Source organism: Cucumis sativus, chromosome 2 (assembly GCF_000004075.3).
Source record: "Cucumis sativus cultivar 9930 chromosome 2, Cucumber_9930_V3, whole genome shotgun sequence".
In the NCBI taxonomy this organism is placed as follows: domain Eukaryota; kingdom Viridiplantae; phylum Streptophyta; class Magnoliopsida; order Cucurbitales; family Cucurbitaceae; genus Cucumis; species Cucumis sativus.
In genome coordinates, this window is record NC_026656.2 from 5,372,846 (window position 1) to 5,426,516 (window position 53,671).

Sequence of the window (53,671 nt, forward strand, 5' to 3'; positions counted from 1 at the left end):
AATTAAAAAAATTAAAAATTAAAAAAAATTAAAAAAAAAAAAAAATAAAAAAAATTAAAAAATTAAAAAATTAAAAAAATTAAAAAAATTAAAAAAATTAAAAAAAATTAAAAAAAATTAAAAAAATTAAAAAAAATTAAAAAAATTAAAAAAAGTAAAAAAAAGTAGGATAATAATAATAATAATAATGAATAAATAAAAATAATAAATAATTAATAATTAATAACAGAAAAAAAATGTAAAAGATGTAAAAAAAAAATAATAAAATAAGGTTTTCCTTGTGGTTGAAATCAAAGACCAAATTTAAAGAAAGAAAAAAAAAAAATAAAAAATTTGTTTTTTTTTAATATACTATGATTAAACCCCATTTAAAAATAAATAAATAAATAAAAAGGAAATATGTCAAATTTTATAAAAATGTGAAACTTTGTTTTTTTTTTTAAAAAAAATATAATAATAATAAGACTTTGGATAAAATAAGCTAGATAGAAAAATGACATAGTGTTGGTATCAAAACTTTTAAAAAAAAAAAAAGGCCCTCAAATTTATTCTAATGTTATTTAACTAATAACAGAAGAATTAATCTGAGCGAGGATTTTTCATGTGCTTGCACGGGAGTCGAAACCCCTCGAAAGTCAACACTACTTCATCCTCAATTCTAGTCCTATAAGGTTGTAGCCCGGGTAGAGGGCTTGTGAGTGTGTGTAAATGCATGATGACATAAAAATAAGTAATAAAAAAAATAATAAAAAAAAAAAAATAATACCAATAACATAGTACAAAATATTACATCTGAATCAAATAAAAACAAATAATTAAGTGAACCAACATATTATAATATAATAATAATAAAAGATAAAATATATGGCTCGACTCTCCAAAATCCCCAGTGGAGTCGCCAAGCTGTCGCGACGTGATCGCTACGCGGAGCGGCCGACCTCCCCGTTTATTTATTTTAATAAAGTTTTGGAGTCGCCACCAACATATTAGGGTGTGATTGGTCACCCAAAAAAAGAAAAAAAAAAATGGTCTGCATACATTCAGAAATTTAAGTTCGGGAGTCAGTTGTGTGTAGGGAAGGTGTTAGCACCCTACAACACCCAAAAAAATGGTTACCCAATTTTATCTTTTAAATTAAATTATAGAGGTTCACAAAAAAAAGTTTTATTTAGGTTTTGTTTAAATGTCCCAGCTTATCGATTCATATCGAAGAAAGTAAAACTAAGCATGAATTGATGATTATGGTGGCATAGGAGCCATTAGAAAAATTAAGTTTATTTTTGTTTTAAAATATTTTTATTCACCTTAAGAATATTAAGATACCAACACTTGATATTTTAATCTCTATCATAGGTGTTTAATGAAAAATTTCATATATCTAGAATTAATAAATTCATAGAAAATACTACTCAGTCTCATTTAAAAATATGAAATGTGTTAATTTAAAAAAAAATAATCTATTAATTAAATTTCAAACGAAAAAATTTCATGTATTTATGGATTTTAAATTATAAAATCCATAAAAAACAATACTTTTTCTCCAATTTACATTATTATAAAAAAAATAATAACAATGACAAAACATTATGAAATTTGAAAAATACTTAGGTGTAATATGCTGAGATAAAATAAATACATTGATAATATATGCAAAATGTAAAAGATATTAATGTAGGATGCAAGATAATTAATTAATACAACATATGCAACATAATTAATTAACTCAAAATGATGCAAAATAATTGATTAATGCAGGATGCAAAATAATTGATTAATGCATAATTAAACGAGGCCAAATCATAATTAAACGAGGCCAAATGGATATCAAATAATAATTAACAGTTGAATGCTAAAGTAGGTTTGGCCCAATATGCAAATAAATAATATTGCAAATAAATAATCGCACCAAAATGAATATCAAATAATTATAGCCACATATGCATACTGATTAATTAATACATCATGCAAATAATTAAAATGAGGGAGTGAAAATGTCACATACAAGTTGCTAATTAATTAATAGGCCAAATGAAAAATGGTTGTTGCCAAATATTAATTATATCATGCATAATTATTAACATGGATAATATATGGATAGCAGTAATTATTAACGGAGTATGCCATATGGATACATGGATAAAGTAATTAACAAAGACTGTAAAATGGATGCCAATGAAGAATGAGTATTACTAAATACAGGATGATAATTGATTAATTATGCATAATTATTAAAGCATGTTATATGGACATAAGTAATTAACTGTAAAATGGGTGCCAATAAAGAATGAGTATTACTAAATACAGAAGGCTAATTGATTAATTATGCATAATTATTAAGGCATGCCATATGGATATAAGTAATTAACTGTAAAATGAGTGTAAAATGGGTGTCAATGAAGAATGAGTATCCAAATACAAATATATGATGCTAATTAATTAAAAAGAAATTAACACAGGATAGATGCCTAGTAATAAAAGAAAATTAACACAGAATAGATGCCTAATAATAAAAGAAAATTAACACAGAATAGATGCCTAATAATAAAAGAAAATTAACACAGAATGGATACCCAACAATTAAAAAGAAATTAACACAGAATGGATACCCAACAATTAAAAAGAAATTAACATGGATACCCAACAATTAAAAAGAAATTAACACAGGACAGAATGGATACCCAATATTTAAAAAGAAATTAACACAGAATGCTCAATATTTAAAAATAAAAAATAAAAAATTTAATATAGAATGGAAGGTAGAATGCTCAGAAAGATACAAATAATAAAATTAACATGTTAAATGATGGTAAAATGATGAACACGATAGTTCATAATTAAAAAGCAGTATATCAAACAAGAAAAAAGAAATCATTAAACAAGAATAAGAATAAAAAGAGGAAAAAGAAAAAAAAACTTACCGGCAGGTCTGCCCTTCAATGCCAAAGGTTATTCCTTTTGATCTTTTTTTACTCTTCACCTCTTTCTAAATCCTCCAATAATAAAAAAAAGATCCTCCCTTTCTTTTTTCCTCTTTCATTTTTATAGGGCAAACTCCATTGTTTTTTTTTAGATCACGAGATGGAGTGCAGACTACAAAATAGGAAGAAAGTGGGAGAGTGGGAGAAACAGAGAAATAGGAAGAAAGTGGGAGAGTGGGAGAAAGCGATAGAGTGGGAGAAAGTGGGAGAGTGATGACGAAGAAAAAGGGATGGTTGAGAAAAAATAGGAAGGAAATCAAACCTTTGATTTTTATTTTTATTATTTATTTTTAAATGTATTTATTATTATTATTATTGTTTTTTTTTTAAAATATAAATTTAAGATTCAAATTCAAATTCAAATTCAAATTCAAATTCAAATTTAATTTCTTTTTCTTTTTCTTTTTTTCTTTTATAATAAATAAATATAGGACAAAATACGGTATCTACAATACCAATGTAGAGATATCTTGAGATTTCTTTTATCTTTGTCATTAGGCATCGGTGAGGCGATAGTTAAGCTTGATGTTGAGTTTTGAGAATTTTGTAAGAGTAATTTCTAAGTTAAAGATTTAAGTAAAATGTCATACTCCTTTGCGAGGGAATAGTAGAGTTTTGTTGCTATACTACAAGAAAATCAGTATATCCCAACTAGGGGTGAAATCGGTTTGGGTTGGGTTGGGAGACATTCTCAACCCAACCCATATTTTCGGGTTATTTGGGTTGATATTAATTTTCAACCTGGATTGGGTTGTCGGGTTGTAGTTAATTATTAAAATAGAGCGCCATAATGGAGAAGGAGACATCGGATGTTGAGATCGAAGACGAATGGGTTTCGTCGTCTAGAGTTCGAACAAAATGGATGTGTCTCGAATCTGAGACGGAGGAGGAGACGCAAAGGGTGAGATCTAAGACGGATGGGTTTCGCTGTCTAGGGTTCGGACAAAATGGATGTGTCTCGAATCTAAGACAGAGGAGGAGACATCGAACTGAATCTAAGACTGAGGAGGAGACGTTGGGGTTGAGATCGAAGACGAGAAAGGCAAAGGTGGAAGGAAGTGAGCCGTGAGGGACACGAATGGCAAAATGAAACTGCAAGACAAAAAGAAACCTAATTGTTTTTTATTAAATAATACATATATATATATATATATATATATAAATATATATTATGTTAAAGACTGTCAAGAAGAATAGCAAATTATGACTTTTATTTTGGGAAAATAGCAAATTTATTTTTAAATTGTTAAAATAGCAAAATTGAAAAATCTGAACAATAAATAAATGGAATCATGTCTAAATGCCCCTAGCCAATTCAAAAACAGTTATAAATACAATTGTTCACCTAAAACACAAATACCCTGTAATTAAATAACACATCCTTGTTGAAACTCACTACTACAAAAACGACCTTTCTTGATGTTTATTGTTTTTCTTCCTTAACGACGTCAAAAAATGGGTAGTTCCAAAGATAAACCTTAGTCTTAGGATAAGATTGGCTAAATTTGGTTGCCAAATTAAATCGTAGGTTGATAGCTACTAAATTATTAATTTTAATCTTGTTTATGTTAGGACTAAGTATTGGGATGACTTAACTATCAACCAACGAGTTATTAATTTAGCAAGTCTCCAAGTAAGAGACTTTCCTATTAGACCCTACTTTGAGTGTATGTTCTGCATTACTGTATTACTCAGTAGTGTGCTAAGGGAGATATATTATGATTAGAGGTATATTATGACTATTTAAGATGACCTTATAAATGGTTACTTCGGTAACCATATTATGATTGAACTGTAGTATGAATGAGGCATGCTATGATTAATTGTGTTTTGTCTGAGTTATGTCTGACTGAGTTGTGATATTGATGATATGATATATATGTATAGGTTATAGTGTTTTGTTAACTCCACGTGTTAGACTCGCACCATATGGGTGTCCCTTAGGATCACCACCTATGTATGCATGTGGGGCTATTTTGATGTGTGATTTGACGGGGTCACATACAGTCTGACACTCCTTTAGGGTGATTTCTTCGAGTTCACCAAGAGCCTAATGTGTCTCTATGGGACCACTAGATAGCGTGCGTTCAAGAGCACAATAGTAAGAGATACTTTATTATAGGACTCCGATGGAATGTTAACAGACACATAGTGGGTCTAATAGTGGATCCATTACTGGGTAATAATTTATACTCATTCTTTTACATGTTTAATATTTTACAGGTAAAGGTAAAGGTAAAGGTAAAGGCAAAGGCAAGCTGGTGAATGACAAGAAGTTCCAGCTTTCTTCCGCACTTACCAGTAATTTATATTTAGAAACTTTTTAGAAACTCATGTTTATTTCAAGTATTTTCTTTAATTACATTTTGGGCCCAAAGTAGTATTTCAATTAGCTATTTGGATTATTTAATTAATTGCTTCATTTTATATATATATTTTACTATTATTTTAACTAAATATTTAAAATGTTTAATTAAATTTTAGTATTTTCTTGTTTTGAAAATAAAAAATATATATATATTTAAATGGTAATGACTCCAATTTAGTAGGAGAGTAGGGTCGTTACATATCTCAATAGAAGTACATTTAAGGATTCATTCAAACATACTTTAGAAATCCCTTTTACTTTAAAAATATTTACAGAGAATAACCACTCACTATCACAATTAGGTTGCTTCTTCGTCTAGCCCTTAGCCCCGAGTTTTCTTGCTCTTTCTTGCAATTTTTATTGGATTCAAGTTGGCTTTAAATATCTAAAGACCTCAAAATTCTTCTAATTTTTCTCTTATAGAAGCTTACGATCAAACAATCTTCAAGATGGCTGAAATTCCTCTATTTATAGCTTTTTTTCGGTGGAGTTTTCCCGTGCCAGAATGATTACAACTATCAATGACGAGAAGAGGTTCATTACTAAAATGTTATGTGTCTCTGTCATATCCTTGCCTTGGATTCAGATTGGACGGCAAGGTCAAATCATTCATCAACTTTCTTACATGGACAATGATGTCATTACTTTCTAGTGAAGTAGGCTTATATAGCAGTAAGGATTCTTTGTATAGTCTCTTTATCGCATAGTACTTCTTATCGCTTTAACCATCTTCGTTTCTTGTAGTCTTATCACGTAAGGTAGTTCACAATTTGGATCTCACATTCACTCAGACAATAGAAGCAGATTTATTTATTCTTACTAAGATAATGTCTTTATGGGGAAAGGCTATGCAATTGATGGAATGTTTAAGCTTAATCTTGAAATGAATAAACTTTACTTTTATGTTTATAGGTTGTTTTCTGTTAATACTTGGCATGCTAGACTTTGACATGTTAACAAACGAATAATTAGCAACATGAGTAGGTTGAATATGATTTCTAAGTTATCGATGAATGATTTGATAGATGTGAACATTTTAGCGAAGCTAAAATGACTTAGACTTCACATAAATCTGTAATTAGGAAATCTTAGCCTCTAAACTTAATACATTCGAACTGGTGTGAACTTGATGCACTACTACAAATTTGACATTCTTTGATGTGCAAAGTACGTCAAAAAAATATCTATGTTTATGGTTTTTGTCCATCAAGTTGGCAGACATCAAGAAAGTCTGACCATCAAGAAAACTAGTTTTTTTTATCGTCAAAACATGTCATCAAAAACTCTTTCTTGATGGTACTCACTCAAAAGCTCATCAAGAAAAATCATTTTCTTGATGTTTTTTTTTTCTACTTTACTTTTTCTTTTTCTTTTCTCACACCCATCTTAGCTCTAGGATCATGATCTTGATTCCCTTCTCAATGGTTCTTGTATTAAGAATTGTAAGGTTGAAATCCAAATTTATAAACAGCTTCTATAAATTTTTAATGCGGGTGGAGATTTAAACATGGGATCTCTTGTCCACACGTACATATATGTGCCAGTTGAGTTAAGCTCACGTTAGCCAGCTTCTACAGCTTCTACAAATTGTAAATTCCTAAATTACAAACTTTCAATTCAACTCAATAAAGTTGAACACAACAACTAATTTAATTTTGATAAGGTCAATTATTTCAATCTAAATATAATTACAACGTTAACTTTTTAAAAGTAATATTGTATTATTGATGAATAGAAAGTAATAATTACAAAAAAAAAAAATAGTAAAGATTTAACAATATTATTGATGAATATCGTGTTTTTTGAGCCTGTTAATGAGGGTTCAAATTTGGTACTTCGTGAGAAATAGATTTTTCTTGATGTATCTTGATGGACATTGCCCATGAACTTATTCTACGTCTAAAATTATAAATTTTTTCTTGATAGGCAATGCCCATCAAGATATCAGTTTTCTTGATAGACCTTGCCCATCATTTTTTTTTTTTTTTTTTTTGTCTTTGTCCATCAAGAAAAATTCTAAACTTATCAAGAAATCTAAAACAAATATATTAATTTTTTTTGTGTTAGTCATTGCAAATCAAGAAAATTCATCTTTTGATGGGCCTCGTCCATCAAGAAAAACTAACTAACTTGATGGGTATTGTCAGTCAACTAATATATTATCTTTCATATTTATTGTCCATGGAGATATAGTTTTCTTGACATTTGTGGACCATCTACAAACTAAGAGAACTTTTCCCCATCGATAAAATCAAGAATCCACATTTTTTTTTTACGTTTTTTCGTATTTCAACAAAATAAGGAGACTTTTTTTTACGTACCTAACCGTCAAGATAAACATTGTATCAAGAAATTTTTTTTTTTTTATGGTCCTTTGCCATAAACATCAAGAAATTAAAATTTTTGTGCGTCAAGAAAGACCAAATTTGTAGTTGTGATGGTGTCTTGACTAGGAACAGTAAAAGATATTTTATAACTTTTATTGATAACTGTTCTTATTACCCTTTTATTTATTTGTTGCAAAATATAAGGGACAGTTGTAAATATAGAAAATTAGAATCAAAGTATTATCATGTATAACAACATTTTTGAAAAATTGCAAATATAGAAAAATTATTTAGAATCTATCAATGATAGAAGTTTATCACTGAGAGACCAATATATATTGCAATTATCGGTATATAACTAATAGACCATATGAATCTTTTGATGATAGAAGTCTATCGATAATAGACTTGTTATATTTGCAGTTTTTCACAGAAGTTGCTATGCATTTGATTATTATCCATAAAATTATTGTCCTTTATAATTACTCAAAATAAAAAGCGATGCTTTTGACGTGTTTAAATTTTTTGTAATTGGAATAGAAAATTAGTTTAATCAAAAAATTAAGAAACTTTATAGTGATATGAAAACTGGATATGATTCGATTATCTTTAATGACTTCTATAACACACATGTAATTATTTATCACAACATAGAACCTTATTCTCCTAAAATGAACGGTAAAGCTAAAAGGAAAAATAAAACTTTATATGAATTAGTATATGCTATTTTACTTTATGCAGAAGATGCACCATTTTGGTGGGGTGAAATTATTCAAAGTGTGTGTTGTGCTACTAGTAGAATTCTAAAGTCTAAAGAGTAACTTCATTCTAGAGGATCAGTTGAAGCTTAAGGAACAAGATATAATCTCGAGGATAAAATGGAAAATTAACCAAACTAAGATTACAAACAACCTGGGTAAAGGATTGACTTACTAATTATGGTTATTTTAGATGGACACAAATAAATCTACCGTGAAGAGATTACAGTTTGTTATATTATTTGACAAATATGAAATTAGTTTTATTTTTATTTTTAAAAAAAACATCTTCCTTTATCTTTAGGATCATTTATAAATAAGGAGTTAAAATATCTTCCTTAAATATCTCATTTAAAAAAGATAAAAGATCTTCCTCATATTTAGGAATATTTTATGGTAAAGAAGTTCTTTGTTGGCTCTTTAAAAAGTAGAAGTTGAGAATGTAAAATTTATTCTTCACAAGTGCTATTCAAAGTTTATATTTTTGGTGAAGAATTTATACAAAGGTAAACCGGTTACCTTCTACATTATGATAGATTATTGAAGATCTTCAAGAGATTTGACAGAGTATCAATTGATAAGAAATATTAATGAAGGCTGAGATAATTGTACTAGGGTCAATAAATTTAGGTGGAGCCTGAATTCTTCTTCGAGGAGATTCAAGTTTATCGTTAGGGGAAGCCTGAGTTTATACGGTTAAGTTATGGTGATAACTTGTTAATGTAACTTTAGGGTTAATTATGTGGATTCAATCAATAATCCATTGCATGTACTTGAAGGACCAACCACAAGGAGCAAGGCAAAGAAGATACAAGAGGCTTTCACACTGCATGTTCAAAAGCTGACAAATGTACAACGAGAGGCTGAGAATTTTGAACCCAATTTTTTGCATAATGTTAGTTCAGCAAGTCAAGAAGAGAATGGAGTCAATATGGCACGGGAAAATTTATGTAGTTGTGAAGATGGCACAGGGACAAAAAAAGTGTGTAGAATTTGTGAAGAGGAGGTTGTCCAACTTGCATCTCTTGGAATTTCGTGATGTCAAAGGTTGTCAAACGTTGTCATTATGAGGAGCGGATTACACAGCACATATTTAAGACAATTTAAAGCAATTATATCTTTTAGTTTTTGAGAAATGGTTGCTCGTTTGATGTGCAAACAAGTTTTAAGTTCCTAGGTCTTATTTTCTACAATTTGCAATTAAGTATATTTGAATGACTTTTGAGTTCCTTGGTCATTCCACGATCATTTGGCCTTTAAAATGACTTGTAATGCTCATAAGAAGAGGATGAATACTAAAAGTTTTTGCTTATTCAACCCCAGCTGGTGTTGTCTTTTCTTTCAAATCTTGTCTTAGGTTTGATGTTCAATCGATTCATTGGATTAGTTTTGATCAATCTAATTCTGGAGTGAGTCGTCTTAGGATCTAGAAGTGACCATCATAGATTCTAAGTTTGATCTAAGAGTAATTCATCTTCTAACTAAACTCTTGGTTGGAATCATTCGGTAAGTTAGTCTCGTTTGTATCCGTTTACAAGGACCCTAAAAAGACCTCTAGCTTTGTAAACTTAAATTATATTGTCAATAATATATCTTATCTGAGCAAAGAAGTTTCCTAGATTTAGGTTGTATTTGTTGAACTAGGTTACCAAAGTGCACTGTGTTATTTGTTTTCTGTGTACTCTAGTTATTCTTGTAGTTAAATACTTGTGATATAGCTAAAGGGCATTTAACCTTCTTATTTTTCACATTTACAGGCTATAGTGGACAATCTAATTAGTTAACAAATGTTGATTAACTCGATTAAAAGAGTTTAGTCAGTTAATCTCGAATCGTTGAAGAACATGATATATAAGTCCATTAGGTTCCTCCATGAGCTGGTTATGAATTTAATCTTAAAACATAGTTCAAGCAAAATTCAAATTGTTCGAATTAGTTGAAAAAGATAAGTTGTTAATAAGTGTTCAAAAATTTCATATTTTCATATGAGATTTTCAAATTAAGTGTTCAAAATTTTCACTATTTTCCAATTTTTCCAACATGCTTAATCTTTTAATTCATGAAATCTAATGTGTTTTAGTTCGATCCACTTCTGGTAGCATGTTAATTTAACATTCATGGAGTTGTTAACTCCATTTTTTTGTTTGGCTCAAGAAAATTGTGGGTTTTACTATAAAAAAAATCATAATGTTATTTCTTATTAACGTTACCGCCCAAACATATATTTTAGTCCTTTATGGGCTGTTTGCTTTTTGAGTATGTAGATAACCTAAATATTTTGATCTCCAGAACTATAAATGTCTGAAGTTACATATATCTAACATCTTTAGATAGCTATGTTTGTTTTGTATGAATATTTTTAACACATCTAAAAATATTTAGTTGACTTTATTTTGTAGGATTTTTACTCGAGAATATCTTAAATTTACATAATGTTTTCAAGAATGTCCTTACAAAACTATCCAAGACTATATAATTAATTTAATATAAATTGAACTTAGGTAACATGTTTGTCTTTATTAATTTGATTTTTAAAATTAATTTAGATGTATTTTTTCTTTATTATCTTCTCTGCAAAATAATATATTTAGTTTAGGGATTTTTTTCAAAAATATAACACAGTGGCAAATTATTTGCACGGTAAAGAAAAAATTCGAAAATGGAAAAAACTCACAAGCCCATAATAGAAAATATATACCAACAATGCCCCTTGATTGAATGGCACCTAGTGCGCATAATATATTTGGTAAACAATCGTTTAGCTTTTGCTATTCTTTGTTACATGTGTCACGTCCCGCCCAAAGGTCGCTTCTCATAACCAAGTGGAGGTGTACCGCCTAGACCCTTACTTTTCTTCATGGGCAGATCTATTAAGGGGCCAGGGGGCACGTGCCCCCCTTACATTCCCAATTTTTGTGTTTTAATATTAATTTTGAAGTATTAAATTACAATATATGTTAAATAATGTTTTATTTTTACTATATTCTACATTTGGTAGGTTGTGCCCCCTTTAAAATTCCAGGGTCTTGGGTTCAAATCTGATCTATTACAATTTTTCTTTTGTTAATAGTGTTCCCCTACATATGATTTCTTGATACGCCATTGCTTTCCTTCCTCGGGAGGTAACGTGCTAAACGTCTAGTAGGTGGAACAACTTATCACTTCTTGCACAACTTAAACACCTTACTTTTCTTTCCACAAGGAAGCGAAAAACAACAACTTAAAATTTATATAAATGTATCCTTTCTCTTTTACTTTATCCATTGACGCGATAGACAAAGATAATACAACAGAATGAGTACAAAACTTCTCTTTATTAACTTATCACTTTTATATAAACGAAGATTAGACTTCTCCTTGCAACGAGACCTATCATAAAGTTAGGACCTCATCGTATATCACAGCTTTTTCGACTATGGCGCCTGACTTGCTCACCTCATCATGTAGCAATGCACCTTAGGTTTTTCTCGCCACCTAATGTTGCTCCTTAAGACTGGGTACCTCGAAGTGTGAAGGCTCCACATCTTCCATTACCTAAGACGTCCAACAACACATCCCAAAGAAAGCGCTTAGAGCTTCCTTACCTTGATTTAGTCATTTAGCTCTCTCACCTTCTTGGAAGAATCTTACCAACCGCGGTGTTGTGGTCACACCCAAATCTGCAATATGACCAAAATGCTAAACTAGAGTAGAAAATGATGCAATTAGTTTAAACTTTGAAATTTTCTTATCGCGAATCTTATTCTCAACTCCTTTTAAACTAACAACAAAACTCAAAACGCAACAGCAGTCAACCTAAACACCAAGTATAATAAATACATACCAAAATGTATTAATTAACAGGAATTTGATATATAATTACAACACTTTGACCAAATAACTAATGTTTAACTATTTCCAAAGTGTCTGGAGTTATCTCGCCGCAAAACCTTCAACCATCTTCTCTACTTGGCCTAAACACTTGATCGTGGAAGATGGGAATTTAAAAACGTAAGTTTAAATAACTTTGTGAGGTTTTATGAAATTATTTTCACAATGTCCTTTGATAATCTTTTTCGTCAAGTCATAAATACCAACACAAATCAGTTTATCAATTAACATTTTATTTTGCAAAAAATGTCAACACATGTAATCATTTTCACAATAGAATTAAATCATCTCGCAAATCATATCAATATACATTTCACACAAACACCAATTCGCATAACATAAACCATCTCAAACAAACATAGATTAGTTAATTATTCTTTGCACCAAGGATATCTCACTATGTTCGGTTTCATTACCTCGCGTTCATACTATTGTATCAACAACATCCGAGAACATACAAATTCCTCCTTATTGCTCAAGCCGCTAAATTTTATACGCTTCTTTCAACGTATAAGCTAGCTACTTATTGGCATGTAGCCAATACACCCTATGGTGTCCTTGGCTTTTTATGTGCACATAAAGTTAACATCACCTCAAAAAAACAGCTAATGGTTTGAAAACCATTTTATAGTATCGAAATCATAATCATCAAATCAAGCTTTCACATTATAAATCATGCTTGAAAACATATAAACTTTTCATAGAAATCTTTTTTAAACACTTCTCATTTAGATTCTTCTTTCAAATCAGTAAAGAGATATCATAATAAAGTTTTTAACGTAATTTCATTCTTGAGAAAATACTCACAAAACTTTGAAAGAAAAGCACTCACAACACATTATCAAAAATCCTCCTCTTCCTTTTCTTCTCACAAAACAAATATCATACTTAACACTTTGTTTTTCTTCTTCTCGCTCAAGCAAAAAAACAGCATTTTAGCTCCTTTTTTCTTATAAAATCTTTTGTGCTTATTTAATGACTAAGTCCTCTATTTATAAAGCCCTTAAACTATCTTAGTCATCCTTAAAATCTTTTATGTTCGCCAACTCCTACTTAAAACTTTACACGTCTAAATTTAATATTCAACCTAATCATACTTAACTCCTTAATCTTACATGTTAACCCCTTTCAAACCAGATTTGACATTTTCTTTGTCAAACCTTACTTCTCGCCTGACCTCATATCACGAAAACTTTAACCACTTAACACTTCTCACAAATAACTTTATCATGTGGTTATATTTACTATAAGAAACCTTCCTCATGAACTAACCAACGTTTACTCGCATCGAATTCTTATCATGAACTAAACTCCAAGGCTTCCTCCTAGACTTCTTCTTCGCGAAACACTTGATTCTTATCGAGAAGACTACCCAAACGCCTTATCTAACACTTAGTCAAAACTTCACTTCTTAACTTACGCTAAAACTTTTTCTCTTCTTATCGCATAACTTCTTTCGCGAACTACCCACTTAATCGCAAAAGTTTATATTTGACATAAAAGATTTTATCATTTAATCCTTTATGCGGATTTATTCAAACGTCAACTTCTTAATACTTAGCCAAATTTTACTTCCTATACTCAAGTTAAAAATGGGTCTTACAATTGTGCTTGCCTTCCCTCAGAATTGAATCTTCCGTGCATTAAGGAGTGTTACACTTTCCAACTGGCTCCTTGGATGCAGGATAAGATGACACAGCTATTTTGCCACATAATACCACAAAACGACTCTGCTTTTTCTCCTTAACTTGGTTGCGCAGCCTCAGGACTAATTTTCGCATGGCCTCAATGCCTAACAACCTAGGGAGGGAAAAACTTAAAATGTAAGTCAAGGAATTAGTGAGTGAAAGTTTTAGAAATAACTTTTTTTTGGGAAAAACAAAGAAGTCACATAAAGCATTTTCTAGTTTACAAACACAAGCTTTCAACGCTTCTTTTTGCACATCACAAAAGTCATACATTAGCTTCCTTATTCCTTTCGTCTTAGTTCATGAATCCTCCTTTGCCAAGACTACTAAGATTTACTCTCGCCAACACCTTGCATTCAAGCTACATGTTCACTCCATCCACAGCATCAGGGGATTTTCTGGATTCATTTCCATTTACGCCAGACATCCACACGATGCCAACATATATTATGTGCACACCACATAATAATAGCACAACAATCAGGAATATGGTCAATGGTTTGCTTACATACGAGCATCACTGTCATCACATAGAAATCATTTGATTTTCTCTTCCAATTAAAACAACAATGGTATCAATAAAACCATAACATATAAGAATACATTTGACAGAATATGCATAGCTAGCTACGGATCTAGAAGGAATGCTTTCAAACATAACTTTCATATATGAAATCATTCGCTATAATCACAGGATTAAAACATTCATTCAGTGAGAAAAAACCCACACAAAACATCTTTTAAACATTGAAAATCATTTACACAAAAGTCACTCACACAACTCTTGGTCTCAGCTTCGCCTCTTCTACTTTAAGGTTTCTCTTTTTTCTTAAAGGCCTCTACGACCAACCTCTCAATACTCGGAGCTTCTTCTGGCCATCTTTTTCAAGAATTTTAACACTGGTTCGAACTCCTTCTTCATAAATTCTCTGGCCTATTTATAGCAACCTTCTACCTCCTAGGTCATTTCCATGCTCTACACGTGTCGTCTTACCAATTCGTTGTACCATGGGACTAACTTGCAATTGACACATAGGCTAACATGTAAGTGGCGATTGAACACTCTCTTGAGACGCCAACCTTATCTTCTTGAAAAGTCAAATTCTTTAATTTACCTGACTCTCATTATCTTCTCAGAAAGCCGCAAACACTATTTTCTTCAGATGGTCGTCTAGTCTTGTCAATCGAACACCCTCTTTTCGTCAAGCTTCCTCAAACATAACTGCTTCTTCTCGCAATGCCCATCTTTAACGCAATTTATTCGAAAACATCCTTCGTCGTATAACGCCTATTCTAGGCTTAACCATCCTCATTACTTCCTCGTGATAGAACAATCTACATTTGTCTTTCCTCTCTTCACATTCATTTTCTCTCAAAATATTATGCACATTTACTTTTCCAAGATAGTTCTCGCAATGGCTCTTTTTTTCTGATCATAACCACACAACACGATTATTTAGATTTGGCTACCTAAATCTAAACAATTATTTTTTCAAGATTCTTTGACGGTACACGATCCTTTAGGTTTGGCTATTCTTTGATACACGATCGTTTAGATTTTATCATTTAAATTTGGATAGTCAAATCTTAACAATTTTTTTCAAAAATTTTTGTACACGATCATTTAGATTTTATCGTTTAAATTTGGATAGTCAAATCTAAATGATTTTTTCCAAAATTCTTTGGTACACGATCATTTCGATTTGGCTATTATTTGGTACATTGTTGTTTAGATTTGATCGTTTAGATTTGGTTATTTAAATTTGGGTAACCAAATCTAAACTATTTTTTTCAAAATCTTTGGTACACGATCGTTTAGATTTGGTACACGATCATTTAGATTTGGTACACGATCATTTAGATTTGGTACAAAATCATTTAGATTTGGTACACGATCTTTTAGGTTTGGTCTTTTAAATTTTGGTAGCCAAATCTAAACTATTTTTTTCATAATTCTTTGGTACAAGATCATTTAGATTTGGTTATTCACTAATACACAATTGTTTAGATTTGATCATTTAAATTTAGGTAGCCAAATCTAAATAGTTTTTTTCAAGATTTTTTAGTACGTGATAAGATTCTTTGTATATGATTATTTAGAATTTGTTATTTTTGGTACACGATTATTTAAATATGTCAACGATTCTTTTTCATGATATTTTATATTTGGCACGTGATCTTAAACAACCAAATAATAGTTTGAAAAAAAATAGATTTTTTACATTTGATACACAATCTTAAACCAAATAACAGTTTGAAAAAAAATACAGAAGAATAAGAGAAAAAGACGATGGAAAAGAAAAGAAGAAAGGAGACAAAAAGAAAGGACAAATTTGAAATATTTAAAAACAATAGTCGACTTAATGTGTTTTTTTTATTTTGCTACACATCAATAAATATTTTCATGCTTTGTTATATTTATGAAAATTAACCTCTAGTTTAAATTTTTTTATATAAAATAAATATTGATTTGAATTTAACTTTGGATGTCTTTTTTTTATAAAAATAAAAACAACTAAATTATATCAAAATAAATTAAGTTCAAAATGAAAATAAAGAAGAGTGATATTTATATATATATGGATAAAATGGAATAAAAAGTAAAAAGAGGATGTCCTCAATGTCAAAATCCAAAAGATCAATAGTTTCCAAGGGCATTCAAAATTCTCATCACGTGTGAATGGAATAATCTTGATGTTCAAATGTATACAAATCTTGGTCTCAACAAAACAAATGACCTTTTATGATTCAATATTTCTTCCATTTAGTCCAATATCAATTTGGTTGTTTAGTTTTAACATTATTTTTCAATTATATGGTATTTTCATTAGTAAATGTTATTGTAGTAGTATTGTTTCAAATCTCTTTCTCTACTCTTACCTCTCTTTTTACGACATTTATACAGGCTAATATACTCTGGATTCCAAACACAAATTATTGTGATTTACAACGTACATGGTAATTATAATTGATGACAGTTTTAGGAATAATAATTAAGCATATAGCAACATTTTAAAAAAAATTATAAATATAGCAAATTCTATTAGTCATAGACTTCTATTGCTGGTAGACTCTTATAGTCTATCAGTGATGGTCTAATATTTGCAACATGGTTTATCAGTAATAAATTTCTATATTAGTTGATAGACATTGATAGATTTTGCTATATTTGTAAATTGTTTAAAATGTTTGTATATACTTAATTTTTTGAACTTAATTGCTATATTTGCAACTATCTCAATAATTAACTTAACAGTCCTAACATTCCTAAGAATTAAGGATCTATTTGGTAGACAACTCATATTATATATTATGTTTTCAAATTTCTTGAGTTCAACGAATATATATTTGATAGGCAGTCTAAATTTTGTTTTAAAAAACTCTTTTAAACGTGTGATTATTTAATTTTAAAAACAACATTTTTTTTACATTTTACGTAAGATTGTGAATTGGAAACTTTAGTATGCGCAATTATATTAGAAAAAAGAAATATAGTATTAAATGTAATAAACTTAATTACTTTCTGTAATATTATGGATGTGTTTGGTTGAAATTTTGAAGTGTTTAATTTTGCAAAAAAAATATTTTGAAAAAGTTGTATTGTTTGGCAAATTCAAATGATTCATTTTTAGAAATTGATTTATAAAATAGTTCGTTTTAGAAAAATCATTCAAACCCATTTTGTTACAAAATGAAGGTTAGGTGATAGACCGAGAATTTGCGAATATTTTCACTTACATTAAAGTTACGAAAATGCCCTCCATGTATGTAATAAGATGTAATGTTTATTACATGTATTTAATACGAAAATTGTCTAAAAAAATTTAATACGAACAAAATAGTGATTAATTTCAACTTTATTAATTTTCAAATTTTAAAACAATAATTAATTTCAAGATATGGTGCAATTAATTTCAAAATATATTTTGTTCTCAATCAAAAGAGTTATTTATAGTAATTTGACTTTAAGTATAAACATTTATAATAAAGATCTAACCAAACATGCACGTGTTTAAACTTTAAACTCAATTTCAAGGTTGTATTTAAAAGGAATAATGTATTCTTGAAAAAACATTTTTTCTCGTAGATAATCCAAAAAAAAATTGCATTAGATGACAAAAGAAGAAAAAGAAAAAACAGCTCATAACATTTTTTTTTTTCATATTGCAAATTTGGCAAATATAACGGTAATCAGACAATAATCTGATGATAATCTGACAGTAATCTGCTTTTAAATTTGTTATTTTTTTAATTTTGAAAATGAAAGTGACATGAGTTCTATTATTATAAAAAAAAAAAAATCTATTTTTGCAAACTCCCCTAATCCAAACCGACCCTAAAATACGTATCCTTTGGGAAAAAATAGTATTATATAATTTGACAAAATATAACATGAAATACAACTCTATTTCTTTTTATAACCAAATGATTAAAAAAAAAAAAAAAGTAGATGGGGGATATAGTTGTATATATAAAATGCATAGGGTTGTATATATAGTGAGTTTGGTTGTGGAATTTCCAACTTGAAAAAAGGGATGTGGAGAGAAGCTAAGGGAGATAGGTTGCTTGATGAAATGGAAAGCAAAAGGATCAAATTTGTTTCTTGCTTTGAGGGTTTTTGCCTCCACAAGGTAAGCATATTACAACACACAAACTCTAAACTCCTTTTCTTTATTTTTCTCACATTTTTTATCAATTTATTATTATTATTATTATTATTATTCTTTCTTCCTCATCATCTTGTTTTTGTTTCTTTGTTAAATAAATATTGTTGTTAGTATAAATTTCACCATCTCTTTTCTTTTTGATTCATCATCATGAGTGGTGGGTTTGATGTAGAAACTTCACCAACTAAAAATCCCATTTTCAGGACATAAATCAAAATCAGAACACGACCAAAATGCTGATTTTACTTTCTTTTTTCTTTCTTCTTTTTACCTATTCATAATCTAACATAAGATAAGGTGATCATTTATTATTTTGGATTATGAAATTAGAGTTTCAAATATTTTCCATTAGAAAGAAAGGAAGAAACTCACTTTCTCCTTTGGAAGATGCTTTTTTCTTTTTCCTTTTTTCTTTAAACAAAAACAGAGGTAATGGAGAGGAAATTTCGTATTAACTTCCAAGAAGGGGAGGCTACGTTTTCATCACTTTCTGTGGCCCAAAACGATGTCGTAAAGCTATTAAATACTCCACACAATTATTACATCACGCAACCAATCACGTTTTTGCTCCCAAAAAAAATATTAGCCCTAATAAAAGTATTGTTTTTTTAAAATATTAATTGCTGAACTTTGTTATTATGGAAGAAAAAAATAAATAAGACTTTCATATTCTTTGTTTATTATTTCTCAAACAATAGATAAATAAATAAAGAAAAGTAAAAGGACATAAAATAATAGATAATCAACACATCTATACTTAGTTTACTAGCTATATCCAAGGGACAAACATAACCCTTTTATTCCAAAAATTAGTTTATGATCCAAGTCTCACATTGACCCTAAATAACTTCGATCTTTTTAAGGTATCATCCCTTACTCTCACCAAGTCTCACATTGACCCTAAATCTTGATTTGCTAATTAGTCAGTGCGACTTTCATACTTTGTCGTTCAAAACGTCAAATAATAAGCTTTAGGATATAACAAGAGTTAGTTGCTTTCTTAAAAATTCTTGTTATTTCTTATTGGTTGTTACAATGACTCCTTCCTCGCTACCTATAAGCCCACTGGGTATTTATATTGATCATTCTTAGCAACCACCTCAGTCTTCATGGGATATTTCAAAAGGGTACAAGTTATACGACGTTGAAAAGAAAACCTTCTTTATATCCAAAGATGTCATTTTTCACGAACACGTATTTTCTTTTCAAACACATTACTCCAAAAGATTCTCTTGTTGATCCATTCCCTGAGCTTATTACCCATGTTGTATTTGAATTCACTGTAGAACCTTAAGTGGAAACCGAAAGTAGCCATCCTATTGAAGGAGACATTAACTCCCCCATCTAACAGCAAAGTAATGATACCCACCAACAATGTGACAATACCTCACTTGAAACCCAACAAGCAGCACAAAACTATTTACTCATTATTCCCCCAACCAATGCACAACCAACTTCTCCAAATATGAAAAGGTCTACTTGACCAACCAAAGTCCCATATTACCTACGTAAATATCACTGCTACCTACATAAATATCCCATCTTACAAACTTCACTTACTTGAAGACAATGATAAAATAACCTTTCTAAAAAAGAAAAAAACCCACAGGCCCAAAATGAAAATTACCAAAAATGTTTTAATCAACACACGATTAATCGACCACATGCGCACTAGTAAGCTTCTTCTGAAAGATTGTGTATTACAATCATGATACACCATCGTATAGTTCTTTTTTAATGATGGGGCAAAAGGCTTCAAATTTAACGATCGTGTTGATGACAAATGATTATGTTAATCATGAAAATATGATTATGTTGATTATGGTAAGCGATTTGTTAAATGATTATGTTGACTATGGTAAGTGATCATTTAGATCATATCAACATGATTGTATAGTTCTTTTTAAACGATAGGAAAATAACTTCAAATTTAAACGATCGTGTTGATCATGGTAAACGATTGTTTAGATCATGTCAAAATGATATTTAGACAATCTTGATATTCTCGAATATGACAAAGATGAAGTAATTTCAAAAAATCTTACTGGAAATAGTAAAAATGAAATGGAAGAATAAATCGTTTAAAAATATAAGAAAAAATCTAAAAGAAGAGGAAGAAATCTAGAAGAGAAAAAGAATAAGAAGGAGTGACAAACCATGTCTAATACCAAGAACAAATATGAAATGTATGATAGTTTTGAATACCAAAACTTACAAATTTAAGCATTTAAATATTTAACACTTTAATTCCAACCATTGGCCAAATAATGAGACGTGATTGCATCAATGTTTTTTATTTTGTTAAAAATTAATTTTAAAAGTATAAAACCTCAAATTGGAAAAAAAAAATCAATTCCAAAACCCAGAATCACAAAATTAGGAGAAGGAAATTATGTAAATAATATTTATACAAAAAATGAAAATCCCAGGGTGATTAGCAACTTTTATTACACACTTCATCTTTGTTGTGATTAGTCATGTTCCACGATTTAAAAATTTTTATTTTTTGTTGTTGCTTTAAATCTAAGATTCTAGGAACATAATATTTTTAAAAACTATATTTTTTTAATTACGTTGTTTTAAAATTGGCATTAAATTTTGGTTTCTTGTTTTCATTTTTCTCAAAAATTATACTTTATCTCATATGAATGTGTATTATCAATATCTTGAGATTTGAATTATAGTCATAATAGTCATAATAACAATTTTTTTAAAAAAAAAAAGGCCACATCCTAATATGAGAAAAATCATATATAGAAATTATTTAAATGACAAAATGATTGAAATATATATTTTTCAAATATAGCAAATGGACCAAACTTTCATATATATGTCATTAATGGGCTGTATTTAGTTAGTAATAACATTTAATCTGAAATCAATAATGTATCATTTGGTAAAAAAATTAAATCATAACAGTTTAAATTTAAACTTAATACGTTTTTTTAAGTAATGAAAGAATTTATGATCAATCACATAAAAGAGTATTTGTTTCATAATTAAGTTAAGGAATAAAATATTGCGTTTAAACGTTATGATGTCGTATAAAAATATTAAGTTACTTTAAATAAAAAAGAAAAATTATTAAAAACATCAAATGTGATCGAATATTTACAACATAAAATAAAATTTCAAATTCTATCAGTAATAGATATTAATAGATACCGATATGCATCAGTAAGAGAAGTTTTTTAGTTTCTATTATTGATATAATTCAATTTTTTGTCATAGTTGGTAGATATTTTTGTTTATTTTACTATATTTGAAAATGAAAAGCTTTATAAACTTTATTAAAGTATAAACATATGAATATAACTAACCCATAATATATCGTGCGAACATGAGTTTAGTGCAATTAGCATGGGTATGTACTAATTATCGACATATGTTTGATTTAAATCATCTCCACATTTGTAATTTTAAAAAAAAATCTATTAAGCTCACTTTGTTTAAGTGGAGTGAGCAAGGGTAAATATTGATTTATATGAGTAAAGTTTTTGGAGTTGTCTCATCTAAACCTCAAATATATCATATTAGGTCTTTATTAAATATATAAGTGGTTTTACGTGACTCAATGTTTATCCATTCTTCTTTACTTATTAGAAAAAAGTACATATGATTTCTTTTCTATTTGGTAGGTTTTTTTTAGAGACTACTATTTTTATTTATATGATTTAAGATTGATTATTTTAATTCTTCTTTTAAAAGGTTAGGGTTTCATGTTAACATTTCTCCTTTGTTTTTTTTTTTAACATATTCCAAACTCTAAACTGTCATGGGTTGATTCAGTGATAAAGAAAAAAGACATAGTCTCAATAACTAACTAAGAGATCATGGAGTTCATCCATGGTGGTCACCTACCTAGAATTAATTTGATAATTAGTTGAGATGCACAATACACTCATGAATTTAAAGAATCTACATACATATATACACATATATATAAATGGAAAGTTTGCAAAAATAGCAAAAAAATTTATGATAATAGAGTTCATGTCATTTATATTTCCAAAATTGCAAAAATAATAAATTTAAAAGTTGACTACCGTCATATTATTATTTGATAACCGTCATATTTACCAAATTTGCAATATGCAAAAAAAAAATATGTTATGAGTTATTTTTTTCTAAATTTTTTTTGTTAGCAATTTGGTTATGACTTACACATTTGTGATGAGATTAAGTTTGTTTGTCCTTTTTTGTGAAAGTTTTTTTCAAAAATGGATCAATATGATTCATTATTTTTTTTTTTGTTTATTTTGCTAATTTATTTTTCTTTTAATTCCTAAATTGGGTTCCAATTCTCTTAGCATCAAATTTCATAAAAACAACGCTTAAATAAATTTGAAAATATTCCCAAATCTAAATATTATACATTGTTTTCCTTAATATTCGTTTGGTTAAAGCTTTAAATTTGAAAATATTCCAAAATCTAAATATTATACATTGTTTTCCTTAATATTCGTTTGGTTAAAGCTTTTACTTTTACGGAAATGGAGTTGATAGAAAATAAATAAATAAACAAAATTCACGTTTTCTTATTGTTTTGTTGTTTTTTCTTTTCATTTCTCTCTATGGAAAAAACTTGTGGGTAAAAAGTTGCCTTTAAATATTTTTTATTCCATATTTGAAGACGTGTCTTACTTTTAAAGAAAAAAAGTAATAACAAATATCGTTGAATTAAGTTCACTTTTGTATTTCTCACTTTTTTATTTCGTTGAATTGTATAGTTATTGGAAGCAATTATTTATACATTTTATGCGTAAAACAACTTTGTATTTTATGCGTAATTTATGCATACAAATATGTTTGATATCACATTTGAATTCTAATTTTACACAATATTTTAAAATGTGTTTGGTATACTAATTTATAAATCATAAAATGAATTGTATAGTTACCTATTAAATATTACTTGAGAATACGCTATTATTAATATATTTATGAACATGTTCTATGTTTTTAAAAAAATTGTACAATGATTACTGTGTTGTATTTTGAAATCATTGAAGATCGTAAAAGAAATTACGTTTTTTCGACAGTACCTTTATCGTTAAAAGATTGATCGAAAAATTTTCATTGGGAGTTGATCTCTTAACACGTGCTTTAGCTCGTCGAGAGATACGTTTTCTTTTAACCCGCTCTTCTCTCCCGACGGTCATTGAATGCGTCAAGAAATAATTTTTTTCTTGTAGTGTAGCATGACATATATTGTATTTCTAAATCTTTTTACCTTTATATAAATAATGTTTTCAATGTTTACATTGTTTGAATCACCGAGTCCAAAAACAAATTTCAAGTTATCTATCAAATACGTGTTTGTTGAATTTAGTGAATCTAAAATCATAAAACACAACCATTAAACATGTCATCAAAGATTTTTGGATAGATGCTCTCTTTTTTTTTTCCTCTCATTTCTCTTAAACAATACCAAAATTGGGGTAGAAAAATATGGGAAACAACAAAATTATTCTATTTAATTTATAGTTTTTCGAATAAAAGTATTATTTGATAATTGATGCGACAAATAATATAAAAAATGTAAGATATAAGTTTTGGATAATCAAGTTTAAAACAAAAAAAAAAAAAAACTTGTTTTTTTTAGACTTTTAAAATTTTTAATTTAAGATTTCGTGGAATGTGTATCGCAAAAAACAGAGTTTATGTCACTTACATTTTTAAAATTACAAAAATAGTAAATTACTGTCATATTTGTCAAATTTGTAATATGAAAAAAATGTACTATCAGATTGTTTTTGAAAAAAAAAATTTATCATCTAATACAATTTGTCAACAATGAATTCAAAGTCTTATTATAACTTATATTTTAGAAAAAATTCCACTGACTCTTCCATACATTAGTTTATCCATTTGGAAATCTTTCTCAATTTTTGCTTTTCTTTTTCTCCTTTTTCTTTCTTTTCTTTTTCTTTTTTTGACGAATTTTCATCTTTGTTTATTGGTTATTGGACTGATGATAAGATATAGTTGACTATATATATCTTTTACATTCATTTGTCACTTTAAAATTATGTGCATTGTCAAAAGATGCAATCTGGTAAGATTTTATTGAAAGGTAAAAGTAATATAAACATGGCTTTTAGAAATAATTAAATATAAATTGCTTTTTTTTCTTTATTTACTATTTGGTACTTTTATTTTTGATGAAGTTAGAATATACGAGGGTTTGAGGTTTTTTTGGGAGATTGAATCTCGTATCTCAAAGTTATAAGTATAAAGTTTTGTTTGGTATAAAAATTGTAGGGATGGGAGATCGAACCTCTCATCTCAAGAATATTAGGTCACGTCAGTTAACTATGAGCTAAGTTCACTTTCGCAAGTTATAAACATAAGTTTGTGTTAGTTGAATTATGTTAAATTAACGAAAATTATGAAATTATCTCGAGACTTTTATACGTATGACCTATGCTTAGTCTTCTACGTGATTAATGACATGCTTGTAAAGAAAGCATATCAAATCTTACATTCTGCTTGCTTAAAGTGCATTACAAGGTTTTTACACACTAATGCATTAAGGATGACCTATATCTATCGTACCCCTATCTTAATGGTCATATATTGTCTATCGGTATTTCATTTTTCTCCATGTAAGCACAATATTTATGATAACATTACAAAGAGTGAGTAAAAATAAGAATCGTGATAATACTCTTTAACATAAGCACAAAGTTAGATTTCATTTGATTTTCAAGAATTTGTCATTAATCATGCAACAAATTGAGAATAGACAAAATCTCTCAATTATATTAAGCCTTTGGTCAAAAACTTTATGTTAATTATCTTGCTTTGATTTCATTTGCCATCATAACTTATATTTGATTGATTCGTTATTATTCAAAATATATATATATATATATATATATATATATATATATCATTTTGGTTGTCTGCATTTAATCTTTGATGTTTCAAATTAGCCAATTTAGTCTTCAAATTTTGTAGAATAGGTTTAAAAGATCTCTCTATTAAAAATAACATTTAAACAAGAAATTTGATTAGATGGATGATGCGGTTTAATGACACGAACAAGTTTCCTTTCATTCTCTTCACTTTCGCTTTATCCAAGCCTTAAACTTTGGAATCCTCTATTGAGTATTATATTAAATTTGTATCCACCCGAATCGGTGATTTAAAATAATATCAGAATAGGTCACTTTCGCAAGCCTTGTGCTGCCAACTCCTTCTATATTCCTAACACCAAGTTTGGACCTTTATGTCAAGCCAAGGTGAAACCGAAGCAAAAAGAAAAAATAATAATCTTGATTGAGGTTTTTGCAAATGTAGGGTTTGTTTGGATTGAATTAACAACAAAATGTCAATGTTTGGTTAGACTTTTTTACAAGTGTTTATATGTGAATTTGGTTTTTAAAGATTTCTCCCAAATAGATTATTTTATAAATGAATTTTTAAAAAATGCATTATTTTAATTTGTCAAACACTACCAATTTTTTAAAAATAGTTTTTTGACAAAATTACACTTTAGAATCTAAACCAAACACACTCGTAATTAATAACTTTTCATACGTAGAAAGCATGCATGTACGTGTCATCGATATGGGAGGGGAGATGATTATATTAGTTAATAAGGCCATAATTTATAGCTATTCATTTTTATAAAATGGAATGCTCTTTGATTTCTTCATGCTTTTAGTTTTTACCATATAGTTTTAATCATTTAGTAACATCTTAATTCTAATTGCTATTTTTTATATATAAAAAAAATCAATATTTGGTTTAGATTTTCAAAATATAAAGTCGATAACAAGATTAGAAAAAGTTATTAGAAGTAATGTGCAAAACAATCTCTAAGACAATATATCTCTAGTATTGGAATATTGGAAAATTTTCATACTCCTTCCATCAACTAATATGTTCCTTTAGAAATACATTTGGTATTTAATGATATTAAAATGTGAGGTCCACTAATATTTATAAATACAAATTTACAGTGGAAACAAAGGAGTACGATATTTTTGTAATATTAAAAATTTTCATGTGTAAGGTTTTTAAGCTTAATTTTTAAAAATTAAAATAAAACTGTTAAGTCCTTATGGGATGATCATTTAGTTTTTAGAAATTAAGTTTATTAACTAAATATTTATAAAAATAGCAAAATAAATTAAAATATTTACGAACTATAGCAAAATTTTGGATTCTATCAACGTTTATTATTAACACTGTTTTCACCTAAAAATTTTTAGATTCTTTTACCCATATTTTACTTATAGTTTTTAAAAACTAAGTCAAGTTTTACAAACTATAGAAATTAATCTCTTTCGATAATAACTTAGTTTTATTTAATTTAATTATATAATTTTTTAAAAAATTATACTTTCTCTCGATTTTCGTTTTATAATTTTCACCTATTGTGAAAAGAAACACTTCAACTCAACCTCTCTGATCAAATTCTGAAATGATTTTTTTAATATTATAATTCTAAAATAAAATTAAAGTTTTAAAGATTTGTCTTAGGGAGTTATTTAAATGTTAATAAGAAAAGTGAACAATAAAAGGGAAATTATATTGTATGGCAAATAGTTTACCAATTTTGTAAAGATGTATTTATGGTCTGTGATTTTACAAATATAACCAAAAAAAAAATCAAATCTATCCTTTTATATGTATGAATTTTATTTTTTTGCTATTTTGATAAATAATAAAATATGTGTGTTTTAAACTTAATTATTATTATTTCTTTTGTCATTTTTGCAAAACATACCAACTATATGGAAAGTGGTGTTCATACCAACTTTAATTAATTTTTAAACAAAACCCAGATTAAATGTTCTCTTAGATGAGAGGAAGAGAATAAAGTAAAAGTAAAAGTAAAAAGTTTTTATTTTAATTTTATAAAGAAACCTAATGTGTGTTCAGTTGTTCCTTTTATTTAAAATTATATATAGAAAAAGAAGAAAAGTATTGGAATTTTATTATTTTTTTCCTGCGACAGTTCAAATTGATTCTTAAAACATACAATAATTTCTCTACATATCCCTTCAAGTTCTTAATTTTATAAACTTATAAACACTTAGAGGATTATTCATTCACTTATTATTACTATTATTGTTCATTTAAATATGTAATAATTTTGTATAGTTGATCGGATTATTCTAAATATATATATATATCTAGTATAGCAGAAGGTAAATCACACTTTCATGTATTTTAAGATGATGAAGAAAGATTGAATATTTTCTTAAAAGAAAATAATTTAAAAAACATGTGATAACATTCATAATTAACTTTTAATCATGTTTGTTCTTTTTGTTCTTTTTTTTTTCAAAAAGCCTCAACGAACTGAGTCATTGTATTTACTTTACTCACATTTTAAATATTTTTAAAGTAGAACATTATAAGAAAGGAGAAAAATGGTCGTTAATTCTGATTCTCGACGTATATGTAGTTGTAACGCTAATTGAAAAAAAAAGAGAGTAAAAAGAGAAGAAAATCAAATGATGCCACCACATCAATATAGAACTATCTTCCATTGCATGGTAGCCAATTATTCTTGCTTGCAAACTTGAGAAAAGCCTGGCAATAAAGGAGCACATTTCGAATTCTATATATATACACTCAACATTCCCATTATCGTAACTTCTTTCTTCTAAGGTTTTGTACGTCCCCTCTTCTCCTTAATCATTCAGGTTTGTTCCTATAGCTTATCCTCCTCCTCCTCCTCCACTAAACTACGTACATTGTAAACACATTTGTTTTCATTTTCTTCATCTCAGTAAACTGCAGTTAATACTTATAATTATTATTATAGTCTACTAAATGTCTAACCTGGTTTTTTCTTTTTATAACTGTGATATTGGTTTTAATTGTTTTTAGTAATTTGATCAACTTCACTACGACACACATGTCATATTCTTAATGGTGTTGATTATATATATGCACATGTATTTGTTAAATGGAACAACTTTGATTATTTTTCCATATGTATAATGTTGAAAACAATGGGCATTACAAATATGGAATATATTTTTGTCTTCTTTTTACATTGAATTTGCATCTGATACCCACAAACGATTCAAAGGTAAAATCTTCTTGAAATAAAAAAGATATTTGATCTCTTTTTCTCTTTTTCTGTCCTAAAATTCAAAGAGGAGAATCCAATATGCCTTCCTCTTTTTTTGTCCCTTGTCTTTTTATAACCTCGGAATCAATCCTCATTCACTCCATTTTCTAATATTTTTCGAATATATTTTACATTATATAACGAGTCATTACTTAGCTAACATTCATTAATCCAAACTAATTAACATCAAATGATGGTTTTAGTTATTTCTTTTTGTCGTAGTGTTATTTTCAGTAAAAGTTGTACGATATCATCATTCTGTCTTTCTCTTCTCTCTATCTCTAAAATATCTCTTAATTAAAGTAACTATTTACACATTAACGATGATTTTTGTAAATTCTCTTATATGTAGTGATAGAGGTGAAGATGCTTCTTGGCCTGAAGTTATAAGTTCAAGATTATAGTCTATTTGGGTGGTTGCTTCTTGGTAAGCGTCTCCTCCACATCTTTCATTTTTCAATATGTTTATATATATTTTTTATCTTTTTTTTCCCCTATTCATCTCTAGATAAGCATTCGACTTAATATAGCTTTTATATTATCAAATTCAATGTTAGATTCTTCCAACCATAATATAACCTAATATCTTTAGGAAAATTGTTATGAATAAATAAAAATGAAACTATTTAAAAAAATGTAGCAAAATGGACTAGGGAGAGTTTAATGAATTTTGCTATATTTTATAAATAATTTTAATTTTTTGCTATTTTTCAAAATGCCTATTTGTTATAGTACTAATATAGTTAGACCGTAAAAGTATATAACATTAAATTTCTATCGATACGTCAAACAATCTCACTATATAATTACTACCTAAAAATCTATACAAAATAAAAAGAATAAACAACATCATACCTTTCTTTTCAAGAAAATACAACAAAAAGTCCGTAAGGAAAATATGAAAGAAATAACTTTTTTTTAGGAAAGTTTGCAAAAATAGCAAAATAATTTATGATAATATAGTTTAAATTACAAAAATAATAAATTTAAAAACAGATTATCATATCTAAAAATAGGTGGTATGAATTGTTTTTTTATAAATGTTTTCTTGTCATTCAAATGCAATTTTTCTTATTTTAAAATATAAATTTTTTAATTTTTAATTTAAATAATAATAACAATAATTATTATCATATATTTACAATCAACTGAAAACGAAGCTAAAAATGAAGGAGGTTAAATTTTATTCAAAAGAAAAATTATGTTGAGAACATAGAAATCTTGTCCACGTTAAAATCCTTCTACTCATGTTGTATTTAAAAATAGTCATCTTAAAATAGATTTGTTCATAAAAAACTTAAATAAAAATGTTTAGATAATTTTTAGTTTTAGTTGGAGAAGTTCTTCATTTTTATAGAGAAAAATAGCCGACAAAGGAAAATATTTCTTTTGCATACTTAAATTTTATATTGAAAAGAAAGAAAATGAATCAAATAAAGTGATAGAGAAAAGACAACCAAACATCTTTTGATTTAGATTTAAAACTTTGACTTTAGTTTTACACAAAAAAGCTAAACTATAATTAAAAATAGGTTAAATTATAAAAACAACGCTACCACTCGGTTCTTTCTATCAAAAATACTTCTTAAAATTTTAAAAAGTTGAAAAAATACTTCTAAATTTTGTTTGACTATTTAAAAGTTTCATAAATATTTTAAAACTGTTGCCTGTTAATAATTAAATACATTTTTTTATTTAATAATTAACTCTATGTTGGAAGAATAACTATTATTCCATATTAATAATCAAATAAATCTAAAACAATTTAAATTTTAGTAAGGAAAGTATTTCTTAAATTTTTTTTAAGTGTAAGAGTGTTTTTGAAATAAAATTTGAACAATTTTGTTACTTAAATTTTTAATGAGAAATTTTTAAACCATTTGGAAAGTTTAGGGTTATAAGAAATAAAAATAGTATAGTAATGTAGCAATGTGAATCCATTTATAAGGTTATAATTATAAATAAATAATAAGATAATTGAAACGTGTCATTGTCGTGTAAACGCGGGTAGCAACGGTCACGTTTTTGCCCGTTTTATGACGGTTATAAGCAATGTATCCATCCACTTTCCACGAAACTTCCTCTAATTAAGAACAAATATATTTATATATTCTTTTGCACTTTACACGTGTTATTTCTCCTTCAACTTCCCGTACCCAAATATCGTACCTCCACCTGTCCCGAGATCTTCCAAAACCTTTTTTCTTTATTAAAAATGTAAAATCTCCAATCAATTAAATTTCATTTGATTTTTCTTATTATCATTTATTATTATATATATATATGTTTATATTTCTGTTGTTAAAATTTTTTATGCATGTTTGTTTTTTTCCTATGATTTTAGATTTAATACGTGACTTGCTCTATTCTATTATTTTTTTTATATAAATATCTACTTCACTTTGTGACTTTTCTTGTTTATGAAGTTATATATATATTTTTCTATTGAAATATTGTTAATGAAGATTTTTCTTTCTTTCTTTCTTTTTGGTTTAGTGTTTTTGAAGATAGATAAAGACTGGGTGATTTGAATAAAGGTAAACTTGTATTAAGTTTAAGTTATCTAATTTGATAAAAAGTTGAATTTATTTCCCTTTGTTATAAAGTAAAACCAGAAAGAAAAAACTCAAAATACTAAACTAATATATATAAGTTTTTTTTCTTTTCATTATGGTGTTTGAAAAAACCCCTATATCTAATCTTTAATAACATAAACAATTATTTATACTATTGACTTTGAAATCTTTTTAAAAAGTGACCTTAGTTATTTACTCAATTTTAAAAATATATTAGTTATTTTAGTGCAATTATTTTAAAATTAATAAACTAGTACGATTTTTGCTCCTTAAGTTTGAATTTAACATCTATTTGGTTCTTACTTTTTTTTTTATCATCGTAAGAAGGTTAGTCAATTAACGAAAAGTGGTGTCTACAATGACTTGACAAATATATTAATTGGATCATTATTATTAATTCCAATTTTGAGGTGGCTAGTTATATATTCATCTTCGTCTCTTCTCCTTCTCCTTTCTGTTCTAGTTCCTCACGTGTCCTTTTCAACCAAGGACACGTGACAGCTTAGGACCAAGGACTGTGCAAAAGATTGTTTGCAGTAATGGAAGAATTGGCCAAAAAAGTAGTCCTAGTTGAGGAGTTTCGAAAATCGAGGCGGTGTCATCTCGTTTGGAAGATGAGGTTTCTAAAATCACAAAAATTTCAATAGAATCTGAAAACGTGAAAACGAAAAGTAAACCAGTAAGATAGTGTTGTTTCTGCAGCATTTTAGAGAGTTAAGGTAAACTGGGAATTAATTAAAGAGAGAGCATTTTTAAGCGATTGTTTGTTCAATTTTTTAGAGAGAGAAACAAAGGGAAGTTTTCTGTGTTTACAAATGGATGAAAATATGGGGGAAGTGAGTGGTTCAGATTTGAGAAAGGAAAATCGCAATAGTGGTTAGGAAGAAGAAGAAGAACAAAAGTTGAAGAGACAGATAGGTAACTAAACCACCTCACAAAACTAATACAATTGTCTAATCATGAATATAAAATCAGCTAACTTAACTTACACGTCACAGCTAACAGTCCAAGGATTATGAATAACCATTTACCAAATTATAAGGATCAAATAAACACAAACTTTGGATTTAAAAGTGTATAATATTTTGCTCTAAAATTTTCCTGCTAAATATGTTCACACCTCACTTTGCCGACTCTACGGACCTTCCTCTCTCTCTCTCAAAGGAAAGAAAAGAAAAAACAGAGAAGAACTTCCTCTGTCAAATATATCTTAAACAAATGGCAAAAAGAGGAAAAAAGAAAAGTAGAGGGGCCACATGTGCAATTACGTAAACTAATTGTAAAACAAAACAAAATTAAATACTAATAAATAAATGAAGCCTTTTTTTAGGAAAAAAGAAATTGTAAATTGCTAAAAAATAGTTGGAGAACAACTAAGAATCGTTCACGCTTCTTACATGTGTTTCCTTTTTCTTTTTTCATTTCCACTTGTCATGCTTTCAACTCCTTTTTCTTTTTCTTTTTGTTACTAAAAAAATAATAACATTAAAAATTAAAAATTAATCGTCGATGCAATGGGGACGTGGATTAAAATTAGAATGCCACGTCGTTTTTTCCTTCTTTCCCCTTTCACTCCAATATCCCCATTTTCCCGCTTATTATAGTAATCATATTAATTATCATTAATAAATTCCTAATTACTTTATCTATTGTGTTTTTGCTGTCCACATTATATTTTCACATTAAACATAATAAAATAGCATCAAAGTATTCAATCTGTCCCTTAACATAATTATAGGTCATTTTTATATAAGCACATTTTTGTGAAAGTATGACTTTTTTTTTTTTTTTTTTTTTTTATCTTTTTTATATAGTTTAAGAAGTATTTTGGTTTGGCTAAAATGACTAGCCTCCTCAATATCATCACCAACAAACAGAAACAAGTTTCGTTTATCCTAGATTTAAAATTAGTATACAAATCAAAACTAACTAAAATTGTTAAAACAAGACAATGTGTTTGGATTAATTTACTAAATGTATGTTTATAAACAATATTTTATACTTGTAAACATTTAAAAAGTCTTAAATTTTTTAAATAAATAACTAAAGTTAAAAAACAAGAATTGATATATTATATGATTGAACATTTTAAAATATAATAAATACAAGAACGTTATAGATTTGCACTTTACACGTTAGTTACATTTAAATTAAGTTAAGGACAGATTTATTAAAGAGTCAACGGCATGTGACCACCCACATTAATTATTGATTTTTATATTTTAGTATTAATTTTGAAGTATTAAATTACAATATATATTAAATTTAGCTTTGTTTTACCTAAATTCTACTTCTGCTCGAGTTAAAAAATGTATTTTTTTATGCAAATTTTAAATTTACATATTTACGTTACCAAAAAAATCACCTGAAAATCGTCGGTATTTCTTTACATCAGTAAAACGTCGAATATTTTAAACATTTTTTAGCGTGTTTATTATATAGCGTTTGAGATAAACATAATTTAAAGATATCCTCCTCCTCAACATGTTATCTGCTGTTATGTTATATAATAGTTTGGGTTTGAAGTGTATATTATTTTAATTTTGAATTATAATAATATGTATTTGAAATGTAAAGTTAATTGTCGTCAGAAAATTATAATAAAAATAATAAAGTTAAAATAAAAAAATGATAAGAAATAATAAAAATGATTGTAAAGGAAGATTTGAAAGTAATGCTTCTCCCACGTCTTCCATATTAAAAAGAATAAAAAGGATATAATATTAAAAAATTGTGGAGGAAAAAATGGAAATTTAAATTTTACGAAAGAGAATAAATAATAATAATATTCTAAACCCTAATTAGATGTGGAGAGGGAATTTGTTCCCTGTGGTGGGCCCAACTATTTAGTTCAATATTTGTTTGGAGCCTTCACTCACTTTGCGTGTTCTGTGTTCGTTTCTTCCGAGTTGTTTAGTAAAAAGAGAAGTTTGGGTTTCGAGGAGGCCGGAGTTGAGACGGCGACGACGACACTGACGGTGAACACAGAAGGACGCCCAGCACCTACCACCGCCTTTACCAGGTAAACCGAATTAAACACAACCCTTCTTATTTTATTTATTTATAAATCCTATAAATATATTCCCTGTTCTTGAAGTAATTTAAAAAACAAATATATATTACATATTTTGAAATAAATAAAAGCGGAGTGAAAAATAATAAATACATGAGTGTGGGTTTATTGAGATATTTTATGGTGTTTATATATATAAATTAGAACCGACATAGTCGGCAGGATTTTTGGTCGGTTACGCGGAACGAGTGATTTAAGAACGTTGGAGACAAAACGACGTGCTCTTTTTTATTTTCTTTGGAGGTTTGAAAAATGGAAAAGACTCGGAACTTCATTTTGACTTGCAAAACAACCCAAAACTTCGGCCACAAAGCGGGTTTCTCTTTTAAACCTTATGACTGTAGTTTTCTCAAATATATATATTTTCTTGGACATGAGGTTCCAACTTTCGACCTCAACTTTAATAATACCACTTGTTTACTAAAATTCGAAAATGAGGCATTTTTTATTTTACATTTTGGATAAATTAAAATTTTAGAGAACTATTCAATGAAAAAAAACTTTTAATTTTACATTGTTTTAAATAATAATTGAAAAAAAAAATGGAAGTTTTTCTTAACGTTTTTCTGTTTGGGACTGATTTTGAACTCCTTCTTGCAAGGTTCAAAATCCCTCAAATCATATGTGTGCTTTTATTGTTTAATAAAAGACAATCTTGATGTTTAAAATTGAGTAAAGAAAAATGTTAAATGATTAACATCCTGTTTTTGGAGATTATGATAATTTTAACCATCGATTTAGGATTGGTTTGAATTACTTAAGAAAATAAATGTTTTTAAAAACTGTTCTAGTTTTTTAAAATCTAATAATATCCATGCATTTATTTATTTAATTTTTAGGGTTAATCATCTCTTATTTTAATGAATATATATATTATTCTTAAGAGAGTAATTAATTATACCAACTAAATCATGCTTACTTTTAAAAGAGATGGTTTTGGTGGAGGGAGATGTTAGTGGTGGATTCGATGTATTGTGTTTGTTCATATTATGATCAAAACCAACCTGACACACATAGTTTAATAGGTTTCGACATTCTTTGAGATATATTTTCTTTCTTTGAATGTCATTTCAACCTTCTATCATAAGATTTAAATATTAATTATGCTCACATTATTTCTTTTTAAAAAAATTAATGTGAAAATATTTTGGAGAAAATAAAAACTTAATTGCCAAGATACACGCAAAAATTTATATTTATTAGGTAAGACGATCACAATTAAATGTATTGATAATAATAATAATAATTTTTGGTTAAAGAAGAAGTTAGAGCGGCGATTAGTAGAAAGGTTACTTTGTCGAGTTCTAGTTCAAGTTTTCAGTCAGTTCCTTCACCGTCAAAATCTATTTTTCTTCTCCGGCAATAAGATTTTCTACTCCCTCTCACTATTCTCAGATGATTTCTCAACTTTGATTCACTTCCCTGAAAAATTCTTCACGGTGCCATCTCTCCTGCGACAGATTTTCTTCCCACTATGAGTTTATTCAAGGGCCCTCCTCAGTCTCCTTACGGTAGACGGACTGATGTCGAGTCCGGTAGCAGCAATTCCGGCGATGTCGACGACGATGATTCTTCTAATCCATTTGAAATTCGCACCACTAAACATGCTTCTGTTGACAGACTCCGCCGCTGGAGAGTACGTTTTTTCTTTTTCTTTAATGTTTTGCTCTCAATTTTATTGATTTTTTACTCTTTTTGTTTCTTTCCTCACAATTTTCTCTAGATTTTTTTCTTCCTTTATGTTTTTGTGTGTTTTTGGTTTCGATTTCTGCTACCTTTTCCGGCCTTTTGTTTTGGTTATGTGTGCTTTTATTATCTGCTTTACTTTAGGTTAATCTTGCAATTGGCGTTTCATGTGTAAAATATCAAGGATTAGATAACTTTTTACGATTTGTTTGAGAACTATATTGACGGGAAATTGTGTAATTAACTTTGTTTCTTTTTAAGGATGTAAAATTCTAATCAATGGATAAATGTAACATTAGCAATCTAAGAAAGGAATAAAGAAACTTAGCTGCAATGTACATACAATTATAACGTTGATTGATATTTTTTGGTTTAATTCATGGAAATATGCTACTTGACAATTTACTCAATTGTTGGAAATTGGCCAGTTGAACTTGGATAAATAGCTGGCGTTTTTATTAGTGATTGCTAACTTTTTGATTCTAAGGGAGAAAAGATTATTTCATATTTTAGAAAATTTGGTGGTGTTGATGAAGGTCTGACGAGGAAATTAAATTTTCCCATTCATTTCTAGTATGTATGTTCTTATGATATTTGTCCTTGTTGAAAGTGCTTTGTACTATTAGAACTGAAGATTAAAACGATAGGACAGCTTTACCCAATAGGGGTCTGGAAATGAGGTGGTTCTCATTTTCAAATGTTTGGACGTTGGTGGGGTTAAACCAATATCTTTATTTGGTTAGCAGCTGATGTAGGGTAGGAATATGATGTATCATTTACCAGGATTAATTTAGGATTTTCATTTGCCCATGGTTCTGGCTATATGGCCTAGAGTTTGTAAGTTAACTTATATGATAACCCTTGTGATTGGGTAGATAAACGGGAATAATTCGAACTCCCACATGATAAAAAATAGTAAGAGGTCTCGAGCAGAAAATGATCCTATTTGGACTCTTTGGGTAGGTTAGGTCCTAGACACCAGAGCTCCAAATCAAAATTGATCTCAACCCAAGGATTAGATTATCATACCTGGATCACTTTAAGCTCAAAAACTCTCGAGAGACCAAAGAGTTGAATACCAAGGGGATATGAATGAACCCTACCTAAATGTGTGGCATGGTTTATTCGGGAGAGTTCATATCATGGTTTGTGTTGAAAGATACTCTTCCTTTCGGTTGTATCTGCAATGGTTTGCATTATAGGTTGCAGGAGGACCTTCATCATATGGTATGCAGTTGCCAGTTTGCTCAATCGCTTTGGTATTGGTGGATGAGATGGTTTGGTCTATGTGGGGGTTTGGTATATAGATTGTTGCTTAATGGTAGAGGAGGTGCTTTTGACTTCTCATCGAGAAAAGGGAAAAGTGTTCTAGAGGCTGGTTGTTTAATTGGTTTGACAATAACAAAATTTTTGTAGAGGTGGATTGGATTGTGTGGAGTTCTGGGATGTTGCTAGGTTTAATGCTTTCTTTGTAGGGTTTGGTCACTAGGTCTTTTTGTAATTAGGATGTCTATTGCTGTGATCAATCATCTAGAAAGATCCCTCAAGTCCTTAATCTTTCATCATCTCATTTTTCAAAAACCCTTGTAAAGTTTTAACTTTTTAATTTCTACTCTTGTCTTGTGTGCCTCATTTAATAATGGCCTCAATTTTCTTTGCACTTATATCCCATAAGGTTTGTCTGCACTTTGAGCCCAAAACTGTTTGATAGATATTCTTACTATTATCTTGTATTCATGATTTGAGTTTCAATGCTTAACACTGACAGTTTATTTCTCAAAGTTTAACTGTTTGATTTGTTTTACCGTGTGTGTCTAAGCTGTTACTGTTAAATGAGAATCTAACAGTTTGTATTGTTTTGCTGTGTCTCTTTTATAGCAAGCTGCCCTTGTGTTAAATGCTTCTCGACGATTTCGGTATACTTTAGACTTAAAAAAGGAAGAAGAGAAGAAAGAAGCTTTGAGAAAGATTAGAGCACATGCACAAGCCATACGAGTAAATATTTACTGAACCAGTGTTCTTTCAATTCTTTTAGTTTTAACTTGTGTTTAATCTCCATTTCTTTTTCTGGGGGGCTAGGCTGCATATCTCTTTAAAGAGGCTGGGGATCGTTTAACAGGTTTGCTATTTTTTTCATTTAATTTCATCTCTGTAATATAAATCTAATAAACTCTCGAGTTGCTCTATAGGATTATTTCTTTACCAAATTACTTATATTTATTATGTTTTTTATTTGCACTTCAACCATGTTTTGTGATGTAGCCTAAGTAACCTCAAGGAGAAATCCTCCAAGAACCAAGATTGTGGATCTTTTATTAGAATGAATAATATGCTTCATACAAGAGGAGAAGTATCCTATTTATAGAGTTCTATTACAAGTGGGGGTAGAAAGGAAATTAACCTAGAATATTACCCAATTAACCCATAGTCTTCTTACATCACTTTCTCTTTATTATGTATATACTTAGCCCTTAGGTATATAGTGTGCCTAAAAAAACACGTTTTTTTTAGCCATGTGTTCAAGTCTTAGAAGACTATCAAGCTTTATTGCGTTGTTTATTGATGCATTATCATCTTGAGTGCAGTTTTTGTATTTGTCCATGGTCTATTGGTGCACTTGTTTTATGGCATTTATGTTATGCTGTTATAAATGGTTCTCTTTTTCTCTCTGATTGAATGAGGCATCTTTAGGACCAGGGCCTACAACAGCAGAAGCTCCAAATGGTGATTTTTCTGTTGGACCAGAGCAACTGGCTGTGTTGGTAAAGGATCGTAATGTTGAAGCTCTGGAGCAGCATGGAGGGGTTAGTTTTTATCTTTAAAAAACTTTTGATAATTCCCATCATATAAATGTTCAATCTAATGGATTTGTTGAATGATTTCATCAGGTTAAAGGGATAGCAGATATGTTGCAATCGAATTTAGAGAAGGGGATAGTTGGTGATGATTCTGATTTATTAAATCGGAAAAACAAGTATGGTTCAAACACATATCCCCAGAAACCGGGAAGGAGTTTTTGGGTAATCCTCACACTAGTAGTTATATTGAAGTGTGAAACCAGTTAGGTTTATCTATTTTTATTTTTTCCCTTCATTCGACTCTCCTTGTTCCTTAGAAGGAGGAGGGTTCTGTGATAAGTTACATTTAAAGCTTTCTTATTATTCATGTGCTTATCTAATTAAAATTCGTGAAAGAAACAGGTTTTTAGCCTTAGCTAAGTATTGATAAGAAATTATTGTATATAGAAAATCACACTTTTGATTAGGTTGGTCTAAATCACCTCAGTTCTGGAGCTTTGAATCTCAACATTTTTTTTTTATGAATATAGACAACATTGAGAAAGGATGAAGAATATAAGGGCATGCAAAAAACAAGTCCACCAAAAGAATAAGCCAACTACAAGAAAGGCTTCCAACATAGAAAAATGTTGCCAAGGGAATAATTACAAAAAATACTTGGAAACCGAAGCCCAAAGAGAAACATGGAATCTCACTAAAGACCAAATCTTTGAAGGGTCCTTCTCAAGACCTCTAAAAACTCTCTTGTTCCTTTAACCCTAAGTATCCCAAACCACAATGCACACCCCTGAAACCAAATATGTTGAAGGCTTAAAAATCTAAGGCTCATTAAGTATGATCCTTTTTCCTCCCAATTTCCTTACTTTCGTTTCACCTAGAAAAGTTTAATTTCTTTGTCAAATTCTAAAAGCAAAAAAAAAGTGTTTAAAAATTACTTTTTTTTAGTTTTCAAAGTTTGAATTGGTTTCTAAAACTATTGGTAGAAAGTGGATAACAAATAAGTTTAATTTTAAAAAATTGAATGTAGGGCCTACTTATTTTGGTTTTCAGAGCTTGGCTTTCTTAAAAACACTCTAAAATGTAGATGACAAAATCGGGTAGGTGGAAGTATTTCTCGCTATATGGTTGACTGTGTTCTCTTAGAACATGATTTATTAATTGTACTTTGGATTCTTTGCCAGCCATTATTTTTGCTTTTTGTTTCTCTGTTAGTTGCACAAGCATATATTTGTTTGTTCTGCTTCTAGAGGAAAAAACTTCTTAATGGATGTTTACCTTTTTTGTTCTCTTCTAGAGGTTTCTCTGGGAAGCTTGGCAAGATCTTACATTAATCATATTGATGATAGCTGCTGTTGCTTCGTTGGTGCTAGGCATAAAAACTGAGGTGAGATTTTCTTTTTCTTTTCATTTTTCGTGTTTTGGTAGGAGTCCATGTAACCTCATTGGGCTTGGTGTATGGTATATTGTATTTGACATTAGAGTTTTTTGGATTTCTGTACAGGGAATCAAGGAAGGCTGGTATGATGGTGGAAGCATTGCTTTTGCAGTTATTCTCGTCATTGTTGTAACAGGTGCTATACGTTGTTTGCTTTTTATTGCTTTCTTAAATTTCATTTGCCTTGTATGTCATGTGTATGGTACTCCATTTTCTTTCTTGTTCAGTTACGTTGTTTTAGTTATTTGGTTATTGGTTATTTGAGGGAGAGGAGTATTCAGTTCACGGGGTAGTTTAGCTCATCTTAGAGTTGAACCAAAACTGATTTAAGGATGAAAGCAATATATGGCAGACATGCTAACCCAAAAGAACACTTTATTGTTTTGGTTTGGTTGTTTTGAGGTGTTAATCAACTTGGTCTGAAATTAGACGTTACCTAGCATCTGTATAATGCAAAAAAGTCCCAGAACCAACCTTCTCCCGTTGAGGAAATGTTGAATGAAATCCCGTCAAGAAAAAGCTTCTCTCTCTCTCTCTCTCTCTCTCATATTTTGGAATGGAGGAATGGAAGCAATTGATTGGTTGAGATGTTCATTCCCATGTCTTTAGGTTCAACAAAAGGAAGAGCCAGAGAATTCAAATCTCTGGCAAGATTGTACATGTTGTCCATCATATTGACATGTCCAGCAAGTGCGTTGAGGTAAGTTGATGCAGAAGATTCAAGAGGTTTTCAATAAAATAGCCTTGAGACAGAGAATTGGAATTCAAAAGTTGTCCAAGATAGATTTGAGAGATAGAGAACAAGATGAGAAAGTTGAAATTGCATTGAGAGGGAATGAAAATTTAAATTGCCTAGAGAGATAGAGAGTTGAAATCCAAATATTATCAACAACTAGCATAATCTACCAACGGTGTTCAGTTTTATTTTGGTTTATTAGATAAAAAATTGGTCCTAACTGATAAAGTCAGTTTTTTGCTATTAACGTTTAAATAACCAAAGCTGAAACCAAATGATTGGACATTGGTTGTCACTTTTAACTTTAATTTTCACCCCGACAAAAAGTGAGTATTAGTACGATCTATTACGAAGCAATGGATACAATGGAAACGACTTACGATAGTTTTATTATTGATGATTGGCGGCAGGGGCTAATGCATTTTTTCTATAGGACAGGCTAAGAATTTATCGACGAATTCTTCGCAGTTATCGTTACAATTTTTCACATTTTGTTTTTCAACAGTCTCAAAGCCTGAAAACAATTCTCTTGTAAATACAGGAAATGCATAAATTTTTTAAGCAACTTTTGTATTTGTGGTTTAATATTTTATTCACTCCTTTAGAACTATTTCAAAATCTTTTCACTGACAATTATTTTATCTTTTCTATTTTTGCCTTTCTTCTCCAGCTATTAGTGACTATCGACAATCTCTTCAATTCCAGAACTTGAATAAGGAGAAGAGGAACATACAAGTGGAGGTACATTCGTTGTAAACTATTTTGTTAGCTCTGGATTCTTTCTAATAAGTTCCAGCTACTATGTTTCTTTCTTGGGGGCTTCATTTTATTTCTTCCAACGTCTATTTAGATTCTTTCTATGTGATCTATTTTGGTTGTCATTGCATGAATAGTTTGGTAAGTTGTATATTTATTGAAATTACAGCTCCACTAAAATATATTCACCAAACTCAGTGATAAAACGTAAAACATAATCTGAGACCTGAGTTGCCTAACAATGGTTATTCAGGATTTGAAACCTCTTGTGCTTTTTATGTTTTTAATAATTCACAATTGATACTTTATTTTTTATTTTTTGTCACATGTCTTTATTTATTATTTGACATTCTTTCATTTTTAAAAATACTCGTTTTTGCTGTTTTTTGACTATCAATTCTACTACTAATACCACTATTGTTGGATTTTTGCTATTAAATTATTAATTACTATTAGAATTAATAGGTTGTTAGAGGTGGCCGTCGAATTGAGGTCTCAATTTATGACATTGTTGTTGGCGATGTCATACCGCTCAATATTGGTGATCAGGTCTGCATTTCTATTATTTTCTTTTTGTATTTTATGACTCACATTTCGATGATAAACTGTCATGCTGATAGATCTTGGTTAGGTCCCTGCTGATGGCATCTTAATTTCTGGGCACTCACTTGCTATTGATGAATCAAGCATGACTGGAGAGAGCAAGATTGTTAGTATTTGTATATATGTCTGGCTTATTAAATTAAATAAAAAGCTCTCAAGTTCTTTTTCTTTTTTCTTTTTTCTTATCTGAATAAAGGTTGCTTCGTTTGCAGGTTCAAAAGCATGGTAAGGAACCATTCTTGATGTCTGGATGCAAAGTAGCTGATGGTAACGGCACCATGCTGGTAAATGTTTTATTTATTTTTGAGGTTTTCTCCCTTCCAGTCCTCCAGGAGTAATTAGTCCAATGCTACTTCTAGGTTTGTGCGTGAGTGGTGTTTTGTCAATTCATTTTAAGTCTATAGGTCCTTTAATCTTAACACTATTCGGGAATCATAAATTGAATCATGTTAACTATGAAGCAGCAAGATGTTCAGTGTTCACTTTTTGGGAAAGATGTCAACATAGGGTTTGAACTTAAATGATTGGTTTGCTCAGTCTTTAGCTAAGCTTGGATGTTAAATATTAATTTCTCTGTCTTTATCACAACATTTTCTAGGCTTTAATGAGAATCTGTGATTTGAAATTGCACACTTAGAAGGAAGTTGGTATGTTGTACTACAGTTGGAAAAAAAAGTTTATGCCATGAACTATATCGATTTTCTTTATAGTTGGATGGGTAAAAGTTTGTGTGATTTAAACTTCTCTCTTATGTTATAACTTATACACATACTTGAAGCATTGTTTTTAGTAATGTGAAAATTTCCTGTTCCAGACATGAACTTTTTTTTCCTTTCCACCCTTAAAAGTAAAGAAGCATAGCATTTGATTCTATTTTGAGTTTGTTTTATAAACTTTTTTTTTACATATAAGTAGCAAATGAATGTATTCCATAAAAGGGGGGCAAAAGCCAATAGCCTTTAGTCTATTAAATGAATTGTGTTTTGATTTGAATTGATTAATATTTTTCTTAAATTGATATGTGTTAGATGTCACATGTTGGTGTCTGATTCTTAGGAACTAGAATGTCTTTTAAAAGACTGTTTTTAAAACTTGCACTGACTTTTTTTAATTTTATTTTATTCCTTATTTATTTTTTTGTGGTGTTAGTGCTATGGGAATGTTCCATGTGTGTGGGTTCCATTACCATATTAGAGCTCTTGGTTTTCTATCTTGGAATGTGAAGGAGGTCCTATCTCCTTTATGAACTGATGCTTCAATTGATATGCTCGTGCTTGCATTCCTTCATCTTCTGTATGCCATGTTTTTTATATTTTCATGTTCTTCTTGATGGAAGTGGTTGCTTCTATTAAAAAAAATTGATGCTCTGCTTGATAACATTTTTGAGCTTTAAGTTTGTCAAAAAGCTTTGATCTTGATCTTGGTGCAGATTGTATTAATGGAAATATGTGTTTTAATTGTGTTTGAATTGGGTATAATATGATACATTCTTTGTTCATAGTTAAGATGGCAAGGATTTCCAACTGTAACTTGGCAAATAGTAATCAACTGACAGTAGCTTAGCTAAAATAACATACATTAAACGTCGTAGAAAATCACAGCAATTTCTTAAAGCCCAAGGCCCCAAATCATAAAACTTCTCTACAATATATTATTTCAGGTTACGAGTGTTGGAGTTAATACTGAATGGGGTTTGCTTATGGCAAGTATTTCTGAAGACAATGGCGAGGAAACTCCTTTGCAGGTTTGAACCCTTTTCTTTTTCATTTTTGGTATTGATGGTATATCTTATCTTGTTCCTATTTTACAGTGAATTAATTTTAATAGGTGCGTTTAAATGGTGTGGCAACTTTAATTGGTATTGTTGGACTCACTGTAGCTTTTGCTGTCCTGGTTGTGCTCCTTGCAAGGTAAATAGAAGTTTGGCTATCTATGTCTGTCCTCATCTATTGATAGGAGACACTTGTTTAACTTCATTTTTTTGCAAAACAAATTTGAGCAGATATTTCACTGGTCACTCAAAAAATCCAGATGGAAGTCGTCAGTTTATTGCCGGCCAGACAAAAGTTGGTCGTGCCGTTGATGGGGCCATCAAAATTGTCACTATTGCGGTATGTACATCAAAGTGTTTGGAGGATTGACTGATGGATGGCGATGATATGATTACACACCTCAAGACTTAAAAGCATGTGGAAGATTTATATGATGGACGAATGATGTGCAAGTCTACTTGGATGTGTATTTATTATGGCTTCTATAATACATTTTGCTTTCAATGTTTGTCATGTAGGTCACCATTGTTGTGGTTGCTGTGCCGGAAGGGCTTCCACTCGCTGTTACCTTAACGTAAGTGCACTTCGTTTTGAACATCATATTCTTTTTATGCCCCAGAATTCTTTTTGAAAACTTTTATACCCCGTATTTTATTTTTCTGATCTTGGGTGTCTTTTTTAGTTGGTTTTTTATTCATGGTTGTCCTGCCTGTACTGTTAGACTTCCTATTTCTAATTTCTTTGTAAAATAGTCCAACACAATATAACATAGAACTCATCGTTATAATTTATATGTTAGTTTTTTCCTTATTATGGAATGCTCTCAGTCTTTTTGTTCAGTTATTTTTTCTGACGTTATGTCTGACACTATTTTGACTGCTCTTGCAGTCTTGCGTACTCAATGAGAAAGATGATGGCAGACAAGGCATTGGTAGGTTCAGTGGCTTATGCCATGGCCATACTTTGGTGAACTTTGTGCTAAATAGATAGTGCAGATTAGTTATTCGTATGTTTACATACTTTGATGTGGCTTAATGTCAGGTGCGGAGGCTATCAGCATGTGAGACGATGGGGTCTGCTACAACTATTTGTAGTGATAAGACTGGAACCTTGACTGTAAATCAGGTTAGTTTCACAAATTGATTTTTAAGATTATAATTCATTCTGGTGGCAACTTGCTCATTATTTCTCAAATTTGATCTTCAAAATTCTTCTTTATAAAATGTTAAATCACTGTAGTTTTAAAATTCCCTCTCTCGCCCTCTGCCCTCTAAGAGTTTGTCCCCTCTGTAACTCCTTGGCATCTGGATAAGTATGAAACAGAGTAGTATTTAATGAGTCTTTTAGGATGGAGTGGTCTTCCTTTTGCTGTGATTACCCTGGTTGGTCTTTCAGGTCTGTTAACCTTGTTGGTAAATTTTGTAGATGACCATTGTTGAGGCTTATGCTGGTGGGAAGAAGATTGATCCACCAGAAAAGAAGTCAGAGTTCTCTCCCACATTACACTCTTTACTTGTTGAAGGCATTGCTCTAAACTCAAATGGCAGTGTGTATGTGCCTGAGGTACGCTTAAAAGAATCAGTAATTGTTTTGTTCTCATAAATTAGTCAGATATTTCCTGATATATTAAAATTCCCAGAGTCATGAGTTTTCTTGTGTTAAATATTATACAAAGTAGATTCACATTTACAACCCAGTTTTGTCATCATTAAATATGTATAGTTTGTTTTATTACCTGTTTGAAACCCTAGTGTGTCTTGTAATATTCAGAGTGGTGGAGAGGTGGAGGTGACAGGATCACCTACAGAGAAGGCTATTCTTAATTGGGGTATCAAGGTACTTTTCTATTGAGTTCATGTTCATCCTTTCTTTCCTACAGAATTGATATTTAGTAAACAGTATTCATAATAATCATGTGGCTACAGCTGGGAATGAACTTTGAAGCACTCAGAACAGAATCTACAATTCTTCATGTTTTCCCCTTCAGCTCCGATAAAAAACGTGGTGGTGTTGCATGTCAACAGGTAACGTGCAGAAATGAATCAGAAATGAATCTTCTTTAAAATTTCTTTTTGTTTCTGTTTTCTATGGAATTGTTTCTTTGAATAAAATATTAAGAAATATCTGTAGCGGGTTGTAACCTTAAAGTCTAAATGCTTCTTTAGAGATACAAGAACACAGTTCCTCCATTGGGTTCCATAAACCATTTTTTGCTACTTGATAACATGGAGACTGTAACGATTCTCTGCATTCACTTTGTGATCCATATCAAAACAATTTTGTTGTCATCTCTGGCAGTTTACATGTCAATTGTAGTGTCTTCTTAAGCTCATATTACACTAGATCAAAAATGTTGTTTCCCCTACGCTTTTGTTGTCAATTTCCTTCTTTCCGTTCTTGAAAATTTATTGATTTTAATGCGAGAAGAGCAAATATCTATATCCAGTCAATATTTCTAAAAGAAAATAATTTATTTGAGGGTTTCCTTCTCTTGTTCTTATTTGAAGAGATTTGTGATGCGTTTATATCTTACTTCGATTGTTCATATTTTTCTGAGTTCTTACAAAGAAAATTAATGGTTGGTGTGGCACAGTAAGAATCCTTTATTTCATCCAAATCTCTGATGCATTATGGCCTATTTGAACCTCTAAATCAAATGTTTAGTTCTCCAATTTTATGTACATTAAAGTGGGACTTATAAGTAAATTATATGATGGAAAGAAAGGGTGGGCAAACCTATCCTCCCAACTAAGGATCAAAGAAAGAATAATTATTTTTTATCTTTTTTAAGACAGCAATATCTTCTGTGGTTTTGAAGTATAATGTTGTGTTATTGTACTGCCTGACATATTTCTTTATCAAATGTCAAGTATTAATATTTTTTTTCCCCAAAAATTACAAATTGGTACATGAATGTACTATGATGTGACCTATACTAAAGCATGTCAGTTTGCCAAACAACTCGTGGGTGATTTTTTTGATTTGTTGTTTCACTATTGCCTTTTGGTTCTTGATGAAATATTAATATTTTGACTAATTATACATGAATACGCTCTACGGTTTGACAGGATAATCAAGTCCATGTACACTGGAAAGGTGCTGCTGAGATAGTCTTGGCATCGTGCACACAGTATATGGATGAACATGATCAATTTGTTCAATTAGATGAAGATAAGGTTTGACATCTTTTTTCTTTTTGGAATGAATGACTTGTGAAATGATAACTCAGAAGTGTTATTGCAAGGCTTTTCATGTGAACTTAATTTCTTTTTCTTTTTGCAAATGTCCAATAATTAGTGGTCTGCTACCTTGTTTAAATGATTTTGATACTCTTATTTGTACTGATCTTCTTGGTTTTTATTAGCAATTTACGCTTTACTATTTGTTACACTTTGCAGATGAAGTATTTTAAAAGGGCTATTGAGGATATGGCTTCACGTAGCCTACGTTGTGTTGCAATTGCTTATAGACCTGTTGATCCTGAGAATGTTCCTGATAGCGAAGAACAATTGAGTAAGTGGGCTCTACCAGAAGAAGACCTTGTTTTGTTGGCTATAGTTGGTTTAAAGGTATTCGCTCTTCAACTTGATACTTCATTTTCAATTATAAGATAAAAATCATTTATTTATTTTATAAGATTTCTTATACATGATATTAATTTCTGGTAAAATTTCCTGATGGTTGAAGATTGTAGCTTTTCTTCTCTTCTATTATATAAAAAATCTTGATAGTCTTCCTTAATTTATCTCCATTTATCTGTTTTGATTCGTGGCTATTCAGTTATCAGAAGATTAACTCTTTTTTTTTGTTTGGTTATGTTCTTGCCTTGAATGAAACACATAACCTAAACGAGAATGTGCAAGATTGTTTGGGTTTTCCTTGAACTTCTGATTGTCTTCAATGGGCTTTTACTGCTTTAAGATTTACATGCGTAGTAGTCTCTTTTCAGTCTTGGGTGTACATTTGACTTCTTTATGCTTGTATTTATTTTTTATTTTCTTACTCATGTGCTCTGGATTCTAGGACCCCTGTCGACCAGGAGTAAAAGATGCAGTACGACTTTGCCAAAATGCTGGTGTTAAGGTACTCTTTTCTGGTACTATATTTCTTTCATTATATAGTAATTAATATGTTGCAGAACATTAATGTTAGATTTTTCTCTCCTCCATACTATTTTTATTATTTATTTACTTTTTGCATATATGCCATATTCTTGTTGGTCGTTAGTTATCCCAACTATTTCTTTCTTAATATCTTTTATCATACATGTCCTGTATATTTGTATGCTTTAAATGTCCTCGTTTCTTTGTTTGTCTAGAATAATTTGTCTATGTAAATAAATTAAATCCCTATACAGGTTGCACAAGAGTCTTTCAGTTGGATGTGGAATTTTGTACTCACTAAATCATTTTTCATGCACAGGTACGAATGGTGACTGGTGATAATGTCCAAACTGCTAGAGCTATTGCTTTGGAATGTGGAATACTTGGTTCAGATTCAGATGCTACGGAACCAAATCTTATTGAAGGGAAAGTATTCCGTGCCCTATCTGATGCCCAAAGAGAAGAAGTTGCTGAGAAAATATCAGTACGTGCCTTGGATACTATTGACCCTTCTCTTAACACACACACACGGAAAGCCAAAAACTACAATACCAAGCAATTTGTAGAATGCTCTTGCTTGTATTAAGACTAATAATTGAGATTGACTTAAACTTTTCTGATTCTTCTAAGGTGATGGGACGATCCTCTCCCAATGATAAGCTTCTCCTTGTGCAAGCGCTGAGAAAGAGAGGTCATGTAGTTGCTGTTACTGGAGACGGTACAAATGATGCTCCTGCATTGCATGAGGTTCTGCTACTATCTAGTCTCTATTTTTCTATCTTATCATGTAAGAGTCAAATTGAGAGATGACAAAACAATTTGATCTTGGAATTTCATGCCTGATATTTATAGTTTCTAGCTTGCGATTTTCCATTTTGTTGATCATTCTAAATGCTAGTATCTTGCGGAGTGTAGGCAGATATTGGTCTTGCTATGGGTATTCAAGGAACAGAAGTTGCCAAAGAAAGCTCAGATATTATTATTTTAGATGACAACTTCGCCTCTGTTGTGAAGGTCGGTCTTTCTGTTCACGTCTTTCTTTTTTATTTTTTTAGAAGCTATTTCTTTAATTTTATTAGAATAATTCCAGCAGTGATGTGTCTCATCGATATAACTTACATAGCCTTTGAGACATGGTCCATGGATGTTTTACTCCGACATGAATTCTGAATCAATTTTTTGACTGTACACTATACTCTACTATGTTGATCTTGAATCAATTTTATTGCATTGGTATCTTGACAATGTGAATATCATTTATACTTTTTGTCTACAAACTGAAGTGTGTTACTTGTAGTAGTTGAACTTAGAAGTTTGGTTATATTTTTATGCTTGCTACACATTGTCAAAGGCTCAAGTTAATTCACGAAAGTTTGTACTCCCAAATTTTGTATACTATGTTCTCTCTCAGTGAACACTGTGACTGCTATCCAATTTCGTGCACTATGTTTTGATCCTTGTAACAACTATCCAGAGTGCAAAACTTTGTCTGCAGTCTATCCATTGTATTTTCCTATCTTGAAAGTTATCCAAAATGAAATTTCAGCTGAACAAATGCCTCATTTTTTATATTTAATGATGAAATTGTAGTACCATTCTACATAAATTTTTACGATAATCGTTATATGGAGCCTTTTTATTCAATGTTGGCTGGATGCAGGTTGTAAGGTGGGGCCGATCAGTATATGCAAATATTCAAAAATTCATTCAGTTTCAGCTTACTGTTAATGTTGCAGCACTCATTATCAATGTCGTGGCAGCAATATCCTCTGGTGGTGTCCCACTAAATGCTGTGCAGGTTTGTGCACTTTCTTGCTCTGTTGGGCGTTGGCTGCCTTTGAGTACGATATATTGATGATTGACATCTGTCTACTGTTTGACAGCTTTTGTGGGTTAATCTTATCATGGACACACTCGGAGCATTAGCTTTGGCTACTGAACCACCAACCAATCACCTTATGGACAGGCCGCCAGTTGGTAGAAGGTATACTTGCGTTTAAATTTGTACAGATATCTGTTAGATAATTGATAAGGTCAATGTCATATTTCTTTTATAAGAAACCACAGTTGTATAGTAAATGAAAGGACGATATATCCTAATTCAAGTAAAATAGGGATGCTGAAACGAAGTCTGTAATGTTAGTCTGGGCTTGCTATTTGAACTTACAACTGTTGGTCATGGTGGCATAATGTTCTTGGTGTAATCTCACAGAGCTCTTCGAAAATAAAATCAGTCTTTATTAGGTAAATTTATTGAGGATACATGAGTTACAAACATATAGGAAAGAAACTAGAAATTAAAATACAAGAAGGAAATAAAAGAGGAATTAACCAAGTTTCTTTTGAATTTACCTAATCATACATCTGGTCCCATATCCATCGACTCACATATATTTCCTAGAATGACTTTTTGGTAGCACGTACCAGTTTTGGAGCTTTATGTTATCATGTATCTCACTTCACCGAATAAATTCTCCAGAGTTTCTAAGTGGCTTCCTATTTTTCTCTCACGTTTTTAAATTCTTAAACAATTATATGAACTGGTGACATATTTTATGGAGCTGTGTTTGCATGCAATTAGATAAGCAAAGAACAGCCGTTTACTAATCTGTTGTATGTTGCAGAGAACCTCTTATTACAAATATCATGTGGAGGAACCTGCTGATACAGGTAATTTCTTGTGGCTTGATTTCTATTCTCTTATTAAAAATTTCCATTTTTGGAGGCTCTAAGACTTCGACGAAATTCCTCACTTCATTGTGTATCTTCAGGCATTTTATCAAGTCACTGTGCTGCTTGTCCTCAACTTCCGTGGCCGGAGTTTGCTTCATTTGAATCACTCTAAGTTCGAAGCTATCAAAGTGCAGAATACGTTGATTTTCAATGCATTTGTACTCTGCCAAGTAAGCCATCTGCTCAAGTAACATTTCAGGCAGAATTTTATTTGTTGATTTTTTTGTTAAAGATATTAGTTGCTGTTAGATGGTATCGGCATATCTTACAAAGAGGGTGAGGCCCATCTTTTCCATTATGGGATTATCAACATCGAGTCTTGATAAATGTTTGAGATCTATAGACTCATAACCATATTTGATAATATGTGGTTAATACATGGTTTCATTGCAAAACCAATTGACAATAAAATGAGCAGCTCACCTATCTTATAAGGAGTGTAAGGTCTTATGTGGGATTCTGAAAAGTCGCCTGTTGTCTCCTTATTTTTTTGTATGCATGTTGGGATCAATCAAGATAGTTTGGGGCTCGTCTTGTATTCAAAACTTAATCCGCTTCTATAGTTTTGATCTCATTTAGTTAAAGGCTTATATTTGCTCTTTGAACTACAGATTTTCAACGAGTTCAACGCACGAAAACCTGATGAGAAGAATATATTCAAAGGAGTCACGAAGAATTACCTCTTTATTGGTATCATTGCAATTACTGTTATCCTCCAGGTGAGACCTGTCATCTGTCTTTGCTATTGTATTTTTGAGATTAGCAAATTATTAAAATTCACATTTTAACACTCTTTCTTCTTATTATTAGGTGATAATCATCGAATTTCTTGGGAAATTCACATCCACGGTTAGGCTAAATTGGAAATATTGGATTATTTCAATAATTATTGGCCTTATCAGGTATGCCTATATAGCTTGAAACAACCAAATATTCTTTGTGAACCTTTTTTTTTTACTTTCTGGCTAAACCATTCCTTGCTCTCTTGTCACAGTTGGCCTCTAGCTTTCCTTGGGAAATTCATACCTGTTCCTGAAACTCCCTTCCATGTGCTCATTATCAGAATGTTCCGCAAACGACAATCCGGCCAACCATAAAAGTCACTGGATTCGGACCTTTTTTTTTTCTTTGTAGGATGGAAGTTTTTAGGATCTGGAGCAGCACTTACTTACATGGATGCAGATAGAATGTTGTGGAAATTGTTTTTTTGTGCTTCTAAAGAGCAATAGTTGCAAGGGATCGCGGCCTGGAGGTTCTTTGGACAAGTCCGGTTGCCCGACTAACTAGCTAACCCAATACGAGAATGGTGGCAAAAAGATAATAGTTTCCTGTTGAATATTACATTTTAAAAACTATCATGGTATTTGTACAAGTTCAAATTTGATGCGTTAAAATAACTCTGCCTTGTGGTTTGGTGTCTGATTGCTTTTGGCTTGAGTATTATGTCGATGTGAAGTGTGCGTTCGACAAAAAATACTTATAATTATACACAAGCGTCCTAAATCTGATTCGATTCTTTTATTTATCATTTCATGCTTTGTTATCGTTCTTTATGCTGTGAGAAAAGAAAATTAAATTGAAACTGATAGGGCTAATATAACGTCTGGTTTCTTCGCCTATTATTATTATTAATGCTTTTCGTAAAATGTGTTATTTTGACTTCCTCTGTTGGGAGTATTTCAAGTTTTAATATAGCCTGTGTTGTTTTAATATAGCCTTGGTAATGGTGGTGTTGGAACTCAAATCTCCAACACTGGTGACCTATCAGGTGGCAACCAACCCATGACATAATTGAATACTCCGAATGAGTACAAGTATAATTTAATTGATATATTAAACTGCAGAGATAACTTTTTTTTTCTTTAAGAAAAAACTACAAAGAGGGAGATTTGGTTTTCCGGCCTCACCAATTCTATTGATGCATGACAGAGATGGATGCCATCATACCGTCTAATGGAGGGTCTTGGAAATTAGATCACAGAAAGGGATTCACTATTTCAACTAAATTGTCCCATGTGTGTATATATTATCAGTGAAGGCTTCCTTGTAGCTTCTTTCCGTTGTTACTCTTAGGTCTTACATGACTTTTAGAAAGTGTTTGGAATGTTGAATTGGTTATTAGAGAGCTTCGTGGTCAATATAGTTGTGAATTATAATTGTCTATATTTGAGGTTATACTATTTTAGTATATGCAGTATAATAAATAGTAAACATTAATTAAAAGAGGAGGCAAAAAAAAATTAGTCACCTCAAACACTAGCCATAATAATCCAATCAACGTCAACAAAACTCCTACAAGTCCAAAGGTTTATTCTAACAGAAAATTAATCCAAAGGTTTATTCTAACAAAAAATTAAAGTATATAAAATTATTTAACATTTTTTAAGTCTAAAAGAATGAATTTGATACAGCATAGAAAATACTACATTTAATCAATTTTAATGATGAAACTTACCATTCAAATCAAAAGAAAAATAAAAGGAAATTTTGGAGTAACTTAAATCCCAAGTTTGAGAGACATTACTCCATATTGGTGGGACAGTTAAAGAATGAAAAAGTGGAAATTGGTGGCATTAGTGCATTTTAAAGATATGGTTTTTATTCAATTCTTTGGCCTCTTATTATGATATATTATTTCTACAACT

At 29.9% G+C, this 53,671-nt stretch overlaps 1 protein-coding gene across 5 annotated transcripts; it reads left to right on the top strand.

Moving 5' to 3' along the window:
• The first annotated feature begins 18,480 nt into the window (after positions 1 to 18,480).
• On the top strand, positions 18,481 to 52,554 carry LOC101211703 (calcium-transporting ATPase 8, plasma membrane-type). 5 transcript variants are annotated; one of them, XM_004150339.3, is made up of 37 exons: positions 18,481 to 18,620; positions 29,108 to 29,182; positions 31,252 to 31,292; positions 34,249 to 34,353; positions 35,800 to 36,040; positions 37,969 to 38,085; positions 38,170 to 38,209; positions 38,782 to 38,894; positions 38,979 to 39,110; positions 40,183 to 40,272; positions 40,390 to 40,459; positions 41,730 to 41,800; positions 42,281 to 42,364; positions 42,447 to 42,524; positions 42,631 to 42,702; positions 44,079 to 44,162; positions 44,246 to 44,328; positions 44,421 to 44,529; positions 44,709 to 44,764; positions 45,079 to 45,121; positions 45,232 to 45,315; positions 45,616 to 45,753; positions 45,961 to 46,026; positions 46,116 to 46,214; positions 47,259 to 47,366; positions 47,589 to 47,759; positions 48,214 to 48,273; positions 48,613 to 48,777; positions 48,924 to 49,040; positions 49,209 to 49,307; positions 49,954 to 50,091; positions 50,177 to 50,277; positions 50,918 to 50,963; positions 51,065 to 51,196; positions 51,638 to 51,745; positions 51,837 to 51,928; positions 52,021 to 52,554. In XM_004150339.3, the coding sequence occupies exons 5-37, from the start codon at positions 35,879 to 35,881 to the stop codon at positions 52,121 to 52,123; spliced, it is 3,231 nt and encodes a 1,076-aa protein (XP_004150387.1). In that variant the 5' UTR covers positions 18,481 to 18,620; positions 29,108 to 29,182; positions 31,252 to 31,292; positions 34,249 to 34,353; positions 35,800 to 35,878; the 3' UTR covers positions 52,124 to 52,554. The 5 variants fall into 5 exon arrangements, with proteins under 5 accessions (XP_004150387.1, XP_011648967.1, XP_031736536.1 ...); XM_011650665.2 differs by having other exon boundaries at positions 35,865 to 36,040; XM_031880676.1 differs by lacking the exon at positions 18,481 to 18,620 and adding an exon at positions 28,207 to 28,321.
• The last annotated feature ends 1,117 nt before the right edge of the window (positions 52,555 to 53,671 follow it).

What these genes read in the sequence shown, in the direction of transcription:
- LOC101211703 (XM_004150339.3), top strand. Translation starts at nt 35,879, where the DNA reads ATGAGTTTATTCAAGGGCCCTCCTCAGTCTCCTTACGGTAGACGGACT. An exon ending in CTCTGGAGCAGCATGGAGGG is followed by an intron (nt 38,895 to 38,978) that starts GTTAGTTTTTAT and finishes TGATTTCATCAG; the next exon opens with GTTAAAGGGATAGCAGATAT. An exon ending in TCTCGTCATTGTTGTAACAG is followed by an intron (nt 40,460 to 41,729) that starts GTGCTATACGTT and finishes TTTCTTCTCCAG; the next exon opens with CTATTAGTGACTATCGACAA.